This window comes from Lagenorhynchus albirostris, chromosome X (genome assembly GCF_949774975.1).
Source record: "Lagenorhynchus albirostris chromosome X, mLagAlb1.1, whole genome shotgun sequence".
Classification (NCBI taxonomy): Eukaryota; Metazoa; Chordata; class Mammalia; order Artiodactyla; family Delphinidae; genus Lagenorhynchus; species Lagenorhynchus albirostris.
The window spans coordinates 78,433,858-78,505,946 of NC_083116.1; the positions used below are offsets into that span (position 1 = coordinate 78,433,858).

General features: G+C 41.2%; 1 protein-coding gene across 3 annotated transcripts; it reads left to right on the plus strand.

The window, feature by feature from the left end:
* The first annotated feature begins 7,632 nt into the window (after nt 1-7,632).
* Nucleotides 7,633-43,553, plus strand: ZC4H2 (zinc finger C4H2-type containing). Of its 3 annotated transcripts, XM_060137563.1 has the most exons (7): nt 7,633-7,783; nt 18,445-18,491; nt 19,213-19,304; nt 36,505-36,676; nt 38,263-38,435; nt 39,301-39,463; nt 42,103-43,553. In XM_060137563.1, the coding sequence occupies exons 1-7, from the start codon at nt 7,738-7,740 to the stop codon at nt 42,214-42,216; spliced, it is 807 nt and encodes a 268-aa protein (XP_059993546.1). In that variant the 5' UTR covers nt 7,633-7,737; the 3' UTR covers nt 42,217-43,553. The 3 variants fall into 3 exon arrangements, with proteins under 3 accessions (XP_059993546.1, XP_059993547.1, XP_059993548.1); XM_060137564.1 differs by lacking the exons at nt 18,445-18,491; nt 19,213-19,304; XM_060137565.1 differs by lacking the exons at nt 18,445-18,491; nt 19,213-19,304; nt 39,301-39,463.
* The last annotated feature ends 28,536 nt before the right edge of the window (nt 43,554-72,089 follow it).

Below are 72,089 nucleotides of genomic sequence, written 5' to 3' on the forward strand. Positions count from 1 at the left end.
CTTACTAGTTATCTATTTTATATATAGCAGTGTGTATGTGTCAATTCCAATCTTCCAATTTATCCCTCCCCCTTCCCTTGCCCCCTGGTAACCATAAGTTTATTTTATACATCTGCAACTCTATTTCGGCTTTGTAGATGAGTTCATTTGTAGCCTTCTTTTAGAGTCCATATATAAGTGATACCATATATTTTTCTTTCTGTGTCTGACTTACTTCACTTAGTATGAGAATCTCTAGGTCCATTCATGTTGCTGCTGGAGTAATATTCCACTGTATATATGTACCACATCTTCTTTATCCATTCCTCTGTTGATGGTCATGTGGTTTGTTTCCATGTCTTGGCTATTGTAAATAGTGCTGCAATGAACATTGGGGTGCACGTATCTTTTAAAATTACGGTTCCCTCTAGATATATGGCCACGAGTGCGATTGCAGGATCATATGGTAGCTCTATTTTCAGTTTTTTAAGGAACCTCCATACTGTTCTCCATAGTGGCTGTACCAGTTTGCATTACCACCAACAGTGTAGGAGGGTGCCCTTGTCTCCATTATCTTCTTCTAGTTTTTTTATTGGCCTTATCTCTACCTAAAATTATCATATTTATTTGTTTGTTTTCTTTTCCATGATTATTGTCTCGCACCTCCCACTAGAAACTAAACTTCATGAGGGGAGCAATAGAACATAGTGGTTAAGAACATGGCTTCTGGAGTCGGACTGTCTAAATTCAAATCCCAGTTCTGCCACTTATTAGCTGAGTGACCCTGGGAAAGTTACTTAAATTCTCTATGTCTCAGCTTCCTCTTCTGTAACATGGGGACAGTAATAGTAATACTTCATAGGGTCGTTGCAAGGGTTAAACTGAATTAATACATGCAAAGCACTATATCCCTAGTGCCTAGAAGAGTGTCTGGCATGTAGCAGGTGCCTAAGAAGTATTTAATGGCTGATTGAATGAATGAATCCTGATGCCTCCTGCTCCTTCCCTCCTTTCCTGTCTAGTTTCCCCTCACGACTCTTCCTTCAGGAAGCTTTCCCTGACCGTTCTCTACTTTCTAGGACTAAGTTGGTTCTCCTATTTTGTGTGCTCACAGAACCCAGACTTCTTGCAATCCTTAATTGCTGCATATAGTTGTATATTTATGTGTGTGCGATCTTTTTAATAACTGGTCTCTTTAACTACAAGCTTGGTTAAGGAGGGGCCCATGTCTGTCATATCTACTATGGGATCTCTGCTGCCTAGCATAGTGCCTGACACAAAATGTACACAATAAATATTTCTTGGCTGAATGACTCAAAAACTTTGGCTCATTTTTCTCTTAGAAATGCTGATTAAGAAAAATGACTTGAGAAATTCAGTATTTTGCAGCACTTTTAAAATTAATTTTTATTGGAGTATAGTTGTTTTACAACGTTGTCTTACTTTCTGCTGTTCTGCAAAGTGAATCAGTTATATGTATATATATATTCCCTCTTTTTTAGATTTCCTTCCTATTTAGGTCACGACAGAACATTGAGTAGAGTTCCTGTGCTGTACATTAGGTTCTCATTGCTTACCTATTTTATATATAATAATGTATATATGTCAATCCCGATCTCCAAATTCATCCCACCTCTCCCCTTACCGCTTGGTAACCATAAGTTTGTTCTCTACAACTGTGTTTCTATTTCTGCTTTGCAAATGAGTTCATCTGTACCATTTTTCTAGATTCTACATATAAGTGATATTATATGATATTTAGTTTTCTCTTTCTGACTTACTTCACTTTGTGTGACAGTCTCTAGGTCCCTCCATGTCTCTGCAAATGGGACTATTTCATTCCTTTTTTATGGCTGAGTAAGATTCCATTGTATATATGTACCACATCTTCTTTATCCATTTCTCTGTTGATGGACATTTAGGTTGCTTCCATGTCCTGGCTATTGTAAATAGTACTGCAATGAATATTGGGGTGCATGTGTCTTTTTGAATTATGGTTTCCTCTGGGTATGTGCCAAGGAGTGGGATTGCTGGGTCATATGGTAGTTATATTTTTAGTTTTTTTTTTTTTACATCTTTATTGGAGTATAATTGCTTTACAAATGATGTGTTAGTTTCTGCTTTATAACAAAGTGAGTCAGTTATACATAAACATTTGTTCCCATATCTCTTCCCTCTTGCATCTCCTCCCTCCCACCCTCCCTATCCCACCCCTCCAGATGGTCACAAAGCACTGAGCTGATCTCTCTGTGCTATGCGGCTGCTTCCCACTAGCTATCTACCTTACATTTGGTAGTGTATATATGTCCATGTCTCTCTTTTGCTTTGTCACAGCTTACCCTTCCCCCTCCCCATATCTTCAAGTCCATTCTCTAGTAGGTCTGTGTCTTTATTCCTGTCTTACCCCTAGGTTCTTCATGACATTTTTTTGAGCTATTTGTAATGAGGTGGATAGACCTAGAGTCTGTCATACAGAGTGAAGTAAGTCAGAAAGAGAAAGACAAATACCGTATGTTAACACATATATATGGAATTTAAGAAAAAATATTTTTAGTTTTTTGAAGAACTTCCATACTCTTCTCCATAGTGGCTGTATCAATTTACATTCCCACCAACAGTGCAAGCATGTTCCTTTTTCTCCACACCCTCTCCAGCATTTATTGTTTATAGATTGTTTGTTGATGGCCATTCTGACCGGTGTGAGGTGACACCTCATTGTAGTTTTGATTTGCATTTCTCCAATAATTAGTGATGTTGAGCATCTTTTCATGTATTTGTTGGCTATCAGTATGTCTTCCTTGGAAAAATGTTTATTTAGGTCTTCTGCCCATTTTTGGATTGTGTTGTTTGTTTTTTTGATATTGAGCCGAATAAACTGTTTGTATATTTTGGAGATTAATCCCTTGTCAGTTGCTTCATTTGCAAATATTTTCTCCCATTCTGACTGTTGTCTTTTCCTTTTGTTTATGGTTTCCTTTGCTGTGCAAAAGCTTTTAAGTTTAATCAGGTCCCATTTGTTTATTTTTATTTTCATTACTCTAGGAAGTGGGTCAAAAAGGATCTTGCCATGATTTATGTCATAGAGTGGTCTGCCTATGTTTTCCTGTAAGAGTTGTATAGTATCCAGCCTTACATTTAGTTCTTTAATCCATTTTGAGTTTATTTTTGTGTATGCTGTTAGGGTGTATTCTGATTTCATTCATTTACATGTAGCTGTCAAGTTTTCCCAGCACCACTTATTGAAGAGACGGTTCTTTCTCCATTGTATATTCTTGACCCCTTCGTCATAGGTTAGGTGACCATAGATGCGTGGGTTTATCTCTGGGCTTTCTATTCTGTTCCACTGAGCTATACTTCTGTTTTTTGCTAGTACCATACTGTCTTGATTACTGTAGCTTTGTAGTATAGTCTTAAGTCAGGGAGCCTGATTCTTCCTGCTCTGTTTTTCTTTCTCAAGGTTGCTTTGGCTATTCAGGGTCTTTTATGTTTCCATACAAATTGTAAATTTTCTTGTTCTAATTCTGTGAAAAATGCCATTGGTAATTTGATAGGGATTGCATTGAATCTGTAGATTGCTTTGGGTAGTATAGTCATTTTCACAACATTGATTCTTCCAATCCAAGAACATGGTATATCTCTCTACCTGTTGGTATCATCTTTAATTTCTTTCATCAGTGTCTTATAATTTTCTGCATACAGGTCTTTTGTCTCCTTAGGTAGGTTTATTCCTAGGTATTTTATTCTTTTTGCTGTGATGGTAAATGGGATTGTTTCTTTAATTTTTTTTATATCTTTCATTGTTATTGTATAGGAATGCAAGAGATTTCTGTGTATTAATTTTGTGTCCTGCAAATTTACTAAGTTCATTGATTAGCTCTAGTAGTTTCCTGGAGGCATCTTTAGGATTTTCTATATATAGTATTATATCATCTGCAAACAGTGACAGTTTTACATCTTCTATTCCAATTTAGATTCCTTTTATTTCTTTTTCTTCTCTTATTGCCATGGCTAGGACTTCCAAAACTATGTTTAATAATAGTGGCAAGAGTTGCCATCCTTGTCTTGTTCCTGATCTTAGAGGAAATGGTTTCAGTTTTTCACCATTGAGAATGACATTTTCTATGGGTTTGTCATATATAGCCTTTATTATGTTGAGGTAGGTTTCCTCTATGCCCACTCTCTGGAGAGTTTTTTCATAAACGTGTGTGAATTTTTTTTGAAAGATTTTTCTGCATCTATCGAGATTTTCATATGGTTTTTATCCTTCAGTTTCTTAATATGGTGTATCACATTGATTGATTTGCGTACATTGAAGAATCCTTGCATCTGTGAGATAAATCCCACTTGATCATGGTGTATTATTCTTTTAATGTGTTGTTGGATTCTGTTTGCTAGTATTTTGTTGGAGATTTTTGTGTCTATGTTTATCATTGATATTGGCCTGTAATTTTTTTTTTCTGTGACATCTTTGTCTGGTTTTGGTGTCAGGGTGATGGTGGCCTTATAAAATGACCTTGGGAGTGTTCCTCCCTCTGTATTTTTTTTTTCATCACGTTTTGAAAGGCAATTCAGATTGAAAGCTATTGTTGCATCTCTGCCTCCTGTCTTAATTCAGGTCGTTATTGAAACAGAGGGAAAGATGTATGAATTCAAACATTCTGGCCTCCACTCTTTAAATTTTGATCTGTTCCCTGAAAGTATCAAGAAGAAACTGGCTCACTTCCCCTTTGCTAACTCCTTACATTTTAATGGTATTCATCCCAATATATCCTGCCTCCTTACCTGTTTCTTAGTAATACGGAGAATATTGATCCTGATAGGACTAAGCTATTTTATTCCCACCACCTCAAATCAATGAACTTTTTCTAATAAAATAACACATTATAACTCAGTGCTAGCACAACTCCAAAATATTCTCTCATCTGTTACAGCCTTCTGATCAATCGAGAGTCACTGAACACCTCTTACTATATGACTACCAGCTTGGCTTGAAGATACTGTTTGAAGTACTGTTTCAGGAGCAAGAGCAGAAGGTATGGTTTCTTTCTATTCCCCTCTCTTTACCTGTAACATTTACCTTCCTCTCACTGCTAGCCTGATTTCTTACAACTCAGCAAGGTGCAGGTGAGACACCTGTTATTAAAGATGTCAAGAAGCCAAGACAAATCCATGAAAGCTACAAGGAATGGACCATTTTCTTAATTGGATACTTTAACTGTTACAAATAGCACAAAACTTACTCCAAGCTCCAGATGCTTCCAGGGCCCCTTCACCTAGATTAACTGTCATCTACCTTTAATGTCCTTGGATTGGGAGCATGGAACACACTTGGCCCTCTACAGGCTCCCTTTATTGGGTGTAATTTCTGGCCCAAGTAACAGAGGAGTTTGTATTCCATTGGGGTAGCAGCAGCTTGATACGGGTAATGTGGGGCTATGGGAAGAGCACAAGTCCCTGAGTACAGGGCTCTGTTTCTGCGTCAGACAGTCTGGGTTTACCTTGGATAAGTCCATTGCCTCTCTTGGCCTTGTTCCTCATTTGTGAAATAGGGTTTTGGTGAGGCTTGTTAGACATTTGCCAAATTACTTTGAAAAATCGTATTGTAAACCTATTAACACATTTAACTGAAACAGATACAAAGCTATCTCTAGACCCTTACCAGACATGTGAACACAGCATGAGGTAAAGATTCTAAGAGGAAGTGGATGGCAGAAGAAGAGAAATTAGTTTTAAAACCTCAGAGGCCATTCCTAAATTTTTCCCTCCACATCCCCATGCACACCTTCCATTTCTCTTCAAACAAGAGTTAACTTATAAAGTGATATTTTGACATAAATGTATACATTTAAGATGCCATTTTACTTTTGTTCTTCATATTTTTTCATAGATATTCGCAAGTCCCTTGGTCCAACCTGAGCCCAGGCTCTAGCTTTGTAACTTACTTTGTGGCCTTGGCCAAGCCAGTTTTCCAGAGTCAGTTTTCTTCCTTGTAAAAACAGATAAATCTACTTATCCCCTTCACAGAGATTGAGAGAATGAAATGAGGGACTGTACATACAGCTCTCAGCACAGTAGCTGATACATACCAGGTACTTACATGGATCTGTTCCCTTCCCCCTCCTCTTATAGAACAGGGCTGCAGCAAATTCTTGGCTCTGGACTCTAAGGTAGAGTAGCTCAGACCCACAGTCTTTCTGACCAGCCAACTCAATAGTCTTCAAACGCCTGCTAGTGACACTACAAAACAAGGATCTTCAAGATCACAAGGAAACTGTTAGACTGGACACCGTGGAGACTTTCCTGGTTGTGAAAGTTATTATGTCTGGGATCCAAAGAAGAGAAGGGCTTCAGCTCCTTCCCTAGAAAACTCTTAAAATCAGTGTGGATATCCAGAATGTCATGAGACTCATGTTCTACTATTGTCCCACTCCCCAAAATATCAAGCCCTGTATTTAGCACTATCTTGGAAAGATCTCACTGACTACTTACAATGGGCCTTTGAGGTGGGGCTAAGTAGGTCTATTTTTCAGATTAGGAAACTGAGGCCTAGAAAAAGAAAGGACAAGATCAATCAGAGAGAGCTCCAGCTTACTTTTAGTTGAGTGAGTCAAAGTCCTCTATGTGTCCAAAACCCAGCTCTCTGGGCCTCTCCATTCTCTCTGAGCAATTACCTCTTCTTACATGCTCTCATCTCCTCCCAGTCATTCTCCGCTTTGCCTCTAGAGTTACCTCCCTAAGACATCCTTCCAACCTTATCACTCCCGTGCTTTGAAACATAAAATAACTTGGCATTATTTAGCACACTTAACAAATGTGTATTGGATGAATGTGTGCCTATAGGATTAAATCCAAACTCTATTTTGGATTAAGTTAAAGGTCTTTCACATTCTGGTTCCAACCTAGCTTTTCTAGGTACATCTCCCATTTCTCTTTCCCACCTCCCCACTCCATATATGAACCTTATGTTCCAGACACCTTGGCTCACTTGTTCTTTCCTTTCTATATGTGTTGTGCCCTGTCCTGGAAAGTCAGTCCTCCCCAGTGGACTGGAAAATTCTCAGTTATATTTTGAAACCTATTTACATCTTCTCTGCTCAGATTACACTTTATCCATTTCTGTATTATGACAGCACAATGCACTGTAATTAATGGGTTACTTTTCTTTCTCTCCTGCTCCTCAAAGGCAAGGACTTGCTTTTATTTATCTTTGCTTCACCCAGTGCCTCCCCCAGTACTTCCTTCGTTGACTGACAAAATTTGAACTCAGTAACTAGAATGGATGGAGAGCTGGAAGGAACGTGGTCAACCTCTCCCCATCCTTCAGCCTTTGCAGCTGCTCCCTCCTCCCTTCCACCTCTTCTCCACCTCCATCTGAATGCCAAAGCCACGAGTTCCCAGACAGCTGCCAGAACACTCAACCTCTCGCTCGCACGGGCCAAACGAATATCACTATTCCCTTGTACTCCTCACGACCTTTGACACAATTATCTGTGACAAATTGACTTAAAGTGCAGCTGCAGGAAGAGAAACAGGAATGTCTCGCTTGGCCTTCTGGGAGTTGTAGTCCTGCAGACCCCCGGGCTGCCTGGCTGGTCCTGGAGCTGCGGACTACAGCTCCCAGGCCTTCTCCATGTCCCTACCGCACAGGCTCAGAGCCCCATGCCGGGAGGAGGTGGTTACATTGTGTCTATTGTATCCCTGGGCTTGTGTGTTTGTACATTTCTCAGGACGTGAAAGTGAGAGTGAAAAGCATGGCAGATGAACAAGAAATCATGTGCAAATTGGAAAGCATTAAAGAGATCAGGTAAGTGGAACTTTGCAGCGCCCTCCCAGTCCCCTCCGAAGCTACCTAAATCCCTGACTGTGGGAGAGGGCTGCTAGCTACGGAAAGTGTCTATTGTTGGGCTACTTGCGGAGGGGGACTGAAAAGGATCCCATTCACCACGGAATTCAAGGATGGGAATGAGGCAGGGGAGAATCGGAACTGAGACTATCAGAGAGAGAGAGAGAGGCAGACAGAGAAACAGACCTACCGAGAGGAATCTCTTGCCAGATGTGTCTGAGAAAGCCAGATGCAGACACACGGTGTAAGTGTGTTTGTGTTGGGGGGGGGGAACGGGGGTGGGTGGGTGTTGGTCCAAAGACAGCTTTTTGCTTCTTGGGTGGGAGTTGGGGGAATGGCATTCTTGGACACATTATTTTTTAAAGTGTTTGTAAGATCCAAGGTGTATTTGGCTCCTTGCTCTTTAGGTGTCTAGATTTGTTTCTTTCAGTCTTCTGTTCAACTTCAGGACCTCGAGCTCCGGCGAGCCTTTTGAGAGCAGAGTCTAACACATTGGGGCTGGTGGCGGCTGCTGGGGGCTGCAGACTGGGGATGCGGAGGAATCCCTTGCAGGCCAGGACAGGGAGGACAGAGAGCACTCGCTCTTATGTATTTTTTGCTTTCACTTACCACTTTCTACCTCTCCTACCCGGTGCTTGGGAAGGGGGATGGGAGTGATGGAGACTGGGGAGGCAGTTGCCGCCTGCAACAGTTGCTCTCAGGCCCCAGAGGTGATGGGCGAATGGGCGGGATGCAAAGTGCGTGTTGCCTGCGTCCCCTACCCCTTTTCTCCAGGAGTGGCATTGGCTAGGCAATGATGCTGTCCTTGCTCAGAGCACAATAACGCCAGTTGAGTGGACTGCCTGGGCCAATACCAGGCCTTCCTTCACCGACTCTTCTCTGCCAGAACCCCCTCCCCGCCACCGACCCGACTCTGCCTCGGCTTCCACCCTCCTTCTGAGGGTGCCCTGGGTTGGGCCGTTCCCTTTAGTGTTTTCCAGGAACCTGAAGAAAAATGAGGGAGGATATCAAGTGTGTCCCTTTAAGAAATAAGAGTTTGACCAAGAGATTTAACTCTTGGAGTGAATGCCTTGGGTGAGACTCACACAAGATGGTGGTGGTGGGGAAGCACCTTGGCTTTTTTGTCCTTTGCAGGGGTTATATTTCTACTTCTGCTGGAGAATAAAAGGAAGGGACTATTATTTATTGAGCCCCTGGTGTGCCAAGCCGCTTGACCTACTATTGCGCATTCGGCTATCCTGAGAACTTCCTACACTTCCTTTACAACTGGGAAAATGGAGGCTCAGAAAATTTAAATAATTTCTCCAGAGCCAAACAGTTTGAAAATGCCAGATTTTGACAAGAACCCAGTCAATTTGTGTGCAGAGGCTCTGTTCTTCCCACTCTATCCCTTCAGGGCCTAGGAAAAGGTAGACAGGGTTTATATTGCAATTTTTTTTCTGCAAAAGAATCAGGATATAGGGAGTGAGACACCTTGGTGCAGGAAAAAGTCAGCTGTCATAATAACAGTGCAGCTAATAAGAAACTTATGCCTGCAAGTGAAGAGCCTAGACTTATTTTTACCAGATTTTAAAGGAATCCCTACCCAACCCCAAGGGAAGGAACAGTTGGGAACAAGGAAAAGTGACCCCTTCTAGTATAGACCAAATGGGGGGCCATGGCTTCGACCCTCACCAGTGTTAAACCTGGCATTCCTACCACTACTAGCTGGGATGGGATCCTAAGAGGCCTAAGAGAGGCCAGAACTCTCACCCTCAACCAGCAATAACAAAGATCCTCTCCCCAACCTGGATGTCAATCAGAGACCCAGTGGAGAACCTGGACTTGTACTGCCCCTCTTCCCTGCAAAAGTAGCACATCAGAGGAGGCCTGCAAAGACAAAAGTGTTAAGAGAGATCCAGAGTGTCCAAATTTAATTGAAAAAAAATTACTTGCCATACCAAGATTATCAGTTTCAGTGGCAAGAGGAAGTAAACAGATGCCAGGGTTGAGAGGACACAGAGGTTGGAATTATCTGACAAGGATTTTAAAGCAGGCATCATAAAAATGCTTCAGGGAGCAATCACAACACACTTGCAACAAATGATACAATATAAAATCTCAGCATTTAAATAGAAAGTCTCAAAAAGAAATATAAAACACAAGGAAGAACCAAGTGGAAGTTTGAAAACTGGAAAAAAATCTCTAAAAACTCAATGGATGGGATCAACAGCAAGATGGAGAAGACAGAGGAAAGAATCAGACAACTTAAACATAAAACAATAGAAATAACGCAGTGTAAAAACACAGAGGGAAATTAAATGAAAAAAGAAGAAAGAAAGAAAGAAAGAAAGAAAGAAAGAAAGAAAGAAAGAAAGAAAGAAAGAAAAGAAAAAAGAAGGAATTGAGCAGAGCCAGATCCTCCAGACTTGTGAGACTATAACAAAAGATCTAACAGTCATGTCAACAGAATCTCAGAAAGAGAGGAGAAATAAGGCAGGACCAGAAGTACCTGAAGAAGTAGTGGCTTAAAACTTTCCAAACTGAGCAAAGGGCATAAATTTCTAGATCCAAGTAGCTAAGCAAACACCATCAAAAGGGCCCAAAGAAATTCATACCAAGACACATCATAGTCAACCTTCTGAAATCAGAAGCAGAGAAAAGATGTAGGAAACAGCCAAAGAGGAAAAACATCTTACCTGTACCTTCAGGGAAAAAAAATAGAAAGTCAGCAGATTCCTCATCAGAAACTGATGAGGCCCTAGCAGGAAGTAGCACAACATTTTTCAAGTGCTGAAGGAAAGGAACCGTCAACCCAGAATCCTATGTGCAGTGGTAATATCCTTCAGGAATAAAGGGATAATCAAGACATTCTCAGATGAAAGGAAACAGGGAATTTATCAGTAGGAGGTCTACCCTATAAGAATGAAAAAAGTAAGTCTTAAAACAGAAAAGAAACAATAAAAGTAGGAACCTTGGAAGAAAGAGTACAGTTGGCAAAAACATGGGTACATACAACAGAATTTCTTTTCCTCTTGAGTTGTATGAATCCTGTTTGATGATTGGATCAAAATTTATTACACTGTCTCATGTGGTTCTGAATGTATGTAGAGGAAATAGTTAAGACATTTATGTTATAAGCAGGGAGTATAAAAGAATGTAAAAGGGAGGTAAATTTCCATCTTACTTATCCATTTATCTGTTGAAGGACACTAAGAATTCTTCTATATCTTGGCTATTGTAAATTATGCTGCTATGAACACTGGGGTGCATGTAACTTTTCGAATTAGTGTTTTCATTTTCTTTGGATTATATACACAGGAGTAGTATTACTGGATCATATGGTAGTTCTATTTTTAGTTTTTTGAGGAGATAAATTCTGTATGTTGTCATTTATATGTGGAATCTAAAAAATAAAACAAATGAATGAACATAGCAAAATACAGAAACAGACTCACAGATCTAGAGAACAAACTAGTGGTTACCAGCAGGGAGAGGAAAGTGGGTGAGGGGCAAGATAAGGGGTAGGGGATTAAGAGAAACAAAATACTATATATAAAATAAATAAGATACAAGTATTGTAAAACACAGGGAAATAGTGCCAATATTTTATAATTTCAAATGGAGTATAATCTATAAAAATATTGAATCACTGTGCTATACATTTGAACCTAATATAATATTGCATGTCAACTATGCTTTAGTTAAAAAAATTATAGATATATCAAAATGAAATTTGAAGAAAATGTTCAAGTCACCCACAGGAAGGCAGAGCAAAGAAAAGAGAAAAAACTAAATCAGAGAGAAAAAACAGGTAACAGAAAATAAAATGACAGACTTAGCCTTAACATATCAATAATTATGTTGAATATAAATGGTCTAAATACACCAATGAAATGACAGTCGATTTAAAAACATGACTGAACTATATGAGAAAGGGTCAATCCATGAAGAAGACATAATTCTAGATGTGTATGCACCAAAAGTGATTTAAATTAGCCTTCTTTTGATAATTTTACAGTAATATGCAAACGTTATATCACTTGGTTTAAGAACTGAAAATAGGAAAAGTATTACAAACACAACTCGATTTTCACACGTGGACCAGTAAAACATGTATGAGAGGTGGAGAGAAGGAAGGGGTAGAAGGAACTGGAGAAAGGAACTAACATTAGTTGAACACCTACTGATTTAAAAGCTCTTAGCTCATTTAGTGTTCAACTCTTGCTAATGGAAATCTGTGGTAGGAATTATTATCCCCATTTTACAGATAAGGATACTAAGGCTCAGGGAGGTTAGGTAACCTATCTATGGTCACACAGCTAGGAAAGGAAGAGAGAATGTATCCTCTTATTCACATGGCATATGCATTTCAACAAATGCTGATAATCTAATTAAGCATTATTCACAGTTCTTCAACTGCTCTAATCCTAAATCCCTCAAAGTTATAAACAAAGCAGCCTATTTCTGTTAAAAAATAATTTTACTTCTGTACTGAAGTAGCAGTGATGAGGATAATATCACCCAAAAACCTGATTAAGTCAAGCTAAGAGTCAGACACACCCCCAGGCACAAGCACAGAAATATACACATTCATAGTGACACACATTCATGTACATACACACTGATGGCAGAATTTGAAGTGGAAAATGTCTCAGGAATGGATTCTTCCACCACAAATCATTCCCCACTTCTGACTCTGACCACATGCTCACAGCCCTGTCTTTCCTCCTAACCCCAACCACACTCCAACACTATGCTGCAGACCTTGGGCCCCAAGTCCCACACTGGTCTATTTTGCCCATCAATTTCTTGGGCTTCCAAGTGGTGATGAAGGAGCATGTGGATATGTGGAAAGGAGAAGGAAAGAATGGAACAAAAGAGGAGAGATGGAAAAGAGAGAAGGAAAGGAGAAGAAGCCATGAGGTAAAGAAAGTGAGTGTAGCCACTGCTAGAGCAACCAGAGGCCTTCACCAGCTCCCCAAATACATACTAATATTTCCTTAACATGCACATGCCATTCATACACACACATTGCACACATCCATGCCCTAGTGCACACATATCCATACACAATAAACTTTCCTCACTTAAGAAAGGAAAAACTCATTTTGGAAGTAAATATTGTAGCATTAAGTAGGTCCTCTTAAGTCTTTTCCTTAAGTCTTCTCTTTTTCTCTCTCTACACATTCTCCTGAGTTACCTCTTATACTCCTACAGCTTCAAATATTATCTTCATATCTCCAGTCTCTACCCTCTAACTTCCTTCCAAGCTTCAATCTGATATATCCCACAGTCTACTGGGCTTGTCCACCTGGTTGTTCCACAGACACAGCTGAAGTCAATCAACTCTTAAGACTTTGTCTCTTCCTGCCCCAATCCAGCTCCTCCCACTAAACCACTTGTTTAATGCCATCATTCTCTGCACAGTTACCTCAGATTGAAACCTGGATATTGATGCTGATTACCCTTGCTTTGTTATAACTCACATTTGATCAGTTAGCAAGTCCCACCTTCAACATCTGGCTCATATTCATGCCCCACTCTCAACCTCCACACTCACTGTCCTGTTTTAGGCCTTCATCATGACCAACCTGGATACTTATAATATTGTATCGCTTTCTACCTATAGAATTGCTTTCTTGTCTTCAGTCTGCCCCCTATTTTTAATTCCATCTACACTGCTATGAGAACTACCTTCCTAAAGCACTGGGGTTACTATGTTATTCCTCAAACACATTCACCGATTTCCCATTGCCTGTAGCAGTATTTTTCAAAACACAGATCATGAGCCATTAGTAGGTCATGAAATGAAGTAGCTGCTAGTAGGATTTGTAAAAAAAAAAAAAATTAAACAAAATAAGATAGAAAATATCAGCATACATTGCATAAGAAATGGTAGGTATTCTCTGTGGGAACTTTTGTTTCAGTTTTCTATCTGTGTTTGTGTGTATTGGGTCACAGTATAAGATTCATTTATCATTGTAAGTCATTTCCTACTGTATGTCCATAAACATTTGCCTATAATTGTTGCCATGGCATTCATGTCCCTCTCCCCCACAAGTCTGTCCCAGACCTACCTTTCCAATCTTATCTACTACCTCTCATTTTCATTCACCTTATTCTTTATCCACACAGAAGTTCCTCACTGTTTTATATATTTCCATTTTTCCATGCCTTTGCTAATGTCGGTCCTTCATTCTTTTTTTTTTTAATTGGGGTATTGTTGCTTTACACTGTTGTGTCAGTTTCTGCTGTACAGCAAAGTGAATCAGCTATAAATATACATATATCCCCTCTTTTTTTGGTTTCCTTCCCATTTAGGTCACCACAGAGCATTGAGTAGAGTTCCTTGTGCTATACAATAGGTTCTCATTAGTTATCTATTTTATACATATTAGTGTATATGTCAATCCCTATCTCCCAATTCATCCCACATCCTCTTTCCCCCCTTGGTGTTCATACATTTGTTCTCCACGTCTGTGTCTCTATTGCTGCCTTGCAGACAGGTTCATCGGTACCATTTTTGTAGATTCCACATATATGCATTAGTATACGATATTTGTTTTTCTCTTTTTGACTTATTGGGTTGGCCAAAAAGTTCATTCAGGTTTTTCTGTAAGATGTTATGGAAAAATCCGAACGAACTTTTTGGCCAAAACAATACTTCACTCTGTATGGCAGTCTCTAGGTCCATCCACATCTCTACAAATGATCCCATTTCATTCCTTTTTATGTCTGCATAATATTCCATTGTATATATGTACCACATCTTCTTTATCCATTCATCTATCAATGGCCATTTAGGTTGCTTTCATGACCTGGCTATTGTAAATGGTGCTGCAATGAACATTGGGGTGCATGTGTCTTTTTGAATTATGATTTTCTCAGGGTATAAGCCCAGTAGTGGGATTGCTGTGTCATATGGTAATTCTATTTTTAGTTTTTTAAGGAACGTCCATACTGTTCTCCATAGTGGCTGTATCAATTTACGTTCCCACCAACAGTGCAACAGGGTTCCCTTTTCTCCACACCCTCTCCAGCATTTATTGTTTGTAGACTTTTTGATGATGGCCATTCTGACCAGCATGAGGTGATACCTCATTGTAGTTTTGATTTGCATTTCTTTAATAATTAGTGATGTTGAGCATCTTTTCATGTGCCTCTTGGCCATCTGTATGTATTCTTTGGAGAAATGCCTATTTAGGTCTTCCACCCATTTTTTGATTGGGTTGTTTGTTTTTCTGGTATTGAGCTCCATGAGCTGTTTGTATATTTGGGAGATTAATCCCTTGTCCATTGCTTCATTTGCAAATATTTTCTCCCATTCTGAGGGTTGTCTTTTCGTTAAGTTTATGGTTTCCTTTGCTGTGCAAAGGCTTTTAAGTTTCATTAGGTCCCATTTTAAAATTTTTGTTTTTATTTTCATTACTCTAGGAGGTGGACAAAAAAGATCTTTCTGTGATTTATGTCAGAAAGTGTTCTTCCCATGTTTTCCTCTAAGAATTTTATACTGTCAATTCTTATATTTAGGTCTTTAATCCATTTTGAGTTTATTTATCTGTATGGTGTTAGGGAGTGTTCTAATTTCATTCTTTTACATGTAGCTGGCAGATCCCTCTTTCTTAATGCCCTTCCCTTATTCCAAGCCTGTAAATCCTACTTATTCTCCAAGGAAGATCCAGAGCAAACACCATCTCTTTTTCAAAACCTCAAATTCTCTAGTCCAAATGAATCACTTACCCCTTTGGGCTCTCACAGGGAGATTTATTATAGCACTCAAGTTATTCTGCCTTATGGTAAAGTTTTTCTCTTTTTTTTTTTGCAGTACACGAGCCTCTCACTGTTGTGGCCTCTCCCGTTGCGGAGCACAGGCTCCGGACACGCAGGCTCAGCAGCCATGGCTCACGGGCCCAGCCGCTCTGCGGCATGTGGGATCTTCCCGGACCGGGGCACAAACCCATGTCCCCTGCATTGGCAGGCAGACTCTCAACCATTACGCCACCAGGGAAGCCCCCTATGGTAAAGTTCTGAATTGACATGAGTCTGTCTTCCTTCCTTCCTTCCTTCCCTCTGTCATTGTTGTGGCAGCTTCAGCAGGCTCCACTATCACCTCGCTTGAAAACTAAGTCAGCTTTGGCCCCAGTGCTCACTCAACAACAAGTCACAGAACAGCTGGCAACTCTGGGACTTAGGGATGGGCAAGTCAAGCCAATTCTGACTACAGGAGAGAGAATGCAAGGGAGTTGACATTTGGTGCTAAGCTATAAGAAAGTCTTCAAGGTGAACTTTTCAAAGAAAACTTCTTTTCCAACAGTAGCTGCTTTTCCAGATGCACAAATAGATATTAAATGGAAGAACACTTGGTACTTAGGCAATGTTCTCATCAGACTAGAGTAGGCAGGAAAAGCTGGCTCCTTTTTTTTCATTCAGTTACATTTACCAAGCACCTGTTCTAGGCCATACACAGGGCTGGGATATTCTCAGAGTCTAAGATGAATTAGACCTCTTCTCAAGGATCTTAGAATCAAGGTGAATAGCTCTGATCTCTCCCCTGAGTTCTGTACTGACATATCCAACTTCCCACTTAACCAACCCCACTGGATATATCACTGGCACCTTAAACAGACCCCAACAGAACTGTCAACTTTACCCGCATCCCCACCCCCACTCTCCTTTCCTAGTCTCCCCCATCAGTAGTAAATGTCACCCCCATCCCCAAATCTGGAATCATTCTTCATTCTTCCCTCTATTACTCCATGTATCCAAAACACTAGCACAGTGGTTGTCAAACTTGGGCGTGCATTAGGCTCCACCTGGCGGGCGGTTGAAACCTAGATTGCTGGGTCCCATCTTCAGAGTCTCTTATTCGGAAGGCCTGAGAATTTGCATTTCTAACAAGTTCCCAGGCAATGCTGTTGCTGCTGGTCCAGGGAACACACTTGGAAAAACCACTGCATTAGTAAGACCTGGCGGATTATGCCTATATAATATATTCTGGATCTGTCCACTTTCCACCATTCCCTTAGCTCATCAACAAATCTGGGCAGTTTTCCATCCAACTCTGCTAGCCAGTGTCTTCACTTTGTCTGCCCATCCTCAAGTCCTACAGGTCCCAGCTTTCCTACTCTGCTTGTTGAGTGAGTGTTGGGGCTAAGTCACTCCTTAAGCTGGGTGACAGTTGAGCCCGCCAAGTTTGTCCCAGGAATAGATGATCCATTGCCCTAGAACCTCTCCTGCTCTCTATCCTTCCTTCTCCACATTAGTCAGCAAAGAGCCATTGGAAAGAAGTTAGCCAGCTGAATATTTTTGTCTTGGTCCAGGACTCTGTCTGGAGAGGCTGTGGCCTAGGGAGGTCAGGAATCTTCATTCAAGATTTAAGTAAGACTGTAGCCCCAGTGATTGTGGAAAACCCTAAGGAAGTGTTCTGTGGATTTCCTGGGATTCCGTGGCCATACCAGCTGCGCCTTAGCCTCTTGGGAGGATTTCATTAGGACATTTTCCATATAAAATTGGGTCTTTAATGACTTGGATGCTTTCCTCACTTGTAGGGCCAAACATTCCACAGATTCCATCTCGTGGAGGCATCCAACAACTCTTTGCAGGGCTACACTGAGTCCTACTTCTCAGGTAGACAGAATTTCCAAGCTTCCAAGAGGTTCCATGATGTGCCCTATTTCACCCTTAAAATTGGTGACTGACTGATCCAGGACAAGATTCACCCCATTGGCTTGTTTTCCATGCCTTGAAATAAATCATATGAGGAAAGTTCCTTGGTATGGTGAAAAGGTCATCAGGTTCAGCACACTGGATTCTGCACTTCCTGGCTTTGTGATGTTGGGCAGGTCACTTTACTTCTCGCAGCCTCAAATTCTTCATCTGTAAAAATGAAGCTAAACACACCTAATTATGTGGTCATGATGAAGATTAAATTAGATAGCGTATCAAGTGCCCAGCACAGTTGCTGGAACATAGTAGACACCAAAAATAGATAGATAGATAGATAGGTAGATATTTTTATTAAATAAATCCTTTCTTAACACCCAATTCCTTCCCAATTTCTGGAACTTATACACTCTTAGTAAATGTTAACTGAATGAATTAAAGCCCCCCACCCATGGTAATATCTTTCTTTCTCTGAGACTACTGAGATTACAGTCAGTACCCTGGACTTACCACTTATTTGCATTCATTATTGTCACTCCAAATGTAATTGTTGAGCCAAAGCAGTGTGCTAGATGACATGGAGTTTACAGACAGAAATATGGTATGGTGTCAGTTTCTAGAAGCCTCTTATATATATAATTATCCAGATTTCAAATTGCTTCATTTGAAAGTCTGTACATGTAGAGGACTCAGAGGACCATAGCTGCATGCTCTTGGGCTAGTTCCTTTCCCATTCTGGACATTTGTTTCTTCATTTCTGAAATGAAGAGGATAGATTTTATTGGTGGCTTTGAAGTAATGTTCTGAGGAGCCCTGGGAGTTGCAGGGAGGTGTATCAAGGGCCACTCTGGTAGAGTCAGGCAGGGTTGGATTTGAGGAGAGAATAAAGACTCTGGGACCCACTTCCACTTGAACCATAATAGTTATGATTTGATCTATTTTCTATATTGGACCACAATCAATAATTTTACTTGAAGGAAGGGGTCTTCTCTTCAGTCACCCCCAGGATCCAGCACACTGTTGGGTAAGTGGCACTTGCTTAATACATTTTTTTTGTCTGCAAGATGGATAGAAAATGAAAAGAGAAGGAAGCTGTTATGTGTGTATGCATTTAAGCAGTGGCTGGCATAATGCCCACTCTGTAGATCTGTGAAAGAAACAACCTTTTACTTACATTTAATCTTAGCCCAAACTACCCAGTTGCTGGATAGAGCATGGAAGGCTGGGCATTAAATCCTAAGCCTGAACAGCATGGTGTAGACAATCAACCACAAGGGTAACAAGTCCCCATTTCTTTTTTTCATCACTAACCCACTTCCCATTCATCCCGGGTACCTCATTTATCCAAATCCATTTAAAATCTGTTTTATTTACACAAGACTTTTGACGAATCACTCATTTTCCTGGGAAAACAGGAGCAGAGGGGTACAAAGAGCTTAGAATTTGTGTGTTTAGATTTAATTCTGGGTACAGTAAGAAGACATTGGAGGATATATTTTTAACAGCTTTATTGAGTTGTGATTTACATACCATAGAAACCATCCATTTTTGGTATACAGTAAGTTCCCTACACGTTGTGAACTTTCAAAGATGCAAACCGGTGTTCACATGTCCAATCATGTAAATTAGTTCACGTGTCTGACGTGCATTGTTATGTGGGCGCATCTTCTACAAGTGGTTGTACTTTTGTGTACTTTACTGTACAGTACTGTATAGAGCACAGTAGTAAGTATCTTTATTTCAAGCCCAGGATGTCCAGAAGCGTAAAAGCAGCAGTGATGCAGCTGATACTGCTAAGAAGCACCAAACGTTGTACTGTACTACTGTACTTTTCAAGGTACTGTACTGTAAGATTAAAAATGTTTATTTTTTGTGTTTGTTTTCTATGTATTATTTGTGTGAACAGTATTATAAACCTATTACAGTACTTTTGTATATAGCCAATTGTGTTAGTTGGGTACCTAGGCTAACTTTGTTGGACTTACGAACAGATTGAACTTACAAACGTGCTCTTGAAACGGAACTTGTTCATATGTAGGGGACTTACTGTACAATTCAATGACTCTTAGTAAATGTACAGAGTTGTGCAACTATCACCACAATACAATTTTAGAACATCCCCAGCATCCCCAAAAGAGCCCTTATGCCCAGTATCAGTCCATCTCTCTTCCCACACACTGGCCTAGGCAACCAGTAATATATATTCTGTCTCTATAGATTTGCCTTTTCAGGACATTGCACATAATTTAGCATATTGTCTTTTAGGCTCATACACATTGTACCATATATCAGTATTTCTTTCCTTTTTATTGGCAAACAGTATTCCATTGTATGGATATACTGCATTTTGTTTATTCACTCACCACATGAACATTGGGGTTGTTTCCACCTTTTGGCTCTTATGAATGCTGCTCTGAACCTTTACATATAAGTCGTTGTGTGGAAATATGTTTTCATTTCTCCTGGTTAGATTCCTAGAGTGAAATTTCTGGGTCATATGACAAGCATGTGTATAACTTTTTAAAATAATGCAAAACTGTTCTCCAAGTTGGTTGTGCCAATTTCCATCCCCAGAAGCAGAGTATGAAGTTTCCAATTTCTAATCCTGTTGAACATCTTCATGCATTTAGTTGCCATCCATCTGTCTTCTTTGGTGAAGTGTTTATTCAAACCTTTTGCTCATTTTTCAGTTGGGTTATATATTTACTTATTGTGAATTTTGAGTGTTCCTTATATATTCAGGATACAAGGCCTTCAACAGATACATGCTTTGCAAAGATGTTCTCCCAGTTTGCAACTTGTCTTTTCATTTTCTTAAGAGTGTCTTTTGAATTGCAGAAGTTTTTAATGTTGATAAAGAAGTCTTACTCATCAGTATTCTTTTTTTATGGATTGTGATTTTTATATCACATAAAGAAAAACCTTGCCTAAGCCAAAGTCACAAAGATTTTCTTCCAGAAATTTTAAGTTTTACATGTAGGCCTATAATCCATTTTCACTTAATTTCTGTATATGATGCAAAGTATAGGTTGAAGCCTTTTGCTTGTTTTTGCATGTAGATATCCAGTTGTTTCAGGACCATTTGGTGAAAAAGCCATTCTTTCTCCACAGCATTGCCTTTGTATCACTGTAAAAAAAATCAGCTTTCCATATTTGTGGGTTTATTACAGGACTCTCTGTTCTGCTCCATAGGTCTATTTGTGTATCTTTATGCCTATACTTCACTGTTTTGATTACTACAGCTTTAAAATAATTATTTAAACAGGGATTGTAAGTTCTCCAACTTTGCTATTCTTCTTGAGAGTTGTTTTGGCTACTCTAGGCCCTTTGCATTTCTATGTGAATTTTAGGTTTCACTTATCAATTTCTACAAAAATGCCTGCTGAGATTTTGATAGGATTTCCAAGGTACCACACTGCATTTAGACAGCTTTCTTTTGAATAGTGTTAGCATAGTGTATCTTTTCACCTTTACTTGTTCCCTTATATTTAAAGTGGGATTCTTATAGGCAGTCCGCAGTTTGGTTTGTTTGTTTGTTTGCTTGTTTTTTCCAATCTGGCAATCTGCTTTTTAATTGAGGGTGTTTAGACTATTTATATTTAATATGCTTGTTGATATGGTTAGGTTGAGATCTACCACCTTTTTGTTTTCCATTTATCTCATCTGTTTTTTGTTCCCATTCCCCTCCCTTTATGCCTTCTTTTGGATTAAGTATATTTTATGGTCCCATTTGATCTGTTTTTCTGACTTATTAGATATTATTCTGGTTTTTATTATTTTAGTAGTTGCTTTAGAGTCTATAATATACATCTTTACTTGTCACAGTTTATCTTCAAGTGATCTCATACTACTGCAGATATAGTATAAGAAACTTACAGCACTGTAGTTTTATTTCTCCCTTTCTGCCCTCTGTGCTATGACATTGATGCACTTCTTGGTTTAAACTGTTGGTTATCTTTTTAATGAATTTAAATAATAAGAAAAAGAGTCATTATATTTTTCCGTGTTTGATGCTCTGTATTCCTCTGCTACTATTTTCCTTCTGCTTGAAGAGCATACTGTAACATTTATCATAGAGCAGGTTTGCTGGTGATGTAGCATCCCAACTTTTCTATGTCTCAGAAAGTCTTTATTTCACCTTTGTTTTTAAAAGTTATTTTCAATGTGTAAAGAATTCTATATTGGCAGAGGTTTTTTCTTTTTTTTTTCCCAGTACTTTAAAAATAATATGCCACTGTCATCTTGCTTCGATCCTACTTCTTTCCTCTTGGGTAGCATGCCTTTTTTCCTTGGGCTGCTGTTAAGATTTTCTCTTTATCTTTGGTTTTGAGCAATTTCATTGTGATATGACTTGGTGTAGTTTTCTTCCTGCTTCCCATGCTTGAGACTTGTTGAACATTTTGGATCAGTGCATGTATAGTTTTCATCAAATTTGAAACATTTTCAGTTATTACTTTTTCAAATATTTTTCTTTTCTTCCTCCTTCTTCATCTCCAGTTACATGTACTTTTAGTCACTTGAAGTTGTCCCACAGTTTGCTGATGTTGTTTATTTTTTTGACCATTTTTATCTATATATTTCATTTGGGAAACTTTCTATTGGTATGTCTTCATGTTCATTAATCTTTTCTCCTTTATTGTCTAAATTGACTAATGTAGTTTTCACCTCAGACATTGTAGTTTTCATCTCTAGATATTTTATTTGGGTATTTTTCATCTCTCCCACAACTTTACTTAATGTGGCCAGTATTTCCTCAAGCTTTCTGAACATATGAAATGCATTTATAATAACTACTTGTATCCTTGGCTACTAGTTCTATCAACCATGTCATTTCTTGGTTAGTTTTGATTTTTATTCTCAACATTGTGGATTGCATTTTTCCTGCTTCAAATTGCACACCTGGCAAGGTTTGGTTGGATGCCAGACATTTTCAAATTTACCTTGTTGACTGCATATTTTTGCATTCCTATAAATATTCTTGAGCTTCCTTATGGCATGCCATTAAGACACTTGGAATCTGTTTTATCCTTCTGGGCCTTGCTTTTCAGCTTAGTTAAGTGGGACCATATCAGCATTTAGTGTAGAGCTCATTTTCCTCATTACTGAGGCAGAACTTGTCTTTGTACTCTAATGCTATACAAATTGTGAATATTTTCTACCTTTGTTGTTTGGAACAGTCACTATACTCAGCCCTTTGTGGACTCTGATCACTGTTTCCTCTAATCCTTTGAGGTCTTTCTTTCCTTGGCTTCAGGTAGTTACTTTCCTTACACACATGTGCTGATCAATAATTCAGTGAGTACTTGAGGGGGAGCCTCTGAAAATTGTAAGCATTCTCTCTCTACACAGGTCTCCCCTCTCCAAAACTCTTTCCTGTGAACTCGAGTTTCCTTGGATTCTCCAGACTCATATCTCCATTTCCTCAATTGAGGGAGATGGCCAGGCTCTGTCTGAGTTCCCCATCCCTGTCTTGCAGTCTAGAATATTTCTCTAGGCAGTAGGATGGGGCAATCTTCAGGCTCATCTGAGCTTTTCCATCTCTCAGAGATCACTGACCTTACTTGCCTGATATCCAATGACTTGAGCACCACTTTTTTTTCATATATTTTGTCTTGGTGTTTTTGTTTGTTTTGCTTTTAGTTATTTTGCATAGGTGGGTAAATCTGGTCCCTGTTACTCTATCTTGACTAGAGTGGAAGTGAAAGTTATTCCCCAAATTTGGTTTTAAAGGACCAGATTTCACCATTTAATACACACATATTTTATATTTTAAAAATCTAAAGTCAGGATGTGTCTTAAATACAATTCTACCTTACAACTGCCATTGGCCAAGAGGGAATTGTGTTATTGTTCATGCATTGGCACATGCGAACTTGGCCATGGCTGTTCATATTATCATCCCTTCAATTGAATTATGTGCATGATTATCACTGTATGTGTTGAGTTTAATTGCCATTTAAAGTATCTTCAAAACGAGTTCATCATGGTTTTCCCTTGAAATAAAAAGTTATTGTGTATGAGAAATGACTCAGACTAGAAAAGTCTGATTAAAATAGTGTCTTAAATCAGTCTACCAGAGCTCTTTCAAAAACTATTAAATGAACATTTAAATTAAAAGAAAACATTTTGTCATAATATAATAGGTAGCATTTTTCTCTTAGTAATCCATAAGATAATGTGTACCCTATGTCCAATGGCATTTTAGATTCAATTAAATACAGTAGCCAATTAACTGGGATGTTTATTGGTAAAGCTAATCCAACTTGCTTCCAAATTAACAGTGGTTAAAACAAGACAGAAGTTCATTTCCCTCTCACATTATCAGTCTGGGAACAAGTGACCTGTGGTTTGTGTGGTTATTCCATGTTGGGGACTCAGGCTCTTTTTATATTGTTGCTTCACCATGTGCAGGGTGTAGCCTTCATCTACAGGGTTGAAGATGACTTGATGTTGTGTATACATGTTAGGCAGTGGGAAGAGGGCAAAGGAGAAGTGAATGGCACACTCCTTCCCTTTAGGGTCACAGCCTAGATGTTGCACATATCACATGTGTTTTCATCCCACTGGCCAGAACATTGTCACATGGCCACAAACAGCTGCAAAGGAGAGAGGGAAATACAGCCCTTAGTCAAGGTGTCACATGCCCAGATGAAAATCAGAGGTTCTATTATTATGGACGGGGGGAAAATGAATAAGGTGGGGGGGACAAGGAGCATCTGATCTGTGTTCTGTGTGACCCTAGGGTTTTCAAATTGTTGGAGCTGCCTATAGAAGGAATGGATTGTCTAGAGAAATAGTGAGAGCTCTGTGACTACGTTGTTCAAGGAAGGCCTAATTGAACACTTGGAAGTGATGTTATAGAAAGCACTTAAGCAGTGGTTGGCAAAGGGACGACAGATGCCTTTGAAGGTCCCTCCCAGCCTGGAGAGTCACATGTGCTCAGGTCCTACCCACATTGGTCTGTGAGTCCCACTGGCTGTATGTGAATCACTTGTCTGCCGTCTGTGCCAAGGGCTTGGCTTCACTGAAAATGCCCAAATACATACAGAGAGCTCCAGATAAAATTCTATTTAACCCCCAGAGATCAGGGATGGGGCATGGGGGTGGGCAGAGCATCAATAACTAGTCAAAGCTCTTAATCAGATCTTGATGGTGGTAAGATAGAGCTGCTGGGTGAGTCAGGCAGAGGTTGTTTAAGAGAGAAATGAGACCAGCTCAGGGTGCATTCTGTTACAGGTCTCCAGTTGGGGCATCCCCTAAGCTTCCCCATTGTTCCTCCTTTCTGAGTACAAGCACAGATAACAGGTGCCCTCATGCACTACTGGTGGGAGTGTGAAATGGTGTAGCCATCTTGCACAGCAAATTGGCACTGCTTACATGAAATAAGAATACACGTTACCTGTGCGCCAGATTTCCCACTCCTGGGATATAGCCCCCTAAATTTACTCAGACAGGTACAAGAAAATTCATCAAAGTATTGTTTGTGGAGGGGGGATATAGAAACAAAGTGAGAGTTTATCCTTGGAAGGGTGGACAGGTAAAATGTGGTGGATGACCACACTTAGAAGCAAGGAATCCTGTATCTTAACATCAGAGTGCCATGTGAAAACTATATGTTATCATTAGTCTATACCGTGTGTGTGCGTGTGTGTGTGTGTGTGTGCATGCACGCGTGTGCCCAGGCACATGTGTATTTGTCAGCTTATTCTGCCACAAAGCAATAACACATTCTGGGTGGCTTAAATAGCAGACATTTATTTTCTCACAATTCTGGAGGCTAGAGATTCACGATATAGATACCAGAAATTTTGATTTCTGGTAAGGGCTCTCTTCCTGTCTTGTAGATGGCTGCTTCCTCCCCGTGTCCTCATTTGGCCATTCCTCTGGTCTTGTGTGGAGACAGAAAGAGCTCATGCGTCCCTTCCTCTACTTATAAGGACGTCAATACAACCAGATTAAGGCTCTACTGTGATGACCTCATTTAACCTTACACCTCCCTAAAATTCTCTCTCCAAATATTTTGGAGATTAACCTTATACCTCCCTGAAAGTTCCCTCAAAGTACTTTGCGGGTTAGGGCTTGAACATATGTATATTAGGGGACTCAGTGCATTCCATAACATTCCTCCCTATGCCTCCCACCAAATGCATGTCTTTCTCACATGCAAAATTCATTCATCCCTTCCCAACAGCCCCAAATGTCTTAATGCGCTCCAGAACCTATGTCCAGTCAAAAGTCTCATCTAAATATCACCTAATTTAGGTTTGGATGAGACGTGAGTTATGATTCATCCAAAGGGCGAAATTCCCCTCCAGCTGTGAAACCAGACAAATGATCTGCTTCCCAAGTATAGTAATAGGACAAGCATAGGATAGGCATTCCCTTTTGAAAAGGGAGAAACCAGAAAGAAGAGAGGGATGATAGATCCCAAGAAAGTGCAAAACTTAGCAAGGCAAATTTCATTAGATTTTTCAGACTGGAGAATAATCTTTGGCTGGATGCTTTGGGCAGTATCACCCCCACCCTCACAGCCCTTTGCTGTTGCCTTTCTCCTGAGGCACTAGTCAGGGGAAGCCTGTCCTACTGAAACTGAGGAGGCAACAGCCTTGCCCCCAGGGCCTGTTAGGTCTAGACCCAATGGTGGGAATGGCAGCCCTGATGATCTCTTAATCACCTTTGGTGTCATTCTTTCCTTTACTTGAAGGATGAAGCATGTTTGCAGCTAAGTAACGCTATTGTCCTGCCTTGTAGATTCCAAAAACTTTCCTTTATTTCATCCTCCCTCTGCTCCCCTTGGTCCATGCTGACAGTGCCTGTGCTTGTATAATCCCATCTCTGTTCCTGACTTCTGCTGAGATACCTAATTAAAATAATGAGTAATCTCCTCAAGGAGTGGTTTTCTAGCCACATCCTTGGTGTTCTCTCCAGAAGATGCTTTATATTTTTTGCAATATGGATAGAACGAGAATTTTTCAAATCTTCAAGTTCTGGTTCATCTTGCTTAATGATTCTGCTGATTTCTCTCTCTCCTCTTGCATTTTACTATAAGCAGCTGAGCTTCACATTCACCACTTTGCGTAAAAATCTCCTCAGCTAGATATCTAATTTCATTGTTCACAGGCTCTACCTTCCACAGAAGACTAGAACAAAATTCAGCCAAATTCTTTGCCACTTTATAATAAGGATCACCTTTTCTCCAGTTTCTAATGACACGTTCCTCTTTTCTCTTTGAGACCTCACCAGGAGCATCGTTAATGTCCATGTTTCTACCAACAGTCACTTCAATGCAATATAGGCTTTTTCTAGCATGCGCCTGAAACCTCTCCCAGCCTCTACTCCTCATCTAGTTCGAAATACACTTCCACATTTTTAGGTTTTTATTAAAGTAGTACCCCACTTCATGGTACCAAAATCTGTGTTAATCTGCTCAGTCTTCCACAACAAAATACCACAGACTGGGTGGCTTAAACAACAGACATTTCTTTTCTCACAGTTCTGGAGGCTAGAAGTCCATGGTCAAAGTGCAAGAAAATTTGCTTTCTTGTGAGAGCTCTCTTCCTGGCTTATAGTCAGCTGCCTTCTTGCTATGTCTTCACATGGCCTTTCCTCTGTGCATGTAGAGACAGAGAGGAGGCAACCTCTGGTGTGTCTTCTTCTTCTTCAAAGGGCACCAGTCCAATTGGATTAGGGTCCCACATTTATGACCTCATTTAACCTTAATTACCTCTCTAAAGGCCCCCCTCTAAACACACTCACAATGGGGATTAGGGCTTCAACATATGAATTTTGGAGGGACACGATTCAGTCCATAACGCTCACACTCTCTAGATCTCTCTCTCTCTCTCTCTCTCTCACACACACACACACACACACACACACACACACACACTCTCTTTCCCTCTCCCTCTCCTCCTTCCTCTCCTTTTCTCTCCTTAATATACATCAATAATTTACCATTTAGAAGAGCACATGCAACACAATAAATAGGCATTAAGTAGTTTTGAATGGTTGCCTATGTGGGGCGTAAATGGTGTAGGAAATGGGGATAAAAGGGAAGGAAGGCATAAGGAAGGAAGGAAGAGGAATTACACAACAGAGAGGCCTTATCTACAGAGAAAAAAGAGGGTGAAATTTAAAAATATTTGAAATAATGGCTGAAGACTCTCCAGATTCGTCAAGAGATATACGCCAAGTGATTCAGAGAGGATAGACTCATAGAAATCCACACCAAGACACATCATGGTTAATGTCTGAAAACTAGGGACAAAGAATGCCTTAACCAAGTCAAAGAGAAATTACACCTTACCTATAGGTGAAAATAGTTTGAATGACAGTGAATTTCTCATCAGAAAATATAGAGACCAGAAGGAAGTGGCACAAGATTTTTCAAGTCCTGAAAGAAGAGAACTATCAACTGCAAATACTACATGTAGCAAAAATATCCATCAAGAATGAGGAATAAATTAAGACATTCTCAGATGAAGAAAACTAAGGGAATCTGTCACCAGCAGATCTACCCTAAAATAATAATAGCTAAAGGAATCTTTCCTAAAAGAAGACAACATGGAATATCAGGAAGGAAGAAAAACCAAGAGAAAGAGTAAAAATATAATTAAAATACATTACATTTTCCTTCTCCTGTTTAGTTTTCTAAATCATTTCTGATGGTGGAAGCAGTAATATGGTTCTCTACAAACATAACTCTTATGTAGGAGAAATATTTCAGATAGTTATATTATAAATGGTGGAGGGTAAAGGGGGCAAAAAGGGAGGTAATGTTTCTACTCTTCACTCACCCTAATAAAAAGATGACACAGAAGACTATGATAAATTATGAAATATAATACCTAGAGCAACCACTGAAAAAACTATAGAAAGAGATACACTTAAAAACAGTATAGGTAAAATGTAATTCCAAAACACATTCAATTAAAGATAGGAAGGCAGCAAAAAGGAAACAGAGAATCGAATAAGAGAGAGATCAAATAGTAAACAAAAATTAAATGATACACTTAAGTTCTAACTTATCAATAAGTACACCGGATATAAATGGCCTAAATATTGCAATCCAAATACTGGTCAGCCAAGATGATTAAAAAATATGACCCGTCTATGTGCTGTCTACAAGAATCTCACTTCAAATATAAAGATATAGGTATGTTGAAATAATGAAAGAAGATATACCATGGAAACATTAATCCAAGGAAAGCAGGAATGGATATATTAATATCAGATAAAGTAGACTTCAGAGCAAAGAAAATTACTAGGTACAGAGAGGTACATTAGATAATGACAAAAGTGTCAGTCTGCCAAGAAGACCTAGCAGTCCTAAATGGGTATACACCAACAACAGAACTGTAAAATATGAGAGGCAAATCTGACAGAACCAAAGGAAGAAATAGACAAAGCCACAATTATAGCTGGGGTCTTTAACATACGTCTATCATTTGATGGAACTAGACAGAAAATCAGCAAGGGTATAGAGCTCCACAACACCATCAATGACAGGATCTAATTAACATTTATAGAACATTCCACCCAACAACAGGATACACATACTTTTCAAGTGTCCATGGAACATATACCAATATAGATAGACCATATTCTGGGATACAAAAAAAAATTCTTAACAAATTTAAAAGACAGGAAATACAGTGTGTTCTCTGGCATTAATAAAGTCAAACTAGAAATCAAGAAGTCAGAAAAAATACCAGGAAAAAGATAATAATAAAAAAAATCTAAAATAACGCATGTTTCAAAGATGAAGTCTCAAGTGAAATAAAAATACATTGAACTGAGTGAAAATGAAACATATCAAAATGAAAAATGAACATATCAAAATGGGATGATGCAGAAGCAGTGGTGAAAGGGAAATTTTTAGCACCAATGTTTACTTTAGAACAGAGGAAATGCCTCTAATTAATAATCTAAGCTCCTACCTCAAGAAACTAGAAAAGAAGAGCAAAATAACACCGAGGCAAGCAGAAAACAGGAAATAATACAGATAAGAGCAGATATTGATGATTAAAAACAGAAAGAAAAGTAGGGAAATCAATGAAACAGAAAGCTTAATGTTTGAAAAAATACATAAAATTGAAAAACCTCTAGCAACCCTAACCAAGAAAAAAGAGAGAAGACACAAATTACAGACATCAGGAATGAAACAGAAAATGTCACTACCAACCCCACAGACTTCAAAAGAATAGCAAAGGAATACTATGAACAATTCTACTCGTGTAAATTAAACAAGTTACATGAAATGGACCGATTCTCAAAAAACACTACCACAACTCACCTGATATAAAATAGATAATTTGAATAACCCTGAAACTATTTAGAAAATTAAATTTGTAAAGTAACAACCCCCAAAACCAGAACCTCCATGCCCATTTGGTTTCACTGGAGAATTCTAACAAATGGTTAAAGAGAATTAACCCTATTTCTTAACAGTGTCTCCAAAAAGCAGAAGTGGAAAGAACACATCTCCATTTATTTTATGAAGCCCTTAATACCCTGAAACAATTTCAGGCAAAGACAATACAAGAAAATTATAAATTAATATCCTTCATGATTGTAGATGTAAAAATCGTTATCAAAGTATTAGCAAATAGAATTCGGCAATATATTAAAAAAGAATTGACACCATGACCAAGAGGGGTTTATTCCAGAGATGCAAGGTTAGTTTGTTATTCAAAAATCAATCAATATTATTTATCATATCAAAAGGCTAAAGAAGAGAAATCGCATGACTATGTCAATTGATACAGATAAAGCACTTGACAAAAGTCAGCACATATTTATGATAAAATCTCTTTTAAAAACTAGGAATGGGGGTGGGGGGGCTTTCTCAACTTGATAAAGTACATCTACAAATACCCTTCAGCTAGCTAACAATACACTTACTTGTCAAAGAATGAATGCTGTCCTACATAGATCACGAGCAAGGCAAGGATGTCCACTCTCAGCACCGCTAGTCCATATAGCATTAGAGGTTTTAGGCAGGACAATTAGGCAGGAAAGTAAATAAAAGGCGTACAAGATGGAAAGGAAGAAATAAAACTGTTTTCGTTTGCAGATAACATGATTTGTCTATGTAGGGAATCCTGATAAGTCAAAAACAAAACAAAAAACCAAAAAACTCCTACATCTAATACGTGAGTCAGCAAGATTGCAGAATGTAAGATCAGCATTAAAAACAAATAGCAAATATGCATGTGGAAACTATAATTACAAAACATGAAACCACTTACAAGCACTCAGAAACATGAAATACCTAAGTGAAACAAAGATTTAACAAAAGATGCATAGGACTTTTATGCTGAAAACTACAAAATGCTAATAAAACAAATCAAAGGAGATCTAAATAGAGAGAGACACTGTATCCAGGGTTTGGAAGATGAGTCAATATAGTAAAGATGCCAATCCTCCCAAACTGACGTACAAATTTAATAAAATTCCCATCAAAATGCCAGAAAGATTTTTGGTAGATATAGACAAAATTATTCTAAAATTTATATGGCAAGGCAAAAGAACTAGAATGGCCAAAAGTATTTTGAGATATAAAAATAAATGGGAGAAATCACTCTTCCTGATTTCAAAGCTTATTATATAGCTACAGTGATTAAGATTGTGTGATACTGGGCTTCCCTGGTGGGGCAGTGGTTGAGAGTCCGCCTGCCGATGCAGGAGACACGGGTTCGTGCCTCGGTCCGGGAAGATCCCACATGCCGCGGAGCGACTAGGCCCGTGAGCCATGGCCGCTGAGCCTGCGCGTCCCGCAACGGGAGAGGCCACAACAGTGAGAGGCCCGCGTACCACAAAAAAAAAAAAAAAAAAAAAAAAGATTGTGTGATACTGACAAAGGGACAGACACATAGGTAATTGGAACAAAATTGAGAATCCAGAAATTGACCCACACAGTATGGCCAACTGATTTTTGACAGAGGTGCAAAAGTAATCCGACAAAGGAAGGACAGTCTTTATAGCAAACGGTACTGAAGCAATTGCATATCCATAAGCAAAAAAAAAAAAAAAAAAAAAAAAAAAAAGAATCTCAACCTAAACCTCAAACTCTGTACCAAAGTTAACTCAGAGATAACATAGGAGAAAATTTGCAGACCCTAGAGCTTAGTGAAGACTCTTAGACATGACACCAGAGCATTATCCATAATATATATATATATATTATGAAGTCATATATATATATATATATATATATATATATATATATATATAGGACTTCATCAAAAAAACAGTTTTAAGTGTTCTGCTAAGGACCTGGTTAAGAGGATGAAAAGGCAAGCTAATAAATGGGAGAAAATGTTTGCAAACCTCATATCTGACAAAGCACTCATATCTAGGACACATAAAGAGTTCTCAATACTCAGCCCTGAGTAAACAAACAGTCCAATGGGCCAAAGACATGCACAGACATTTTTTGGAAAAGGACATACAGATGGCAAATAAGTACATGAGAAGATGTTCAGTATCACTAGCCACTAGGGAAATGCAAATTAAGATCACTTTGAGGTATCACCATATACCTTTTAAAACAGTTCAAGCAAAATGGCTGGCTGCATAGAGGAACTAGATCACTCATATATTGTTGGCGGGCATGTGAAACGGTACAGCCGCTCTGGGAAACAGTTTGGCAGTTTCTCAAAAAACTAAGCATGGGGCTTCCCTGGTGGCGCAGTAGTTGGGAGTCCGCCTGCCGATGCAGCGGACGCGGGTTCGTGCCCCGGTCCGGGAGGATCCCGCATGCCGCGGGGCGGCTGGGCCCGTGAGTCATGGCCACTGGGCCTGCGCGTCCGGAGCCTGTGCTCCGCGGTGGGAGAGGCCACAGCAGTGAGAGGCCCGCGTACCGAAAAAAAAAAAAAAAAAAAAAAACACTAAGCATGCAATCACCACACAAACCAGCAATTGCAGTCTTGGTCATTTATCCTAGAGAAATGAAAACTTACGGTCACACTAAAACTCGTAGTTGCATATTCATAGCAGCTTTATTCATAATCGCCAAAAACTGGAATCAGTCCAGATGTCCTTCAGTGGACATTGTTTAGACTTGTCAGTGCATGGTGATAATAAAGAGCAGACCAACTTTAATTGGTTCTTTTTTTTTTTTATTTCTCTGCACACAATGCACCTCTTTATTTTCCGCACCTGGGGTGGACTGCTCTCACTGCCCGGCCCTTGGTAAACCACTGCTGAGAGGTAACAGTGGTACCGTCAAAGGCTGCAGTGACACCGCTGTCCCTCCACTAAAGCATGGGCCGGGCTCCCCGCCAGCCCCTGAGAAACTGACTTTAGAAATAGCAGTAAATAGAGGCTATTTCTGAACTCCATCTTCATAACCCTGCTTCTTTCTCATAACGAGGAGTCTTAGCCCTTCTGCCCCTTAGTCAGGGTCCCTAGTCCTTGCCATTTCTTGCCACAGTGGACAATAGGAAAAGGCTCCAAAACACCTTGGATTGTGGCCTCCCTGGCCCTCATACCCAAAGGATAAAGCTGCCATTTTGCTGGTGACAGCCTTACTCCTGAAGAAGAGGAAATATCACGGTGCTTTTGAGGAAGCCTTTGTGCCTTTGATTTTCCAGTTCCAGGCAGCACTTTAACTGTGACCCCACCAGGTGAAAACCTTTGGTTTATTTTGACTTAATCTGGGATTGCAGTGTCCCCTGCCCGACAACATGGGGTTGTCTATAAGCAGAATTGGACATGGATGGAGGAGGGAGGATTAGATAAAAGGCACTCATCCAAGCAGGGAAAGATGTACTATGTTGATTTCTATGAAGTGTCAGTGAGAGAGACCTCTCACCCCTGATTTCATTTAGTAGTAGTCGCTAGCATCTTAACTGAATTGATCACAAATTAGGAAGTCTTGGGCCAGCCCTATAAAATGCCATTATTCATACTGACATTACGAGGTGACTTATGTTAATGATTATTATTATAGTCTTAATAAGTGGTAATATACCTTGCTACTCATGCTAGTACATGTGCACACATGCATATGCACACACACACACACACACACACACATTATACACACATCCTACCCATTGTAGGCTCTTTATAACAAAATTTAAACCACTGTGGTAAAGGAGATAACCATAGCAGAAGAGTTGGGCAGTGTGGGGAGGGATAGGTACTATCATTTGTTGACTGCTCACCACGTGCCACATACTCTGCTTGGGGACTTTACATGTCTTAGCTCATTTAGCCCTCAGCAAAGAACCTGTAAGGTAAGTGCTATTATCATTCCTGTGTTACTGATGAAGAGACCAGGGCTGAGAGAAGTGAACAGAGAGAATCCGATTATGTCACTCCTGCTGCTTAAAGTTCTACAATGATTCCCCCTTCTCCTGAAGATAAAAGTACTCGCTCATCTCAATCTCCAGGTTGTGTTCTGGCAACTTCCCTAGTTTCATCTCAGACAACTCCCACCACACACACACACACACACACACACGCACACGCACGCGCGCACGCACGCACACACACACACACACACACCCCACTTGCAGTAGGTGTTCCAGCCACACTGACCTTTTTTCAGTTCCTCTAATGTGCCACATTCTTTTCTGTTCTAGGGCCATTGCAAATAGTATTCTCTCTGCCTGGACTGCTCTCCTCTATGTCTACCTGCTACCCACCATCTACCTCCGACCCATTCTCCAGGTCTTAGCTTAGATGTCACATTCTCAGTTTCTCAGGGGAGCTTCCTGTGACAGCCCCCTTGACTACAGTGTCCCTCAGACTATGTTAGAACCCTTTGGTGTGTCCTTCCATTGCATTCTGCATTTCAACCATATTACTTACCACTTAGTTTTACATGTGTTCAGGGTCTATTTTCCTCATTAGATGAAGATTCCTGTCCACAGGCTGTCCTGTTCTCTGCTCTATCTCTAGCACCTAGTACAGTGGCTGGCACATGATAAATGTTCCATAAGTATTTGTTGAATGAATGTATCTTCAAGCCTTCTATAATTGGTGCATAATCGGTGCTCAATGAATATAATTAAACTATAAATATAGTTGTTATTCTTATTGTCCAAGGGCAAATAGCTAGTCAGGGGCAGAACCAGGAATCATACCCACGTCTGAATCTAAAGCCCATGTTCCTTTCAAATTATGGCTCTGCCTGCAGAAATGGGTTCTAGGCCTAGCAGTGCCACAAACTGGCTGTATGAGTCAGGGTGAGACACTATATCACTCTGAATCTCAGTTTTCCCATCTGTAAATTGGGGTAGGGCTAGGTGAAGTTTAGACTGCACTGTATGCAATCTAGAGGAAGAGAATAGAAGTCTAGATGGGAGGGGGCTCTAAGTAGTGGATTAACTGACCAGTACAAATCACTATCATCCCTCTGCAAGGCAGTTGAACAGGTATACCGAGAACCCTCAATATGTTTACGCCCCTTAGTCTGGGTAACCCCAGTCAGGCAGTGTGGAGTAGTGGGTGGTGTTAGAGAGCCCTGGGTTCAAATCACAACATCCCATTTACTGCAACTTACCATCCTGAACTCCCAATTTCCTTCTTTACAGATGGGATAATAACACCCATCCTTTTAACCTTTTCTAAGGTAAAAGCAATATAATAACTTGAAAAGAAAATTTTGAATATTGAAAGAAAAATTTCGCCTGTCATCCTACCCACCTTACATAATTCTTTCTGTGGTTCTGTGCCATTGAGGGCCACCTCTTGAGGCAGGAGCCACAGGCAATGCTGAAGAAAGGAGAGAGAATGAACACAGAAGCAGGCTGAGGTCAGAGGCCAGAGGCCAGGGTGTGGAGCAAGAGTAACCATGGGATGGGCTGGGGCAGAGGAGAAAGCCAGCTACTGAGGCAGAATAAAGGAGATGCCTAATCTGAGTAATGGATGATAGCTAGACAGAACCTGAGAACCAGAGAGTAGAGAGTGAGTGGGAGGGCATCAGTGTGCCCTAGAGGGGCTTCCTTCCAAAGTTTTGTGGCTCTTTCACTTAGGCAGGCTTCAGTGGTCTCAAAGATCCTTGAAACTGTACTCTTGCCAATTCCTTTTGTTTAGTCACATGCACGTGTATTTTGAAATTGCAATCCTAGTGTATATACCTTTTCATGGAGTATCTTCAACATTTTCCATGTCACAAGTCTTCATAATGATGCCTTTTAGTGGCTGCCAAATATTCCAATTTTGCCCATAGACCAGAAAGCATATCCCTGTGTATTAACTTTTTGCTTCCTTGACTTATTTCCTTAGAATAAATTGCTAGGTGTGGGATTACTGAGCCAGAGGGTATGCAATTGGGATTTAACAACCAGAAATAGGTTTTATGCTTTCTAGGAAAAGAAATGAGCTGCAGTTCTTCCCGTCTCCTGCCTCTTCTGGAACTGATGAGGGGACCCTATAGAGCTGTGTGGTCCAATATGAGAGCCATTATCCCCATGTGGCTGTTTAAACTTAATTTTAATCAACTGAGTAAAATTAAATAAAATTCAAAATTCAGTTCCTCGGTTGCACTAGCCATATTTTGAATGCTCAGTAGCTTCATGTGCCTAGTGGCTACTGTATTAGAAAGCATAGATACAGAAAATTTCCATCATTGTAGAAAATTTATTGGATAGTGCTGCTCTAGAGTTTCTCAAGAGGTCATGGTTGGCATCTTGGGTGGGAGTTATTTGTGATGTGGGACTTTCCTGTGCATTGAGAGGCTGTTTAGCATTTCTGGCCCATATCCACTAAATGCCAGTAGTGCTCTCCCTTGAATAAATCTAACAGCTAAAACCTGCCCCATGTTTTCAAATGCTCCATCAAGGAACAAAATCATCCCCATTCAAGAGCCACTGAGCTTTTAGCTTAGAAGAAAGAATCTCCTGCCTTTGTGGGGACGGCTTCAGGCTGCCTCTGCCTGAAGAGAGGGAAGCTTAGAAAGATGGCTTAACAAGATAGCCCTGGCTCAGAGCCTAACTCTGTACTCCATTTCCCTAACTCTGTACTCCATTTCCCTTTTCCTGCCTTCTCCTGCTGGTCTGTTTCCTCCTTTGGGGGAATGGCAGGAACAAGACCCTGCAGATGGAAAAGATCAAGACCCGTTTGAAGGCTGAGTTTGAGGCCCTTGAATCAGAGGAGAGGCACCTGAAGGAATACAAGCAGGAGATGGACCTCCTGCTACAGGAGAAAATGGCCCATGTGGAGGAACTCCGACTGATCCACGCTGATATCAATGTGGTATGTGGCTGGCTGCCTGAAGCCTATTTCTGGGCCCTTTGAGGAGGAATAGGCAGTGGTGAGTGCTGTGGACTCTCCTTGAGATATGGCTGTGGCCGATTTGGGGGAGTAGGCATCAGGCTATGGTGAAATGGAAGAATCCAGGAGTTCTGAGATCCAGCCCTGGCTCTGTCACTGATCGACTGTATATCACTGGACAAGTTCCTTCTTCTCTCGGGGCCTCATTTTCCTTTTCTGTACCATGAGAGGAATTCAGTCACCTCTGAGGTCTCACTCAGCACTGATGTGCTCTCATTCTGGGAGTCTAGAAGTTGAGAGCTAGCCTTGGGGAAAAGCAGAGCAGGCAGGTGCCTTGGGGATCTAACTTAAATTTAGGGCTCCAAAGCTTCCAACTAAGCCAAACAAACCATCTCTGCCAGCCTACCCAACTGGGGCTCCCTCATTACAGTCTCTCTTTTGGAGACCCTTGGAATGTGGGGAATGAACTGCCTGCTATGGTGATAAGCCCCCCACTTTATAGAGTTATTAAAGCAGAGTCTGAATGATCACCTGTCTGGGCTGCAGTATTGGTGATTCCTTCACCAGGAGGGAGGTTGGAGGTGCTGACCTGTAAGGCCCTTTCCAACCCTTAGAGCCTATGATAATGAGAATTTTTTTTTTAAATCACGTTTGAAGGAGCTAAGTTTCTATTCTTGGGAGACTCATTTCTGTGGCAATATCTACTTCCTGATATTGCCAGGCCTAGGGTCTTAAAGGAAATATGAATGCAATTTGGACAGTAGTTACCTGGGATTGTCTGTGTCACAAGATCACAGGATATCAGGGTCTCATGAGGAGTTGGCAGTTCTGCTGCCAGCTAACTAAGGATAGAGAAATAAACAAGGTATTAGTCACAGAGGGGCTGAAAATCTGGGCCAGTGGATCTCCAACTTGAACATGCCTCATGAGTCACCTAGAGGGCCTGTTAAAACACAGATTGTTGGACTTCACCGCAGAATTTCTGATTGCTTATATCTGGGGTGGTGCCTGAGAATTTACATTCCTAATGAGTTCCCAGTTGACGCTGATGCTGCTGATCTGGTAACTGCATTTTGGGAACCACTGATCTAGGAGAAAAGCCACTGGTCTGGGAGGCAGAAGCCCTGAGTCTTTATGTAGTCTTTGCTCCTAGGAAGCATTTCTCTGAGGAAGTTACTTCTCTCTGAGTCTCAATTCTCTGATTTGTAAAATGGTGGTGGGGTGCACTACATGAACTCTAAGGGCCATTCCAGCTCTAAGATGCTATATTTGAATAATAACTACCACTAATTGAGCCTTTACTCTGTGTTAGCCCCTGTACTGAGCGCTTATATGAATTCAATCGTTGAATCTTCACCAAGATTATATGAGGTAGGTATGAATGTTACCACCATTATACAGATGAAAAAACTGAGGCTTGACAAGAGTCACATAGAATACATAGTGGGTTGAGGACTTGATCACAGATTGGTTTGGCTCTGGAGCCTGTGCTATTATCCACTCAGCTGTACAGCCTCGCTGAGAATCTTGGAGTCTTTTCTCTGTGCTTGCCTCACTCTGTGTTCCAGATGGAAAACACCATCAAACAGTCTGAGAATGACCTAAACAAGCTGCTAGAGTCTACCCGGCGGCTACATGATGAGTATAAGCCGCTGAAGGAACATGTGGATGCCCTGCGCATGACTCTGGGCCTGCAGAGGCTCCCTGACCTATGTGAAGAGGAGGAGAAGCTCTCCTTGGAGTAAGCTGCCTGCCTCCTGTCCCTGCAACATACACCACAGACACACACACACACACACACACACACACACGTATATATACACACATAAAGCCTGGTCTGAAAGTCAGGGTACCCAGTCCTAGCCCCAGGCCTGTCAGTGGCCGACTCATTGCATGACCTTGGGTAAGTCTCTGTGTTGGGCTGTTAGATGATTAGACTAGAATTACTAGATGGCTTTTAAAGTTCCTTGTGCAATTTTGACAATACAAGACTATGTCTATGACTCTTTGTGTGTGTATGTGTCTGTGACTCTTAAGAGGTCACTTTCCAAGTCAAGGTCTAGAAGGGGTGTCCAGAAACCTTGAACACACAGAAGGGTGAGCTTTCATGGCCTCCAGGGGCTAGCCTGGAACTTTATCTTAAGACCCAGAGTTAAGAACTAGGCTTACTTTACAGAGACACAGAGCTCATTTCAGTAGAAGGAATACAAGGGAACATACTTCCTTAAGGTAGAGCAGGCTGCCTGTGGAAGTGGTGAGCTTCTTATTCCTAGAGGTATGCCAGCAGAGGCCTGAGAACACTTAATAGGAATACTGCAAAGGAACATGGGATGGAGGGCAGACAAATGCCCTTTGAGGACTTGGCTAGCTTTGGGATTTTTAAAATTTTTCTGGGCCTGTCAGAGCCAAGGAGCAGGAGGAGTACCCTTCCCAACACACAGTGGGCCTGGTACCCAGGGAAAAGAGCCTTGGGCTGGAGAGGGTGCAGGAACTTCCTACAGTGAGCCACAGCCTAACCCCCTTCGTTCTCTAGCATGGAGTCCTTAAGAGGGGCAAGGTTCTCCTTGCTTTCAGAATGATCCAGCTAATGTCTCTCATCTCCAAAGTTACTTTGAGAAGCAGAAAGCAGAGTGGCAGACGGAGCCTCAGGAGCCCCCAATCCCTGAATCCTTGGCCGCCGCAGCCGCTGCCGCCCAACAACTCCAAGTGGCTAGGAAGCAGGACACTCGGCAGACAGCCACCTTCAGGCAGCAGCCCCCACCTATGAAGGTGAGTGAGCTGGGTATGGACTGTGGAGGAAGCAAGGTATCCTCAAGCCGCCCCATGGAAGGTTGGGTCTGGGGCTTTGGCCTTACTTATTTGGGGTCTTCCTAAAACAGCCTTCGCTTGGGACACAGAGGAAGGGGTGGTGTGTATGTGTGCTATAGTAGAGCCACTGGTCTTGTTGCCTCATATTCCCAGAGAGGTTAGAATGCAGGGAGATTGGCAGGCTCTGCTAAGGTATAATTTTCAGAAAGTTAGAAACGTGACTCGGACAAATATATAGTGAATGTGTGTCATTAACAAGGGAGCCAGCAGCATCACAAAGCTGGTTCCAGAAGCATTAGAGGAACGGATAATTATATAGTCAAGAAAAGAAAGGAATGCCAAAATAAGTTTGCAATGTTAAATCCAGAACTGGTTAATGTCCTACAGGAAAATAATGTCCTACAGGTTAATGTCCTACAGGAAAATAAAACTGTAATCTTTAGGATTACCTTTTCTTTGTAACAAAAATAATTTGCATCTCTACTGGGCAAAAGCCATTTGTGCCTTATCAACATTAAGTCACAGCATCTGGGCCCTGATCAATAGTAAATAGTCAAATAGTATACTATTTAATGGAAAAGTATTTATAGCCAGTGGAACAGAATAGAGAGCCCAGAAATAAACCCACTCACCTACGTTCAATTAATCTTCGACAAAGGAGGCAAGAATATACAGTGGAGACAAGAAAGTCTCTTCAGCAAGTGGTATTGGGAAAGCTGGACAGCTGCATGTAAATCAATGAAGTTAGAACACTCCCTCACACCATACTCAAAAGTAAGCTCAAAACAGCTTAAAGACTTAAATGTAAGACATGATACCATACAACTCCTAGAAGAGAACACAGGCAAAACATTCTCTGACATAAATTGTACCAGTGTTTTCTTAGGTCAGTCTCCCAAGGCAATAGAAATAAAAGCAAAAGTAAACAAATGGGACCTATTCAAATTTATAAGCTTTTGCACAGCAAAGGAAACCATAAACAAAAATGAAAAGCCAGCCTAAGGAATGGGAGGAAATATTTGCAAATGATGCGACCAACAGGGACTTAGTTCCCAAAATATAAACACAGCTCATACAACTCAATAACACAAAAACAAACAATCCCATCAAAGAATGGGCAGAGGACCTCAATAGACATTTCTCCAAAGAAGACATACAGATGGCCAATAGGCACATGAACAGATGCTCAGCATCACTAATTGTTGGAGAAATGCAAATCAAAACTACAATGAGGTATCACCTCACACCGGTCAGAATGGCCATCATTAAAAATTCTACAAATAACAAATGCTGGAGAGGGTGTGGAGAAAAGGGAACCCTCCTACACTGTTGGCAGGAATGTAAATTGGTGCAGCCACTACGGAGAACAGTATGGAAGTTACCATATGATCCTGCAATCCCACTCCTAGGCACATATCCAAGGGAAAACTCTAATTCAAAAAGGTACATGCACCCCAATGTTCATAGCAGTACTATTTACAATAGCCAAGACATGGAAGCAACCTAAATGTCCATCGACAGATGAACGGATAAAGATGATGTGGTACATATATACAATGGAATACTACTCAGCCATTAAAAAGAATGAAATAATGCCATTTGCAGCAACATGCATGGACCTAGAGATTATCATACTAAGTGAAGTAAGTCAGACCGAGAAAGACAAATATCATATGATATCATTTATATGTGAAATATAAAATATGATACAAATGAACTTATTTACAAAACAGAAACAGACTCACAGACATAGAAAACAAACTTATGGTTACCAAAGGGGAAAGGGGGTGGGACAGGGGTAAATTAGGCTTTTGGGATTAGCAGATACAGACTACTATGTATAAAATAGATAAACAACAGGGTCCTACTGTATAGCACAGGGAACTATATTCAATATCCTGTAATAAACCATAACAGAAAAGAATATCTATCTATCTATCTATCATCTATATCATTTTGCTGTATACCAGAAGCTAACACAACATTTTAAATCAACTATACTTCAATTTTTTAAATAAGTAGTAAATAGTCAAACAAAGAGACATTCTCCTAGGGCAAGGGTCAGCAAACCAGAACCCATAGGCCAAGTGTGACCTGCTCCCTGTTTTTGTAAATAAAGTTTTATTGGCCCCCACACATGCCTGCTTGTTTATGTATTGTCTATAGCTTCTTTTATGTAAGGCAGTTAGAGCTGAGTAGTTGCAACTAAAATCATATGACCTGAAAAGAAAGTCCAAAATATTTACTATCTTGGCCTTTACAGAAAAAGTTTATTGATACCTGTCCTAGAGAATTAAATAATCCTTGAGTGAGCCTGTTAGACCATGCTCCAGTATAATGCTTAATGAATATGCAATTCACATTTTGCCTTATTGCCAAATTTTGGATATTTTTCCTCAGTACCCCTCTTTGACTCTCACTCCCTTATATCCTTTGCATCCCTTACATCCAGCACAGATCTTGCTACTTGGGACTCATTGCTTGGGTCTTGCTCCTTCCTGTTGGGAAATCGCAATTGCTTGTGGGGGCCCCTGGGAAAGATGAGCCATGGCCTAGAAGAATCTGACCACTAACTTGCTTTGTCTTGTGCCTCCCACCAGGCCTGCTTGTCATGTCACCAACAAATTCACCGGAATGCACCTATATGCCCTCTGTGCAAAGCCAAGAGTCGGTCCAGGAACCCCAAAAAGCCAAAACGGAAGCAGGATGAATGAAAAGAGGGAGAACACTTAGAGCTCTGCTGCTCATAACCCCTCCCCTTGGCCAGAGTGATTGATGTCTCCATGTGAAACAACCCTTCCCCACCTCTACAAAGTCTCCTATTTAATGTGATGGAAGCACAACCCCTCTCTCACTTTGCTCTTATTTCTTTTTGCTCTTGGAGTTTCTGGTTTAGGAAGAGATGTGGTTCAGGTGCTAATGACAGTTGTGTCTAAAGATCCCTTCTCTCTCACCCACATTTCAACCCCTGCCCTTGTTTGGAGCTAAGGGAAGGGCGGAAGTCCCAGATGTGATTCTCTGTCTCTTGTGCCTGAGGCCTGGGGCCTAAGGCCTGAGGGCCTGGGGAGACCCATATCTTGTTTCAGGTGAAGGCTCCAGTGTGCCCCCTCCCTGTACCTTTGCCTTAGGCTCTGAAGGGACAACAGTCTTCTTGCTGGACTTTTCAATAGGCTTGGTGCATTTATCTGCCCCACCCGCAACCTCATCTCATCCTCAAGGCCCGGAGGTAGCTTGGACAAGCTCTCCTTTTTCATATTCATTTGGGATGCCTGGCTGTTATTATTGAGCTCACCACCCCACCACCTGGCAGTTTCCCAGATATATTAAAGTTCTCAGGTACCAGGCTATGTGTCTGGGGATCCTAAAATCTGTGGGCTTTTCTCCCATAATAAACCCTAGCTTTTGAAAATCAGTAGCAGATGTTCCCCACAGTGAAATCAGGGAGCCAGACCCACTCCACAAGTCCTGCCTAACTCGTTGCCTAAGTCATTGGTCTGAGGGTTCTGCTATCGGGGCTGCCTTAGGCTGGAGAGGCCCCAGGCTGACATTTGTGTCGACTTTTGTTCAAAACCATTACTCTGGCACTTACTCAAATGGTATATCTTAGAGGTCAGAGTAGTGGGTTGAGATTCAAGTGAATGCCAATCACTTTACACATGCAGGTAGGTGGGATTTCTACTCCAGTCTCTCTTCTCTAAGGCAGCCTCAGCTCAGGTCAGCTTTTGGCCACCCCTTTTTCTGTGGATTGTGTAGGTGGATTTCCCTCTCAAAAGAAAAGGCACCAGGCTCCCCAAGCCCTACAGCTCTTCCCTCCTCCAAAGCCACATCTCTAGTCAAGTCACTCTCAAACTTAAGGGACAGGGATTGGGGCTGGCTGACTGAAAAAGTGTTAGCTCCTGGCTGGGGAGGGGGGATATTTTTCCTTCCTTTCTTAGCTGTAGTTTTAAGTTGCCACAGCGTCTGTGTGTTCATAATATATAAAAGGTTCCTCTTCTCTTTGAAAGTAAGAGCGTTATGTCTGTACAAATCCTTTTAAATAAACATTTGTTCATTGGAGTAAATGCTGACTCAGTGCCTACAAGTACCAGGTAACAGAAAAGATGTAATGCCCTTTCCCCTTCTGGGTAGCTCTTCTTTACTCTTATTCACTCCACCCTACAAGTGAGAAAACCAGGCACACCACCGCATAATAATTTACCCTATTTTTATAATAAGTTCCATGTACTCAGTGCCTACTCTGTGTCAAGTCTCTATGTAAGATGCTTTATATAGATGATTGTATTTGGTTTTCAAAACAACCTTTCAAGCTAAGTATTCTTATTGCCATTTTCCAAAAATGTAAACTGAAGCTCAGAGAAGTTAAATAACTTGTGCAGAGTTAAACAGACAGATAGTAAGAGAAGTATCAGGATTTGAACACAGATTTGTCTGGTACCAGAGTCCATTTTTTTTCCTACTTTTTCTCCATGATCACTTTTTTAAGCTTTTCTCCCATTTGGGATGGCTTGATCACAGGAGTAGGTGAAATAACTCTGAACTAGAAATCAGGGACTAGGAATTCAGTGACTGATGCAGGAATGTAAAGGCCTGTTCCCCTATGAGGATACAATAGGGAACAACTCCAAAGGGTCATCCCAGCTTCAGAGCTCCCCATGGGTGGACTGTGGTTTCCGTTAAGACTGAGTTGCAGTTCAATAGCTCCCTCTGTCCAATCCTGCCTCCTTCTCTTCCCTTTTCTTCTACAAGTGTTGATCCCAAGGGCACCCTAATTAATATCCTGAACATTAAACTGTCCCAATGCTTTCCAGAAACACAACAGTTGACAGAAACTTCTCTGTGCTTCAGTGTCCTCATCTGGGAAAATAACAGTACCTACTTCTGGCACTGTTGTGAGCAATGCCAGGCATATAGTAAGCACTCAATGCCAGGCATGTAGTAAGTACTTCTACCCCTGTGCCTCTGGCACCAGGTAGATTGGATGAGCGGTCAAAAGAAACACTATTTGTCTTAGCTGACATTACTCTACCACCCCAGATTTTGTTCAGCTACAAGCCTGCTTTTAAGGAGGCCTAGACTCACTCTGGGCAAAGGGAGGACACTCAGCTGTGTAATTTGGAGTACACCTTAACCTGTATAGCTCTCAGCAGGTCCCCGTAAAGTATAGGAGAAGTGGTCATTGCTTTGCATCTTTGGCACACTGGAGGTCAGATCTGTCAATTCAGTTGCAGCACAACTAGCCAGGTCAGCTGTTTCCCAGGGAACACCTCTGAATGGGAAGGGAACAATCAAGTGTTGAGTACCTATACCTGCCAGCCACTGGGTGGGGTGCTACCATCTCATTTAATTTTTCTGGTTCAGCTATCTGTTGTGAAACAAACCACCCAAAAACTTAGTGGCTTAAAACAGCCACCATTTGTTTGCTCGTGATTCTGCAATTTGAGCAGGACTTGCTGGGAATGGCTTATTTCTATTCCATGTGGTGTTGCCTCAGACAGCTTGGCTGGGGCTGAAGGACCCAAGATGTGTGCTCTCTCATATCTGATACCTCAGCTGTGGTGGCTGAAACAGCTGTGGGCTGGCTGGGCCTCCCACCTCCCTTTGTAGTATTTTACTCTCCAGGGCCTTTCTTTCTCCATTGGGCCTCTCTCTCCAAGTAGAATAGTGAGACTTTTTTTTTAATGTGGCAGCAGTCTTCCCAGAGGGTGAAAACAAAAGCTGCAAGGCCTTTTGTGGCATAAGACCAGATGTCATACAGCAAAACTGCTGCTGTACTCTATTGGTCGAAGCAAGTCACAGAGCCAGCCCAGATTTAAGGAGTGGGGAAAAGAGACTCCGCCTCTTGATGGGAGGAGCTGCATGTATGCCAGAGATGGGGGCAATTCTTGGTCGTTTTTGCAGACAACCTACCACATCATCCAACAGAAACCTTACAAGGAAGGCATTATGCGTGTCCATTTTTACAGATGATAAAACTGAGGCTCAAAAAGGGTAAAATAGTTGCCTAACAAAGCACTAGGAAGGGGCAGAGCCAGGAGGCAAAGCTAGGTCTGTCTGCCTTTAAAGCCTGTGTTTCTTCTGCCTAAGAGCAGTTCTTCAGATAAGTCTGAGACCTGGTTAGAGGAGACTAAAGAAAGGAAGAGAAGGAACAAAATAGAGTAAAAGACGAAGACGAGGCAGGTGAAGGAGAGAGAGATGAAGGAGGAGGAGGAGAGTAAGGGAAGTTATTTGTTATATTGGTAAGATGCTGTAAAGCACCTTCTTCAACATTCTCATTTAATGCTCACATTAATAGCCCTGTACTGTTAGTAGTATTACATTTTATAAATGAGACCCAGGGAGGGGAACTGACTTACCCAAGGTCATTTAGCGGGTTAAGAGCAAAGCCACAACTAGAACCCAGGCCTTCCAATCTGGGAATAACCCGGTTTGGGGCTCTCTTTACACGTTTGACACAGTGGGGATGATTGTATACCTGCTTTGTGACAGATGGGTCACTTTTACACTGAGGATAGGTGCTCACTCCACAGGGGAAGGCCAGGCAATTTTAGCAATTCTGCTCTTAAGTCCAGTTCCCTGTTACTATTATGCCCCCAGCTTTCCCATAGCGATTATCAGCATCTTTGCAATGATCAACATCTCCCAAGGTGAACTCTGGGAAGGCTGTTAACTCAGGGCCAGGTGCCCTTAGGTTAGGTACTTAACCTCTCTGGGGCTCCAATATCTCATATGTGAGGTAGGAATAGTAGTAGTCCTCTCCTCATGGCATTGTTGTGAAGATTAAATGAGCTAATAATATATGTAAAGTGCCTAGAACAACACTTGAGAAGCATTCTGTAAATGATAGCTATGAGGAAGAAAATGATAATGATTATGACTGGCTTCCTGAGAGGCCAAAGATGATGATGAGGAGGAGGAGGAGGAGGGGGAGGAGGAGGAGGAGAAGGAGGAAGAGAAAGGGAAGGGAAGGGGAGGAGAAGGGTGGGGGAGAAAAGGGAAGAGGAGGCAGGGTACAATAGGGAAGGGATTGCCCCCATGTAAGGCCTCCCTCAGAGGGAGAGTTGATAGCTAAGAGTCATGGTTCCTTTCCTGGAGCTTGATGAGATTCCGAGGCTCTGCTGCCACTTGCCACTGAGTCTGTTTCATAGCTATAAAAAGACACGGGCCCCTCATGGTAACTAGGCAGAAGCCCCTCTTTTCACCACATTCTTTTCTGCTATGGCTGAGGAAAGACCATCCCTAAACAAGAATCCCCCATAAGTGGTCTAGGCTCATGTGCACTTCAGTGGTTTCTGTACTGTGCAGTACAGGGAAATGACACTGACCCAGGAATGAGTCGTTCCTGGGTTCAAATCCCCAATCCTTTATTTATTAGCAGTGCATTCTTGAGGAAGTTATCAAACTTTTCCAACCTCCAGTTTCCTCATCTGTAAACTGGAGATAATACCTACTGTGTGGGGTTGCAGTGAAAGATTTAAAAACAAAGAAGGTGAGGGTGACCATTCACTGGATGTCCAGAATTTAGTGGGCGCTGTGGGAGGCAGCATAGTGTAGTGGCTAAGAGCGTGGATACCAAAGCCAGAGAGTCTGGATTCAACTCTCAGCAATGCCATTTGCTGACCGTGTGACCTTCAGGGAGCTCATTAACTTCTTGAAACCTCATCTGTACAATGGGGTTAATAACAGAATTTACCTCATTGGATTGTTACTAGGATTAAATGAGATAAGATTTATGAGTTGCACATAGAAAGCATTATCTGAGTGTTTCATAAAGTAAACAAATCAAATCTTCCTACCAACACTCAGTGTCATCAACTTAGAGATGAGAAAATTTAAGCTGGTAGAAGTCAACTGACTTCAAATTTGGGTCTATCTGACTCCACTAAACCTCAAAAATGCTTGGAAGAGTGTAGTGATGTCTACAATTTATTTTGAAATGCATCAAAACTTAGGTGGATTGGTGGATGGATAGAAGAATAGACATGTGATAAAAGAAGTCCAGTAAAATGCTAATTGTAGGATCTAGGTGCGGGCATATGGGTGCTACCTGTAAAATTTGCTGTATATGTAATTTTTTTTCATAATAAAATATCGGGGCCATAATACATCTACCTGATAATGTTATTTCTCTGCCTAGAAGCCTTGGTTTGTTCCCCAGCACTCCCACTTTCTAATTTGACCTCTTGTATAATCAGCATAGCTCTCACTGACCACCCACCCCCGCCCCCACCATGTGGAATTGGCAGAGCACCGAGCACCGGGTAGAACAGATGATAATGGAGAGAGAGGGAGAGACAGCTCTGCGTTCCTACTTAGGGTGACCAACTTGTCCCAGTTTGCCCAGGACTGCTCTGGTTTTAAAACTGAAAGTCCTACATCCTGGGAAATCCCTCAGTCCTAGGCCCAGCTGTACTGTGAGCCTTCTTTCTTTCTGGTAGTGTTAAGGGCAGCTGTCACCTGTTGTTTCTAATCCACGTCATAGCATGCTCAGGGGCTCTGGGCAGACAGTTTCAGATCTGGCCCTGACCCACTTACCCTGCCATCTGGGCAGATGCTGCCCCCTGCTGGTGATGGGGTGAACCTGTTACGGAACCTCCCACCACATTGCTGTGCACACCCAGTGCAGAGGCAGTCAATGCCTCCGCCGTTCTCCTCCACACATCACCTTAGTCCTAGCCGTCTGAGCTTGAAATTCCATAACCCTGACAACTCCAAGGGCCTGAGACACTGTCCGTGATCTCTGGGTCCTACTGCCAACCCTGACTCCAGACATTCTTCCACATCCTGACCAAGTAACCACATTGCCCACCAGGAGACCTCTGGGTTCCATCCAGAAAGCAGAGGGGATGCCTCCACAGCAGGAAGGTGGTTATATTCATCCAAAAGGAGCAAGGAACAGATGTCCATACATGGCAGCACCAGGAAAAAGTGAAGAGTCAGCATAGGGGGTCCCCAAGAATACAAATGGCTGTTTATGGGTTCCCAAGAGAAAAGTGCAGAGAAGTGCACTCCTTCTGCCTAATGCTACTCTGGCAGGGCACCATATCCCTTAAAAAACATGGATTGCCAGGACCCTTGATGGCTCTGCTTTTGGTCCGATGCCTTCTAATATATGTCCCTCTGTGACACATGCATTGGAGTGAAGACAGACCTGAAAGAGACACAGTATAATAGCTTCTCTTTATTGAGTGAGCATTTACTATGGTCTAGGCATTGAACTGTGTGCTTCACATAATGCTCACATTTAGCCTTCACAGAAGTCCTAAAAGATACGTGCGATTATTTATCCCCATTTTACAAAAATCGGAGGCACCAAGTGTGTTAGGTTTCTTGCCCAAGGTCGTGCAGTGAGTCGCAGAGCTGGGACTCAAACCTAAGAAATCAGGCACCAAAACTCAAGTGCATAACCAGTCTCCCAAAGAGATCCGCAATCTGATTTTCAATGGAAGTGCTCCTGGACACAATCACCATGAACTTCATAACTGACGTGAGTGTCCTCCTAAAGCCACAGCAGGACTGGGCGATGATACATTGGAAAGTATTGTTCAGTGCCCTCTCCACCTCTGTCTTTCTAGCCTATCATCCACAACCCAGGAATAATCAGAGCCTAGCAAGAGAGTACCTCAGCTGTTACACTTCTTACTGACACTAAGCTTAGATTCACTGCTGCTGAATCTATGGGTATAACTGGCTGCTGTTCTCCATTCTACCCCAATGGTGGCATTTACTTCTGCTACTACTCCACCCCTCAGTGCACCACCAGCAGCCCTCAGCCACTTGCATGAGCAGCATAGCTTCAAAAATTTCTATAGGACCCACTGGAGTTTACAGAGGAATAATGTGAAGCCAACACTCATCCCTGAGCACCAGAGAAGACAATCTCCATACAGAGGCCATCTTTATCACCCTTACCCCTGAAAAGATCTGGAAACAGTTACTAAGGAAACAAACCCCATGGCATTCTGTTTCCAGCTGTCAACGTCTATGAAGATTCACTTATCAGCTACTGCCGCTGCTCCACCTGCCCTGCCTGGAGCACATTCCCCATCTTCTAGCCCTGTGTCCAGCCCCAGCTAGTTGAGATGGGGAACTGGAGAGCAGAATGGAGGAAGTCTGAACTTCCACTAGCACCACAGTCAGCCCCAGTTTCTGGTGCAGTAAAGGGTTTGGGGCCAGGCGAAAGCTTGTGAAAAGCCACCTTCCATCTCAGGAACGCCCATGAACCCATTAGATTCCTTCACCAATAAAGTGAAGTCCAGGGCCAACCCTTACCAGGGAATAGCATGTATGTGTTGGAGATAGGGGTGCTCCATCTTTGCTCTGGCCATTTAAGCCAACTGGAGAAATGCACAAACTAGGTACCCCATGCCTCATAAATGCCACAAGGCTGTTTATGACAAGCCTCTGAGGCACCCCCTTGCATGTTCCTGGCCTGCATTTGCTCCAATTTCATCCTTTTGCAATGCACACTCTTGGCTCTTGACCTTGATTATACCATTGGTCCTCCTTGGGTCTTGGCGTTTGGGGTTGATTGAGCAGTGCTGGAACCTCAGCTCATCCACTGGCATGCTGTCTTGGGGCTTATGCTCTGGTTGTGGCCTCTCTGCATACAACTTTGACCTCAGTCGGTAAACTTTTTAGACTAGCTGGCCCAGTCCTGGCCCTGTCTTATGAGGAAAATGGTAATCAGACACTTGCTCCATTCCCCTTCCCCTGTCCTGCCTCCCATCATGCTAAGCACTGCCCAAGCCAAACAGTGGTACAGCTCTGGCTGGAATTGCCCAGTGTCTCTCAATGCTTCCCTTCCCCTCTCTGACTCTCTCTTTTGTGGCAATTAGTGACAGGGGGATAGATGCTGGTAGACATCCATATTGTTTCCTGTAGGCAACTCTAGAAGCCTTCTAAACTCCCTTTTTAGTTTCCCCCAAAGCATTCTGCAGGATGGGTCATGATCAACCACAGCATGGAGAAGGTGTTGAGTGAGATGGGATGACCTAAGGCTATGCTGCAATGCCAGCTGATGGGTGACTACTGGAAGATTAATGAGGTTTCCTGATGTGTCTATTTAGTCCATCTTCTAAATGTTAATTTAGACACACTCCTTCTCTTCCTTAAGTTCAGGATTGGAGGAGGGAAGGAAGGAGAAAACCCAGTTTCAGTTTTGCCTCAGAGCCCAATAATATGATAGGTATTCAACCAGCCTACGGCTCTTAGCAGCCTCTACTCTGTTATGCAACCAGCTTGATCAACTTCGGTATGAAGAAACTCAGCAATTGTCCCTAGACAAGCAGAGGAGTAAACGGCAGCACACCTTAAAGCTTCAAAAATAAATTCAATAATCCCTGTGTGATCCCATTAAAATCCCTTCAATAACTTGCCATACATTAGTTCCCATTCCTTACACAGCTGATCCCTTGTTAGATTTGAGCCTAGGAATTTAGAGCTGGAAAGGTACGTAGAGTCATTTAGTCCAACTCGTCCTTATGCTAACGGGTACATTAAGCCCAGAGAAAGGAAGGGACTGGCACAAGGTCACAAATCAGTCTACTGCGGAGGAAGAGCTAGAACCGAGGTCTCCTTCTGAGTTCCAGCCTATTCTAGGTTCCTGATGCCACCTTTGCCCTGATTCATCAAAGTAGCTAGATGTCCTTCTACTGGATACCCTCTTCTCTGAGGCATCCCTAAGTGACGTTGTCTTCAACGTGACCAAAGGTAGCCTCTGGCCATTGTTGCTGCATGGCAGTGAGCTGTGATGGAGGGGAAGGGGCATAAAGGAGCTCAGTCCAATGGGACAAGCCAACTGTGTTTGGGGAAAAATCCAGCTCCATATACCATCTAGGAAGACTGAGGCTGAACCCCTTCCAGGGACAGGATGGTCTTTGCTGCCTGAGGCTCATCTCAAGAGAAGGCATTTGTTCCCTCCAGTTACAGATCAAAGCTTGTTGGACCTTCATCTCTGCTCCTTCTCAACTCCCAATTCCAAGATCTGTCCACATCCAAAATCTGTCCACATCCAAAAGGGATAACCTCATAACCTCTAAAATGTTATGACACCATGTCCCCTTTCTGCCCCTCACACCCCTACCATGTTTCCCAGTCTCCTTCCCCTTTCTGTCAGTTCCTTATGCCTACCTAATCTTGGACCCCACAGAGACCTCAGGCCTGGGATCCAACCTGCCTTTCTCCTCCAGCCTGGACCACCTGGTCCATTGCTTCAGCGTTTCATTTGCCAATACCTTCAGCTCTCCTTGTCCCCATCCTTCCTCCATCTTACCCGGAGAACCTCAAATCAAAGATCATTGCTGATGTTCTCCCGGGCAGCCAAGTGCTGCTGGGAACACCTCCCAGTCCTGGGTAGCTTGGCCCTGCTTAGCATTCATGGTCCCTAACCTCATCTGAGCCTTTAGCACCGTGCAGTTAGACCCTGATCACGATCCTTTCCTGTTCCTTCAGTGAAGAGGAGTGAGGGCTGCCACCCAGAGGCCACATGGGTGCTCAGAATTGCATGTGTTACGGCAGCATGGGTAGGGGAGAAGGGCAGTCTACAGTTAGACTGGTTCGAATTTGAATCTTGTATCTTCCACTTATTGGCTGTGTGATCTTGGGCAAGTCAATAATCTCTCTTAAGCCTCATTTTCCTCTCCCATAAAGTGTGGAAAATAGTGTGGTGGGGAATCCATCTAAGGGCTTAGAAGAATACTTAGCAGGTGGTAGGTACTCAATAAATGGTGGCTGTTATTCCCTAGTGACCTGGGTAGCAATACATCTTAATTCCAAGTCTTATTGCTTAGTACAAAGAAGGTGCTGACCAAGTTGTTACTCTGATGGGGACTGGATCAGGGTCTGTGATGGGCCTGAGCCTGCAGGTGGACACATGAGGGGCTTAGTTTGGGAAGAAGACATGGGTGGGGGACCCAAGGATGTAGAGGCTGGGGTCAGACAGATCTGAAATCTTTGTGACCTGGAGTAAGTCACTTTACCTTTCTGAGCCTCAGTTTGCTCATGTGTAAAATGGGGGTAATAGTTATTGCTCAGAACACCTCCCAGGACTTTGGGGAGGATCAAATAGCATAATGGATGATAAAGTGATTTTACGAATTATAACAAACAAACTCTCCTCATGTTAGTTGCACACACGCATGCGTGTGTGTGTGTGTGTGCGCACGCGCGCGCGTGTTTGTGAGCGTATTCTCTCACAAGGGCTATCTATGTTCTTGAACCCTGACTCAGAAGGTGGCAAGAAGCAACATTGGGGTGGCCACCCTAGGATGTCACTCTGAGGAAGAGCTTCCCCAGAAGAACAAACCGCAAGGTTAGCCAGGGTCCAGTTAACTTGACTCTTCTTTTTTCCATTCTGGCAGCAGTTTAGGGTGAAAGACTTGAAATCTTTTTCTAAGATTGAGGCTACCCTATGAGCTAAATGTTGAATCATCTAAAAAACTGATTATGTGAGCTCTGCCTCAATGACCTTTTGAGGATCCATCTAGCCCCAGGATCTGGTGGTATTATGAATTTCAAATCAGAATTATAGTCTCATCTCTGCCACTAACTTCCTGTGTGATCTTGTGTGTGTCCCATCTTCTCTCTGGGCTTCAATATTCCTAGGAGTCAGACAAGATCGGTGGTTTCCGAATGCTGATCCATGGACTGGATGCCTCAGAATCACCTGGGAAAGGAAGACCACTCAATGCCTATGAAGTAGCTATGTTGATGAGTTGACATGAATCTGATCAAGTCTCTAGATGTAATTACCATATTACAGGATATACAAGGGACAGAGGAACATGTTGAATGACACCACGGGAATGCAATCAACTAAATTCAGAATGTAGGAGATTCTGTAGGACAAATGTGGTTTCACCAAGAAATAAATGGAGAGAGAGAAAAGAGGGTAAGAGAATGAATTAGTTTTCAATGTGATGTTTTAACAAATTACCACAAACTTGGTGGGTTAAAACAACACAAACTTATTATCTTACAGTTCTGTAAGTCAAAGGTCCAACACGGGTATCACTGGGACAAAACCAAAGTGTTGACAGAGCTCTTTTCCTTTCTGGAGGCTCTAGGGTATAATCCATTTCCTTGTGCTTTCCAGCTTCTAGAGACTGCCCACATTTCTTGGCTCATGGCCGCCTTCCTCCATCATCAAAGCCAGCAATGTTGAATCTCTCTGACATTCTTCTGTACTCGCATCTCCCTCTGATTCTTCTCTCCTGTCTACCTCTTCCACTTTTCAGGGCCCTTGTGATTACACTGGATCCACCCAGATAATACGGGATAATCGCCTTATTGTAAGATCAGCTAATTAGCAAACTTAATTCTACCTGCAACCTTAATTTCCCTTTGTCATGTAACCTAATGCATTCATTACTTTCAGCATTTAGGATGTGGACATGTTGGGGGGGGCATTAATCTGCCTATCACTGATAATTTGTAAGTTAAAAGAGAATTAAGATATGAATCAACAGAATGCAATTTCTAGATCTTGGATTGGATCCCAATTCAAACAAACTAACTGTAAAGTATAAGAAAAGTCAGGGAAATTTGAGCACTGATGGACTATTTGATGACATTAGGAATTGTGAAGTCTTTAAGCTGTGATAATGATACAGCAGTAATATTGGGAGGAAAAAAATGGGTCCTTATCTTTTAGAAATACATACTGAAGTATTTTAGGATGAAATGAAATGATGTTTGGGATTTGCTACAGACTACTCCAATAAGGAGGTGAGAGAGTAAAGAGGGATATAGAGTGGCCATGTGCAGACAAATGTTAAAACTGGGAGGTGGGTGCTTGAGGTTTGATCACACTATGCTCTGTTTGTGTATACGCTTGAAATTTTTCATTATAAAATAATCTGGGGAAAAAAATGGGCCACAAATTAATAGTAACATTTTTTTTTCTAGCTCTACCCAGACTCCCTCAGTGGGAAGTCAAGGACATTGAAACGCCTCCTAAGGAAACCTGGGAATCCTCAGGAGGTTCTCATGTATTCTGCTAATATATTCCTTCTGATTACTACCTGGTGTCAGTCATTTCACTTCATTTTCCTTTTGCTCCCTGGTGTGATGCCCCCTTTCTCTGCTTGATTCCTGAGCCACTTGGTCTGTTTTATGAGGAAAAGCAGACTCTACTTTAACTAGTTCCATGTAACACAGGCAAAGTTGCCAGTGAAATCTCTAAGTCCTACTTTCATGAGACTTAGGAATGGGTTCTCAGAGACCGGGCAAATGTTAGTGGCAGACCCTATACTGTACTCAGAATCTTTCCACTGAACACTGAGCCATTATTCTTGACTCTCCCACCCTTTAGGGTAACTGTTTCCCCAGAAGGCTCCTTGGTTTCATATGCAAACATACTCCTGTGGAGTTGAAGGGGCCATCCTATTGGCATTTCAGTTCTATCTGACTTCTGAAGTGAACACAGTTGGAATCTCTGTTATACTCCAAACCATCATTCTAACTAGGCATTAATAGATCCACATTACTGATGAAGGAACTAAAGCTCAGAGGTTAAGTAATTTGCCTAAAGTCACAATATTAGTGCCGTCCGGAGGAAGCGAGACTATGCTTGCTCGGGCAGTAGGAGGAAACAGAATGGGACCGATGCGCAGGCAGACTCCTGCCCGGCCGCAGGTGCCCCTGGATGAGGCCACCCCATGCACCCTGAGCAGGGGAGAGCAGCCAAGATGGCAGAGTAGAAAGACCCTAAGCTCACCTCCTATCATGAGCACACCAAAATCACAACAATCTGCAGAACAGCCATCGTTGGAAAAGACTGAAACCTACCAGGAAAGATCGTCCACAACTAAAGACATAAAGATGGAACCACAACGAGACTAGTAGGAGGGGAAGACTCATGATATAAGCAAATCCCATACCCTCAAGGGTGGGTGACCCACAAACTAGAGAATAATTACATTACAGAGGTTCTCCCACAGGAGTGAGAGTTCTGAGCCCCATGTCAGGCCCCCCCATCCCAGGTGTCCGGCACCAGGAAGAGGAGCCCCCGGAGCATTTGGCTTTGAAGGCCACCAGGGCTTGATTGCAGGAGCTCCACAGGACTGGGGGAAATAGAGACTTCACTCTTAAAGGGCACACACAAATTCTCATGTGCACTGGGACCAAGAGCAAAAGCAGTACTTTGATAGGACCCCAAACCAGACCTAACTGCTGGTTTTGGAGGGCCTCCTGGGGAGGCAGGGGGTGGCTGTGGCCCACCCTGGGGACACAGACACTGGTGGCAGGTATATCGGAGAGCATTCATGTGTGTGAACTCTCCTAGAGGCTGACATTTTGGCACCAAGACCTGGCTCCATCCAACAGCCTGAAGGCTCCAGTGCTGGGATGCCTCAGGCCAAGCAGCCAACCGGGTGGGGACACAGCCCCACCCATCAGCAGACAGGCTGCCTAAAGACTTCCTGATCCCACAGCCACCTCTAGACATACCCCTAGACACAGCCCCTGCCCACCAGAGGACCAAGACCCAGCTCCACCCACCAGGGGCAGGGACCAGCCCCTCCCACCAGGAAGCCTACACAAACCTCTAGACCAGCCTCACCCAGCAGGAGGCAGACACAAGCAGCAAGAAAACTACTGTCTCACAGCCTGCAGATCAAGTCTGCAAACACAGGCCAGACACTACCCTGGGACCAGCTGGCCCCTGGCCCTTGGGGGGATGAGAGGGGAGCGCACTGCAGGGACAGATAGGATGTCTCCTACAGAGGGCCACTTCTCCAAGATCGAGAAATGTAACCAAACTACCACATACATAAAAATACAAGTATCAATTTAGGCAAAATGAGGTGACAGAGGAAAATGTTTCAGACGAAGGAACAAGATAAAACCCCAGAAGAAGAACTAGGTGAGGTGGAGACAGGCAATCTACTCGGGAAAGGGTTCAGAGTACTGATTGTAAAGACGATCAAAGAACTTGGGAGGAGAATGAATGCACAGAGTGAGAAACTGGACGTTTTTAACAAATAATTAGGAAATACAAAGAAAAATCAAACAGAATTAAAGAATGCAATAACTGAAATGAAAAATACACTAGAAGAAATCAATCGTAGACTAAGTGAGGCAGAAGGACGGATCAGTGAGCTGGAAGACAGAGTAGTGGAAATCACTGCTGCCAAACAGAAACAAGAAAAAAGAATGAAAAGAATGAGAACAGTTTAAGAGACCACAGGGACGACACCAAGGGCACTAATATTCGCATTATAGGGGTCCCAGCAGGAGAAGAGAGAGAGAAAGGCCCGGAGAAAGTATTTGAAGGGATAATAGCTGAAAACCGTTTTAACCTGGGGAAAGAAACGGTCACCCAAGTCCAGGAAGCACAGACAGTCCCATACAGGATTAACCCACAGAGAAATAAACCACAACACATTGTAATCAAAATGACAAAAAATAAAGACAAAGAGAGAGTATTAAAAGCAATGAGGGAAAAGCAACAAATAACATAAAAGGGAACTCCCATAAGGCTATCAGCTGATTTTTCCCCAGAAACTCTGCAGGCCAGAAAGGAGTGGCACAATATATTTTAAATGATGAAAGAGAAAATCCTACAACCAAGAATACTCTACCCAGCAAGGCTCTCATTCAGATTTGATGGAGAGAGGGGAGAGAGGCAGGCCTGGAGAGAGCATGGAAGATCCACGCCATTCCCACATACCTTGTCTTATGCATCTCATCTATATGGCTGTTCCTGAGTTATATCCTTTTATAACACACTGATGATCTATATCAGAAAGATTCTGTTCCATTATCTCCAGTTGTCTATGGATTCTGTTGAGAAGGCAGCCATCTTTTAAACTGTCGTTCCTGGGGAGCTTTGGAAAGATTCTCCATTTTCTCTGGTCCTCCATGGAGTCTGCTGAAAAAGCAGCAGCCATCTTTTAAATCGTTGTTCTGGGATAGGTTCTCTGGGGGCAAGGACACTGGTGGCAGAGGCTCCAGAGAATATTGATCAGCGTGAGCTCTCCCAGAGGTCCCCATCTTGGCACCAAGACCCGATCCCACCCAACAGCCTACAGGCTCCAGAGCTGGAATGCCTCAGACCAAACAACCAGCAAGACAGGAATGCAGCCCCACCCATCAGCAGACAGGCTGCCTAAAGTTGTACTGAGCTCACAGCTACCTCAAAACACACCCCTTGACACGGCCCTGCCCATCAGAGGGACAAGACCCAGCTCCACCCACCAGAGGGCAGGCACCAGTCCCTGCCACCAGGAAGCCTGCACAAGCCCTTGCAACAACTTCATGCACCAGGGGTGGACACAAGAAGCAAGAGGAACTATGATCCTGCAGCTTGTGGAAAGGAGACCACAAACACAGAAAGTTAGACAAAATGAGATGACAGAGAAATATGTCACAAACGAAGGAACAAGATAAAAACCCTCAAGAACAACTAAATGAAGAGGAGATAGGCAATCTACCTGAAAATGAATTCAGTGTAATGATAGTAAAGATGATCCAAAATCTCGGGAAAAGAACGGAGACACAGATTGAGAAGATACAGGAAATGTTTAACAAGGAGCTAGAAGATTTAAAGAACAAACAAACAGAAATGAGCAATACAATAACTGGCATGAAAAATACACTAGAAGGAATCAAGAGCAGAATAACTGAGATAGAAAAACGAAAAAGTGAGGTGGAAGACAGAGAGGTGGAAATCATTGCCACAGAATAGAATAAAGAAAAAAGAATGAAAATAAATGAGGACAGTCTCAGAGACCTCTGGGACAACATTAAACACACCAGCATTCACATTATAGGGTCCCAGAAGGAGAAGAGAAAGAGAAAGGGCCTGAGAAAATATTTGAAGATATTATAGCCAAAAACATCCCTAACATGAGAAAGGAAACACTCACTCGAGTGCAGGAAGCACAGAGTCCCATACGGGACGAACCCAAGGAGGAACACGCCGAGACACATATTAATCAAACCGACAAAAATTAAAGACAAAGAAAAAAATATTAAAAGCAACCAAGGAAAAGCAACAAATAACATACAAGGAAATCCCCATAAGGTTTTCAGCTGATTTTTTTAGCAAAACTCTGCCAGTCAGAAGGGAAGAGTGGCATGATGTATTTAAAGTGATGAAAGGGAGGAACCTACAACCAAGAATACTCTATCCAGCTAGGCTCTCATTCAGATTCAACAGAGAAATCAAAAGCTTCACAGACAAGCAAAATCTAAGAGAATTCAGCACCACCTAACCATCTTTACAACAAATGCTAAAGGAACTTCTCTAGGCGGGAAAGAGACCAGCAACTTAAAACAACATCGTACCTATACACACTGCTATATCGAAACCTCATGGGAACAGCAAACCCCAAAACTACAATAGACACACACACACACAAAAGAAAAAGCAACCCAAACACAACACCAGAGATAGTCATCAAATCACAAGAGAAGAGAACAAAAGAGGAAGGGAAGAAAAAAGACCTACAAAAAAAATCCAAAACAATTAAGAAAATGTCAATAGGAGCATGCATAATGATAAGTACTTTAAGGTAAATGGATTAAATGCTCCAACCAAAAGACATAGACTGGCTGAATGGATACGAAAACAAGACCCGTGTGTATGCTGTCTACAAGAGACTCACCTCAGATCTAGGGGCATGTACAGACTGAAAATGAGGGGATGGAAAGAAGTATTCCATGCAAATGGAAATCAAAAGAAAGCTGGAGTAACAATACTCATATCAGAGGAAATAGACATTAAAATAAAGACTGTTGCAAGAGACAAGGAAGGACACTATATAATGATCAAGGGATCAATCCAAGAAGAAGATATAACAATTGTAAATATACATGCACCCAACATAGGAGCAGCTCAATATATAAGCCAAATGCTAACAGCCATAAAAGGGGAAACTGACAGTAACACAATGATAGTGTGGGACTTTAACACCCCATTTACACCAGTGGACAGATCAGCCAGACAGAAAATCAATAAGGAGTTCATTGCAGCATATGGAAGCAACCTAAATGTCCATCGACAGAGGAATGGATAATGATGATATGGTACATGTACACAAAGGAAAACTACTCTGCCTTAAGAAAAGAATGAAATAATGCCTTTGCATCAACACAGATGGACCTACAGATTGTCATATTGGGTGAAGTAAGTCAGACAGAGAAGGACAAAAATATGATATTGCTTACATGTGAAATTTTGACAAATGGTGTAAATGTACTTATTTACCAAACAGAAGTAGGCTTACATGTGTGAAAAAAAACAATATTTTGCTTAAAAATGGGGAAAGCAGGGAAGGGATAAATTGGGAGATTGGAATTGACATATACACACTACTATATATGAAAAAGATAAGTAATCAAGAGCTACCACATTGCACAGGGAATTCTACTCAATACTCTGTAATGACCTATATGGGAAAAGAATCTAAATAGGAGTGAATATATGTATATGTATAACTGAATAACTTTGCTCTATGTCTGAAACTAAATCAACATTGAATAAAAATTTTAAAAAAAGAAAATCAATAAGGAAACCCAGGCCTTAAATGGCACATTAGACCAGATGGACTTAATTGATATTTATAGGTGTTCCAGCCAAAAACAGCAGAATACATTTTCTTCTCTAGTGCACATGGTACATTCTCCAGGACAGATCACCTATATGGCCACAATTCAAACCTCAGTAAATTTAAGAATATTAAAATCATATCAAGCTTCTTTTTCAACCACAACACCATGAGATTAGAAATAAATTACAGGAAAAAATTTAAAAAACAGAAACACGTGGAGACTAAATGATATGTTACTAAGAAGCCAATGGATCACTAAAGAAATAAAAGAATAAATCAAAAAATACCTAGAGACAAATGGCAATGAAAGCATCATGATCTGAAACCTATGGGATGCAGCAAAAGCAGTCTAACAGGGAAGCTTATAGCAATACAATCTTACCTGAGGAAACAAGTAAAATCTCAAATAAACAACCTAACATTACATCTAAAGCAACTAGAGAAAGAAGAATGAACAAAACCTAGTTAGTAGAAGGAAAGAAACCATAAAGATCAGAGCAGAAATAAATGAAATAGAGATGAAGAAAACAGTAGCAAAGAAACTAAAAGCTGATTGCCACGTGCTGTAACTACTTAACCCACATGCTCTGGAACCCATGCGCCACAACTAGAGAGCCTGCAAACTGCAAGTACTTAGCCCGCTCACTCTGGAGCCCACATACCACAAGTAGAGAACCTGTGTGCCACACCTACTGAGCCCACGTGCTCTGGAGCCCGCGTGCAAGAACTAGAAAAAGCCTGTTCACCACAACTAGAGAGAAGCCTGCATGCCACAATGAAAGATCCCATGTGCCACAACTAAGAGCTGACAGAGCCAAAAAATATATATATATTTAAATTAAAAAAAAAAACGAAAACAAGCAAAAGTCCGGGACCAGATGGCTTCACAGGTAAATTCTACCAAACATTTAAAGAAGAGTTAACACCTACCCTTCTGAAACTCTTCCAGAAAAAATTGAAGGGGAAGGAAAACTCCCAAACTCACTCTATGAGGCCACCATCACCCTGATACCAAAACCAGACAGCGATACCACAAAAAAAGAAAATTACAGGCCAATATTACTGATGAACATAGACCAAAAATCCTCAACAAAATACTATCAATCTGAATTCAACAATACATTAAAAGGATCATACACCATGATCAAGGATCTATCCCAGGGATGCAAGGATTTTTCAGTATCTGCAAATCAATCAGTGCAGTATACCACATCAACAAATTGAAGAATAAAAACCATATGATCATCTCAATAGATGCAGAGAAAGCTTTTGACAAAATTTAACAGCCATTTATGATTAAAAAAAACTCTCCAGAAGGTGGGCATAGAGGGAACCTACCTCAACATCATAAAGGCCATATACAACAAACATACTGCTAACATCATATTCAATGGTGAAAAGCTAAAAGCACTTCCTCTAAAATCAGGAACAAGACAAGGATGTCTGCTTTCACCATTAATATTCAATATAGATTTGGAAGTCCTAGCCAAAACAATCACAGAAGAAAAAGAAATAAAATACATCAAAACTGGAAAAGAAGTAAAACAGTCACTGTATGCAGATGACATGATACTCTACATAGAAAATCCTAAAGATGCTACCAGAAACTACTGGAGCCAATGAATTTGGTAAAGTTACAGATACAAAATTAATACACAGAAAACCATTTACATTCCTGTACACTAACAATGAGAGATCAGAAAGGGAAACTGAGGAAACAAGCCCATTTAACCTTGCATCAGAAAGAATAAAATACCTAGGAATAAGCCTACCTAAGGAGGCAAAAGACCTCTACGCAGAAATCTATAAGATACTGATGAAAGAAATCAAAGATGGCACAACCAGATGGAAAGATATACAATTTTCTTGGATTGGAAGAATCAATATTGTGAAAATGACTATACTACCCAAAGCAATCTACAGATTCAATGCAATCCCTATAAATTACCAGCGGCACAGAACTAGAGCAAAAAATCTTTAAATTGGTATGGAGACAAAAAAGACCCCAAATAGCCAAAACAATATTGAGAAACAAAAACGGAGCTAGAGGAATCAGGCTCCTTGACTTCAGACTATACTACAAAACTATAGTCAGCAAGAGAGCCTGGTACTGGCACAAAAATATAAATATTGCTCAATGGAACAAATAGACAGTCCAGAAATAAACCCATACACTTATGGTCAATTAATCTATGACAAAGAGGCAAGACTATACAATGGTGGAAAGACAGTCTCTTCAACAAATGGTGCTAGGAAAACTGGAGAGCTAAATGTAAAAAAATAAAATTAGGACATTCTTTAACACTATGCACAAAAATAAACTCAAAATGGACTAAAGACCTCAATGTGATACTGGACACTATAAAACTCTTAGAGGAAAACTTAGGCAGAACACTCTCTGACATAAATCACAGCAATAACTTTTTTGATCCATCTCCCAGAGTAATGGAAATAAAAACAAAAATAAACAGATGGGACCTAATGAAGCTCAAAAGCTTTTGCACAGCAAAGGATACCATAAACAAAATTAAAAGACAACCCACAGAATGGGAGAAAATATCAATATTTGCAAATGATGTGACTAACAAAGTATTAGTTTCCAAAATTTATGAACAGATCATGCACCTTAATATCATCAAAACAAAAAACCCAATCAAAAAATGGGCAGAAGACCTAAATAGACATTTCCCCAAAGAAGATATATAAATATCCAAGAGGCACGTGAAAAGATACTCAACATTGCTAATTATTAGAGAAATGCAAATCAAAACTGCAATGAGATATCACCTCACATCAGTCATAATGGCTATCATCAAAAAATCCACAAATAATAAATGCTGGAGGGGGTGTGGAGAGAAGGGAATCCCCCTACACTGTTGGTGTGAATGTATATTGGTGCAGCCTCTATGGAAAGCAATATGAACATTCCTTAAGAAACTAAAAATACAGCTACCATATGATCCTGCAATCCCACTCCTAGGCATATACCTGGAGAAAAATATCTGAAAGGATACATGCACTCTAATGTTCATTTCAGTTCTGTTTACAATAGCCAGGACATGGAAGCAGGCTAAATGTCCATTGACAGAAGAATGGATAAAAAAGATGTGGTACATACATACAAAGGAATAATACTCAGCCACAAAAAAAGAATGAAATAATGCCATATGCAACAGCATGGATGGACCTAGAGATTGTCATACTGAGTGAAGTAAGTCAGACAGTGACAGAGAAATATTGTATGATATAGATTACATGAGAAATCTATTTTAAAAAATGATACAAATGAACATATTTACAAAACAGAACCAGATTTAGAGAATGAACTTATGGTTACCGGGGGGAATGTGGGGGGAAAGGATAGTTAGGAATTTGGGGATTGTCACGTACACACTGCTATATTTAAATGGATAACCAACAAGGAACTACTGTACAGTACAGGGAACTCTGATCAATATTTCATAACCACCTAATTGGGAAAAGAATTTGAAAAAGAAAGGTACATGTATTTGTATAACTGAATCATTTTGTTGTACAACTGAAACTAACACAACATTGTTAATCAACTATACTCCAATATAAAATAAAAAGTTAAAACAAAACCAAAAAAAAAGAAATACAAAAATTTCAAAAAATTAAAAAGATTGATTGCTCTAAGTAAAAACAAACAAACAAACAAAATACATTAGCCAGGACGTGGACCTAATGTCCATCGACAGAGGAATGAATAAAGAAGATGTGGTAAATATACACAATGGAATATTACTCAGCCATAAAAAAGAATGAAATAATACCATTTGCAACAACATGGATGGACCTAGAGATTGTCATACTGAGTGAAGTAAGTCTGACAGAGAAGGACAAATATCATATGATATTGCTTATATGTGGAATCTTGAAAAATGGTACAAATGAACTTCTTTACAAAACATAAATAGACTCACACATGTAGAAAACAAAGTTATGGTTACCAGGGGGAAGAGGGGGAGGGATAAATTGAGAGATTGGTATTGACATATACACAGTACTATATATAAAATAACTAATAAGGACCTACTGTATCCACAGGGAGCTCTACTCAATAATCTGTAATGACCTATATGGGAAAAGAATCAAAAAAGAGTTGATATATGTATATGTATAACTGATTCACTTCGCTGTACACATGAAACTAATACAACATTGTATATCAACTATACTCCAATTTTTAAAAAAAGATTTTATTGATAAATCAAAAGTTTACAGACAAGCAAAAGCTAAAAAAATTCAGCATCACCAAACCAGCTTTACAACAAATGCTGAAGGAACTTCTCTAGGTGGAAAAGAAACGGCCACAACTAGAAACAAGAAAATTACAAAATGGAAATGCTCACTGGTAAAGGTAAACCTACAACAAAGGTAGGAAATCATCTGTGTGCAAAGCTAGTAGGGAGGTTAAAAAACAAAATAGTAAAATCATTTGTATTCACAATAAGCAGTTAATGGATACACAAAACAGTTAGATGGAAAATATAAAATCAAACATAGTAATCGTGAGGGAAGAGAGTACAGTTGCAGGATATCTAAAATGCTTTTGAAATTAAGAGATCAGCAACTTAAAACAAGCACGTATAAATATAGACTCATACGAAAACCTCATGGTAACTGCAAAACAAAAATCTATAATAGATATATACAAAAAAATAAAAAGGAATTTAAACATAACACTAAAGATGGTCATCAAATCACAGAGAAGAGAAGGAGAAAGAAACAAAAAAAGCCTACAAAAACAAATCCAAAACATTAACAAAATGGCAATAGAAACATACATATTGATAATCACCTTAAATGTAAGTGGATTAAATGCTCCGACCAAAAGACATGGACTGGCTGAATGGATACAAAAACAAGACCTGTATATATGCTGCCTACAAGAGACTCAATTCAGATCTAGAGACACATACAGACTGAAAGTGAAGGGTTGGAAAAAGGCAAATGGAAATCAAAATAAAGCCAGAGTTGCAATTCTTATATCAGGCAAAATAGACTTTAAAATAAAGACAGAAGCTGAATGTCCCACAGTAAGAAAAAACTTTTACCTGACAACCAGCTACATATCCTCCTACACGCACCCACTCACCCACCCCACACACATGCACGCATATTTATGACTTGAAAGCAATGTTTTACCAAAAAAAAACACAACAGTTTAATGCACTTGTATATTTTCTATTCTATTCAAGAAACCTGGTTAAGTTCCACTAAATTGATTGCATGATCCTCTAAGAGACTGTAACCTGCTGTTTGAAAAAACACTGTCTTACTAGGGGTAATAGCAATGCAAAGGATTGCCATATGAGCTTGATGGAGACATGGCAAGCCTCAGTTTTCTCATCTGTGCACTGCGAATAGTAGTGCTACCTACCTTATATGGTTGTGGTAAGGATTGAATGAAAAGATATCTAGAACACTCAACACAGGGTCTGGCACATGCTAAGTGCTCAATAAATAGTCTCAGTGATCTGTTACACATTCTGCAGCAATAAGATGAATTGACTCAGTCCTGTTAGCAGGTGAACATTCAACATCAGGTGGTGGTTTGTAAACTGCTCTGAGAATCCCCAAATGGTTCCATTGAGTGTCCTCAAGTACAGCAATCAAGGTGATGGCTAAGAGGGTTGTACCCAAGGCTGTCAATCATTTCAGCCAAGTAATTCTGTTTTTTAATCATTGTTTTTGGTTCCACTTGATTGCATTTGAGTGGAAAAACTGTTTTTGAAAACTCTTGAGAAGGAATAAAAGTTGGTCTCTATCTGAGTGGCCGGGAAATCCTCAGAGGCTGGGCATCCTCGTGGTGAGCAAAATAGCTGTAGCTGTTGGCAAGTTGGAGAGTGGAGTGGAGGCAGGGGTAAAAATGCGTCATCTTCCTGAACGTATCCACCACAATCAAAATTATTTCCAGGTAGGGGAAAGGAGGTATTTAGATTGGTAGATTAAAATTTTGCAAGTATCAAAATACATGCCAGTAAGACTTTTGTCAGCATATTGGTAACCACAGGTAGGATTTTCCATCAAAGAAGTTAATCCTTTCCCCAGCAGTAGTTGCAGTTGGGTAGGGAAATAGACAACATTCAGAGGTTTTTAATTGACATAATAGGAGTGTCATCACTTAAACATTTGTCAGATCTCTGGAAGAGGCTGCAGGTGGATTTGAAAGGTTGTTATTAATATTGTCCATTCTGAGTGCTCACTGATTAAGACCAAACAACTGGATGAAAGTGAACAAGAGCCCATTAACCAGTTGTTTTTCAACTTCCCAAAGAAACAGCCAGAGTCTTGGTAACACTGAATGAGGGTGTGGCGTTTTTTGAAGTCTCCCTGTGTTAGTGGAGATCTTACAAATTAGAAAACAAAAGAGGTGGCTCTCTGGGTCTGGCCTCTTTATCAACATAGCCCCCGGTTTTGAGATAATAACCTGCTTTCCCACTTTTGTGTGTTGAGAGAGAAGGTGATGGGGAATGCATTACAATCTGTCTCCTAGGGTGGAGAGTGGTCTTTGCTATCTTCAATGATCAACACAGATAATTGTAACTGCTGATTAGTGATACTAATCACATAATGATTAATAAGAAAACAGAGGACTGAGAAGTAAGTTTGGGTCTCCACAGCTGGCAGAAGGACAGTTTACTTCAATTCTATAGGCAAAGATGGTACTAGAGGTTGAGGAGTTGGAGAGGAGGAGATAGAATGGAAAGAGTCCAAGGTTTATAAGACTCCAAAGAATTCTAACTCTTCCTCTTAGTAGCTGATCATCCTTGGGCAAGTTCATTCATTCAGTCTCTCATCCATTCAATAAATATTACATGGGCACCTACTAAGTGTCAGACACTGTGCTAAGAGTAGTTAGATAAACACTCCCACAATTTTATTACAGTTCAGTCTGTCAATCAACAGACATTGTCAAGTAACTACTTTGTGCCAAACTCTGTGCTTGTTGCTGACGATGGAACAGTAAACAAGACAAAGATTCAACGTATAAGGAGCTTAAATTCTAGTGAAGATGGACAGGCAAGGGAGGAGACACATGATAAACATGAAGCAAATAAATAAATAAGTAAGAAAACTAACACTTGTGTTAAGTAATGTTCTGAGGGAATAAATAGGATGACATATTAGAGAGTAACTGAAAAAGGGGTGGCTAGGGAAAGTTTATCAGCTGAGACCTAAAGAAAGGATAAGAGGAAGCCAACTACTCAGAGAAGCAGGAGAAGAGCATTTCAGGAAGAAGTAACAACTAGTAAAAAAGTCTTGAAATGAGAAGAGGGTTGGGCTATTAGAGAAACAAAAAGGAGGCCAGTGTGGCTGGATCACGGTGAAAAGGGGTAGGTGGGCAGAAGAGAGTGGTGCCAGAAGAGAGAGTGGAAATAGAGAAGGGATTCCTTCTTATCCTACTTCCTTGTCTGTAAATTAGAGATAATAACAATAGCTGGTTCATCTCTCTAACCCATGGGCCTAGTACAGAGCTTGACACAAAGTGGGCACTCAGTGAGTGTCAGCTTGGTGTATTTATTGCCTAATAGATAAGTCAAAGTGAGGACTGAAGGGAGAAACTTATTTAAAAGTGTCTCTAACATCTATGCCAAGCAATGCTGGGCATAGTGCGAAATACATGGGAAAAAAAACATAGGCAGAACACTCTATAACATAAATCACAGCAAGATCCTTTCTGACCCACCTCCTAGAGTAATGGAAATAAAAACAAAAATAAACAAATGGGACCTAATGAAACTTCAAAGCTTTTGCACAGCATAGGAAACCATAAACAAGACCAGAAGACAACCCTCAGAATGGGAGAAAATATTCGCAAATGAAGCAGCCGACAAAGGATTAATCTCCAAAATTTACAAGCAGCTCAATAACAAAAAAACAAACAACCCAATCCAAAAATGGGCAGAAGACCTAAATAGACATTTCTCCAAAGAAGATATACAGACTGCCAACAAACACATGAAAGAATGCTCAACATCATTAATCATTAGAGAAATGCAAATCAAAACTACAATGAGATATCATCTCACACCGGTCTGAATGGCCATCATCAAAAAATCTAGAAACAATAAATGCTGGAGAGGGTGTGGAGAAAAGGGAGCACTCCTGCACTGCTGGTGGGAATGTGAATTGGTACAGCCACTATGGAGAGCAGTATGGAGGTTCCTTAAGAAACTACAAATAGAACTACCATATGACCCAGCAATCCCACTATTGGGCATATACCCTGAGGAAACCAAAGTTCAAAAAGAGTCATGTACCAAAATGTTCATTGCAGCTCTATTTACAATAGCCCGGAGATGGAAACAACCTAAGTACCCGTCATCGGATGAATGGATAAAGAAGATGTGGCACATATATACAATGGAATATTACTCAGCCATAAAAAGAAACGAAATTGAGCTATTTGTAATGAGGTGGATAGACCTAGAGTCTGTCATACAGAGTGAAGTAAGTCAGAAAGAGAAAGACAAATACCGTATGCTAACACATATATATGGAATTTAAGAAAAAAAATGTCATGAAGAACCTAGGGGTAAGGCAGGAATAAAGACGCAGACCTCCTAGAGAACGGACTTGAGGTTATGGGGAGGGGGAAGGGTGAGCTGTGACAGGGCGAGAGAGAGTCATGGGCATATACACACTAACAAACGTAATAAGATAGATAGCTAGTGGGAAGCAGCCGCATGGCACAGGGATATTGGCTCGGTGCTTTGTGACAGCCTGGAGGGGTGGGATAGGGAGGGTGGGAGGGAGGGAAACACAAGAGGGAAGACATATGGGAACATATGTTTATGTATGACTGATTCACTTTGTTATAAAGCAGAAACTAACACACCATTGTGAAGTAATTATACCCCAATAAAGATGTTAAAAAAAAAAAAACACAGGGTCTCAGGGAAGTCAGCCTATGGACTCTCCAACGCTGGCTCTTAGAAGGAAAGTGAAGTGCTCTGGGATTGCTAAAAAACCAAAGTTTCTGGGACCAGACAGAGTTTCTGTTAGCACTCTTGGAGCCTGGAGCCTAGCCCAGTGACTGGGTCAGTGTCCATGTTAAGTGCTGGCCTATAAAAAAACCTCCAGTTGAAGAGTTTTGGGATTGGTGGCATGTGAGGCCCAGGAAGGTTTCTCAGACTCTATTTTTGCATCTGGCACGGTAAAAATGTCTGATCAGTATCTTTGGAGATGATGACCGCATATTAACAACTGGGCTTTCACTTTCCTTTTCAGCTCCAAATCTGATATGATTTTCCAATTCCCCAGTCTTGAAGCCTCAGATCCTAGAATCATAGAACCTCTGGGCAGAAAGAACTCCAAGGGTCACTTAATCCAACTTCCCAGCTAGATGTGATCACTCCCCTCTTAGATACTCATTATGTCTAAATTTCTTCTACATCCCTGATAAAGAACCAGAGTGGCAATGAATGAAGTGTTACTGTGTTTCAGACCCTTGGCTAGGCATTTTGCACACATTATATAATTTACTGTTAAAAAGACTTACACTTCACAAATATGGAAACTGAGTCTTAAAGAGGTGAAGGGATTTGCACAAAGCTATGCAGTCTGTAACTAAGCCAGTATTCACACTCAAGTTTTTCCATGATGTCACGCTGCCACTAGTTATCTAGTCTGTTTAGAATTTCTCCAGTGACAAGCAACACACACCTTCCAGAAGAATCTGATTCTATTTATGGACACCTCTGACAGTGGAAAGTTGAAATTGGTTCCCTATGTCTTCTACTCTTGTGACCTCACATAATGAGTGATCAGATTTTAGAGACTCAAAGATGAAGATCATATCCTTCAAAGGTTCATCATTGATCCTGGGTTTGAATCCTCTCTACAGTGTACTCTCTCTGAACCTGTTCCAGTGTCCTTCAGTCATTTTAGCTAGATTCTACCGTATGAGGTAGGTAGCATTACTATTCCCAGTGCACAGATGAGATAACTGAGGCTTGCCATGTCTCCATCAAGCTCATATGGCAATCCTTCGAATTGCTATTACCCCAGTAAGACAGTGTTTTTTCAAACAGCAGGTTACAATCTCTTAGAGGATCATACAATCATTTTAGTGGACCTTAACCAGGTTTTTTGAATAGAATAGAAAATATCAAGAGTGCATCAAAGTAGGTTTTTTTGGTAAAACTTTCAGTAGGGTTCAAGTCATAAATGTATGTGTGTGTGGGGGTTGTAGGTAGGTATGTAGCCAGTTGTCAGGTAAAAGGTTATTCTTACTGTAGGTCATTCAGCTTCTGTGTTAGGACTCCATCTGGTACACCAGAGACTGGGGCAAGAAATTATTGCACTGAGTGCTAAGCCCCAAGGAAGTTGTGGACACAGGTAAGGAGGAAATATGAAATCCAGCCCATATTCCACTTGCCAAGAGGTGCTCTCTTGCCCAGGGCTCTATTTTCCCCAAAGAGCAACCTTCTAATCTTTACAATTCTTCTAATCTTATTAATCTTCCAAAGGTGCCATGTGGGCTAGTGGCACCCCAGCTGACCTAAGATAGGGAACATGAGTAAATTGAAGAGGAGCTAAGTCTCTAGTCATTTCACCTCCCCGTCAGCTCCAGAACCTGGTCCAATGGGCAAGGTTTAGGCTTGAACTGCAAGTCTGGGTACTTGCTTCCCACCTCAGAAATGTCACTGGGATGTCATAAGAAGCCACCAGAGAGTAAATGCTCTCCTTCTTCCTACCATCTTGCATTCCTCCCTCCATTGTTTCTCACTCCTCAGTTCTGCCACAGAACTTGGCTCCTCTTCTCAGTCTAGCCCCTTCTATTTTTTTTTTTTTTTTTTTTTTTTTGCGGTATGTGGGCCTCTCACTGTTGTGGCCTCTCCCGCCACGGAGCACAAGCTCCGGACGCGCAGGCTCAGCGGCCATGGCTCACGGGCCTAGCCGCTCCGCGGCATGTGGGATCCTCCCAAACCAGGGCACGAGCCCGCGTCCCCCGCATCGGGAGGCGGACTCTCAACCACTGCGCCACCCGGGAAGCCCCTAGCCCCTTCTATTAATTCCCTTTCAGCTTTGGTACTGTTATTTATATTGCTAGACATAAAGTTTACCAATGTTATATTGGCCTTGGAGAGAACAAAAACTATGTACATGCAAACTATAAAATTTGACATTAAAAAAATCTCTTCAGTGTTCAGAAAAGCTTTATGAAAGAAGACAATGGTATTATTGCTTCTCCCTCATCCAGATTCTGTGTGTGAGTGTAAATGTGAGGGGGTTATTCTATGAGGTGGTGGTGCGGGGGAGAGAGATTTATTGTTTATGCTCCACCCTCTGAATTGTATGCATGTCATAGTAACAATCAAGCTGTGTTTCTCTGCAGACATTTTAACAGCTTTCTATGGATTTGTGGTTTTCTTGTTTCTATTTCATTCATTCACATTTTACACTTGTTTTCATAATTTCTGTAAATTACCTATTAGCTGTTATGACATATAAATAGTTTTAAAATGCTGCAAGTGAATATGTGAAAATTGTGAGGAAAATTAGAGTAATGGAAGAGAATATGAACGTGCGTTTTATAATTATACCTAAGGAGACTGCAACTTTGTGATAGGTTTCAGAGGTGAATGAATCAACCCATGAAACAATCAAAAGGAATGATATTGTAAGGACAAATAATCTTTCTCTCAGTTTCACATTTCTGAAGCTTAAAAGAAAGTTTACCAGTATGTGTGTTGTTTCATGTAGATCTCAGCCTATCAATTGTGATGTTATCAGCGAGAAATGCTTGGGGGCACTCACCTGGGCCCTACTACTTGTGGGCAAGCCTCCACAGATATTTCCTTAACCAGAGCCAATGTTGTGGCTAGACCATCCCTTGTGGTTCTTATTTTGTTTGCAAGATGAACCTCAGCAACAACCGTCAGGGAACTTTGAAAAAACGTTTATTATTCACAAGCCATGGAAGGTACATGGCATGCCCAAGGCCAAAGAGTGAGGTTGCTGGTAGAGAGAGAGAGTGTGTGTGTGTGTGTATATACCTGTGC

Bases quoted from the DNA above. Each gene is read 5' to 3' on its own strand.
- ZC4H2 (XM_060137563.1), top strand. From the start codon at position 7,738: ATGAACAAGAAATCATGTGCAAATTGGAAAGCATTAAAGAGATCAG. The intron at 7,784-18,444 runs GTAAGTGGAACT...TTTTACTTGAAG, and splicing joins GAAAGCATTAAAGAGATCAG to GAAGGGGTCTTCTCTTCAGT. The intron at 18,492-19,212 runs GTAAGTGGCACT...CTTTATTTCAAG, and splicing joins AGGATCCAGCACACTGTTGG to CCCAGGATGTCCAGAAGCGT.